The 72,089-nt window shown below is 41.0% G+C and overlaps 1 protein-coding gene across 1 annotated transcript; it reads right to left on the bottom strand.

The window, feature by feature from the left end:
* Window positions 1-2,235: 2,235 nt before the first annotated feature.
* CLDN18 (claudin 18) lies at window positions 2,236-21,711 on the bottom strand. Its single transcript, XM_082683722.1, has 5 exons — window positions 21,329-21,711; window positions 10,364-10,528; window positions 9,620-9,737; window positions 5,387-5,497; window positions 2,236-4,426 (listed from the first exon to the last, which is right to left on the bottom strand). The coding sequence occupies exons 1-5, from the start codon at window positions 21,546-21,548 to the stop codon at window positions 4,255-4,257; spliced, it is 786 nt and encodes a 261-aa protein (XP_082539848.1). The 5' UTR covers window positions 21,549-21,711; the 3' UTR covers window positions 2,236-4,254.
* Between the last annotated feature and the right edge of the window lie 50,378 nt (window positions 21,712-72,089).

Genomic DNA, 72,089 nt, shown 5'->3' on the forward strand with positions numbered 1-72,089 from the left:
CAGGACAGTTATGACCTTACACGGGCAAGACAGAACCTTACTGAGCCTTGGTTTCTTTATCTATGAAATGGGCATAATAGTACCTGCCTCCTGAGTTATTCTGACGATTTGAGTTAGTATTCATAAAGTATGTGAAGTTATGTCGGAGATCTTCTAGATCTAAACAGATGATAATGAGGTAATATTAATATTCATAATTGTCTCTCTTTTTAAGGCTCAAAGTGATCTTTCATCATCATTCAATGCTTTTTTTCTTCATTTCTAATGTCTCTTCAGGAAAGGAGAATTTATTCTGGGTATGGGTATAAAGTGAAGATATTCTTTATACTGAAAAGTATAAAGAAAAAGTATCATTATCATATCCCTAACCTGAAGCAACCACTTTAAAAATAATTTGGATTCAGGTTTACTAGTCTAAACAATTGATATATATCTTTGGGCGTAAATATTTTTGATTATTTCCTTAGGGGAAATTAAATAACAGGGGTTTGCTCAATTAAAAGACAAATATTTTTAGCTTTCTTTTATATTAGATATAACATTATATTTACATTCCTCCAAAAATCTAAGTTTACAGAACAAAATATGATGTTTTCTATGAAGGGAGTTGTGTGTTCCTTGGCTCCACACAGGATTCAGCTGTCCCTAAAGGCTCTCTAAGGAAGAAGTTTGATTTCTTTCAGCAACCCTGTGGTGGTGGTGGCTAACGGATATCATCTTATCTCATCATTAGGTAGCAGTACTGCTTTTACTATTGAGTATTAGTTTAAAATGGAATGTAATGTCATGCTCAGTTTTAGGTCTTAATTATCCATTTTCTGGGAAAACTAGAGTAATCACTCAGATCCTCCCTCTCTGTACTATAAATACTATGCTGTTTGGTAATTGGTCAGAGAGGTTTAGAGGTTGTGCCTCTGAAGCTGTTCCTGGAGATCAGGTTCAACCAAAGGGGTAACAATGAGGCAAAGCAATGAATTTGCCTGATTTCTAAGGACTCTGAGTCCTTTGTGGGATATGACAAATCTCCATATTTTGACTATGGGACCCAGGCTCAGCTAAGCTAAATATGACTGCTCTGGTTATATGAAGATGTTTAGGGGTGGCTATGACTCAAACAGTGCAATAAGTTTTATCAGAATTTTTTTCTCCTACAGATATCAGGAAAGAGATACTTCCTTTTGGCAAGATACTCCAGCTGAAAGATGGCATATGCCGGGCGCCTGGGTGGCTCAGTGGATTATGCCGCTGCCTTCGGCTCAGGTCATGATCTCAGGGTCCTGGGATCAAGTCCCACATCGGGCTCTCTGCTCAGCAGGGAGCCTGCTTCCCTCTCTCTCTCTCTCTGGCTGCCTCTCTGTCTACTTGTGATTTCTCTCTGTCAAATAAATAAATAAATAAATCTTTAAAAAAAAAAAAAAAGATGGCATATGCCTAGAGATATGAGCAGCCATCATTGCTATCCTGTGGGGACATCCTGCCTGAGAAGCAAACCAACAGAGAGGAAAGGAGAACTGAGGTACAGACAGAAAAAAAAGTAGAATCTTGGTCATATCCCTTGATCTATCCCTTGATCTATGCCTGAAACCAATGCTGGCCTCAGATATCCTAGTTACCTAAGTCAATGCCCTCTTTGTCTTAAAGTTATACAAGTTGAGTGTTTGTCACTTAAATATGTCCTTTACTTGCATTATACCATTATGGCTATTATATTCATTCTATAGAACCAGGACTCAGAACGATTAACTGCTTTGCTCAAGCTAACACAGCTGGGAAGTGGGGTGGTCTGGGTTTGTGGTTGGGTTGTTATGACTCTACAGGTCATGTTTCTTAGCTTGATTCAGCCTCAGTGAGTATAACAACTTGAGCTGGTGAAGCCAGCCCTTGACAGCATTAAGATAGGCATTGGCTCTTCTGTTTTACTAGCTTGTGGGCAGGCCAATGACATTAGGCACTTCAGGCTGGTGCACTGAGGGTCAGACAGGCTAAATGTGGCCCTGGATTACATGCTGCATGCCTGCCTGCTCTGAAAAGTCCTTTTGATTCAGGCTTCTTAACTTGCAGGAACCACTGAGTGTGCGGAATCAGACCTCATTGGCCTCTAGTCAGCCAGGCTACTGCTGAGCAGGGAGATTCTGCAAGCAGAAACATTCCAGAAGATGCCCTCAACTTTGAAGTGCTGAGACACGCCCCCTCCACGTCCTGAAGCTTAGGACAAAAAAGCAGGAGCTATTCAAATGTGAGATAATAGTAATTTTAATATTTAGTTCACAAAACATGCAGGTCAATGGTCAATGCATATATAATAGGCTAGAGCAACAATAACAAAATTACAAAGCACAGTCTAACTCACAGAAGCTTTCATACAACAAAGGGTTGGGTAGAGAATGTGCTGATTAAAAACCCAGCTGAGCCACACCTCAGTGCCTCAGACTGGACCAGTGACTTTCTGGTGGTAGTAAAGAAAGCTCATTGTGCCCATGGCCTTCAAGTCAAATCCTGAGAACCCTCACAATCTCCATGCCCTTGGTTGTTCAGTTTTGTCTTCTCCAATCTCTGCCTTTTTTGTTGTTGTTGTTTTTTTCCTTGAATTATCTATCCACCCTTTATCCCATCTCAGGCAATGAGTTCCATGAATACTGTATCTGATGTAGCTTAGAACCATTGCGGACTCAGTGAGAAGGGTCTCTTGAGTTTGCTTTGTATGTTGGTGAACAAAATTCCTCTCTGTTTAATGGGCTGTGATCTGGTTTCTCCCAGACATACTCTGTTGAGTCTGAAGACCTCTATGAATAGTCACCCAAATCCCTGGAGGCCACTTTCACATGCACTATTGGTGTAGGGACTTTTCCCCCCAAATAATAACCCAATGGTGAGATTCCCCCAGTGCCAGTGCTGCTCCCTGATTGGGTAGTTTTGAGAGACTGCTCTAATTTTACTTCCCTGGGGACCTATTCTGGCTCTGGTGCTGAGAGGGAATTCTGGTGGCCTGGAAGGAATTCAGGCTTTCTGCAGCAGGCATGTGAACACAGGGAAGGTGTGTGGCTGTCAAGAGCTTTCAGTTCTTGAACATCCAATGGTCCAACCACTGTAGGTAAAGTTAGTGAAGGGAAGAGCTCTCTGAGTATCAAAGCTGACCACAGTGCCTAGTAAGTGCTCCTGTCAACTGACAATGACCTCTAGCCATGCAAGTGTGCATAGGGGTCACTTGCAGGATCACATTACATCCAGGCTCATCACTTTGTAGTTGGGCTTGTCTTTTGAAAGAACTGGTTTCAACTCATTCCTTCAGCTTCATCATTTGGTTTTTACAGAGTTACACTGTATCTATCATGTGTAGTCATAGTCCTGGAGAGCTCAAAGGGAAATACTTAGGATCAGTGAACATTTAATGGAATTCAAACTTAAGGCTGATTTTACAAAGTCAATATAGACAATACCAAAGCAATTATTTTTTCATTTTCTTCTACTCATGTGCAGGGGTGAGGCTAACTCAGTGTATTGTTTCACTAATATTTATTCTAACTATATTGAGAATACCACATATATTCAGATTACCCACAAATATCCTTTTCTCATTCCTCTAGGGACACTTTCTGGCCTGTGACAGAAAGAGGACTTGCAGTGGGGAGCCCAGGAGACCCCTGGGTACATTATACTAGAATTAGCAGTTGCCAGCAAAAGCAGAAAGCTTTCCTTAAACTGAAATTGCTTTGGTCCAGGTAATGTCAAGATCACAGTGTAAGAAAACTCAGATAATGAGCTGGAGACATAACAAATATCTTTCCCTATCACCTCTTCTCCAATCAGTGTTTATTAGTAGCCAAGTTGGCAGGGGAGGTTAAAATCAAATAGCAGGAAATGATGTCTTTTGATGGACTCTCCTTTTTTCCTTGCAGAATTGTTCTGGGGGATGAGTTAGGAAATAGATCATCGATGGGCTATTGTCTGATAGGAATTCAAACCACAGTCTATCATCAGATTAGAAAGGTTAAATTAAAAAAAAAATAGGGGATTGGAAACTGTGAACGGTAGCCTCTAATTCATGTCTGATAACTCAGCTGTTTTTGTGATGGAACATTAGAGACATAGAGACATGTGGCCCAGACCATCTGGCCACCTCACGGGTGAAATCAAGGTTTTTCTAACTTTCAACTGTGAGTCAAAAGCAATCAGGAGTCAAGGTAAAATTTCCTTGTTTTTCAAGTGCATTCTAACTGGGGGATTCTTTTGCCCATGCCGAGGTGTCTTGGAGTGCTACACGTAGTCGTACTTGGAAGGATGAGACTGTACCTCGTCTTCTGTGCGGGCACCCCCATCGTATATCTTCCTGTTTTTGCTATTGGGCCCAAAGGCAGTGCTAGCCTTGAAGCCTCCGGGCTTATAGGCGACGTTGTGGCCTGAGGCATGATAAGACACAGCTTTGTAGCTGAAAGAAAAAAAAAGAAACATTCCATGACCACACATGTATTTGGTAAGAGGATAACCCACTCCATTTGCCCCGGGATATCTTGGTTTTAGCACTGAAAGTCCAGCATCCCAGGAAACCCTTAGTCCTGGGCAAACTCAGATGGCTGGTCACTCTAGGCTTTGAGACACTGGTTTTTCTGCCTCTGCACTGGAGCAGAATTTCTTGTTTTGTATTAGAGCTGGTAATGAATGACTAGTGAGTTCCTCTGTTAATCAATTAAAATGAAGCTGAAACAGAAACAATGTCTGGGGGGAACATGGTTATGCCAGAAAAAAAAAATCACAGAATTTATAAGCTGGAAGGCACATACATGGAGCCACTCTTCTCTCATCTGCTCAGTTTATGGATGACCTAACAGAGGCCCAGAGAAGGCAAATAACCTGCTAGAAGTCACAGGACTAGTTGGCAGTAGATCTGGCCCAGGATCCAGGTCTCCCAGCTCCAGTAGAGTGGGGTTTCTCTGAAGCAAAACTTTGGCATTTTGGAACAGAGGACTCCGTCATGAGGGCCTCTCCTGTGCATTGCAGGAAGTTTAGCAGCAACACCCCCCCCCACACCCCCTGCACTTGATCCCAGTATCACCCCTGCCCCACTGCAAAGCTGCTGCCAGAATCAGGAGTCTTCAGCTGTTGCCAAATATCCCCTGGTGGGCAGACTGCTTTCAGCTGAGAACCATCGAATCCTGAAGTCAGAAGGAACGTGGGGGGGATATTTTTTTCTCTCAAGCAGGATCATTCCTAAATCCACTCAGCTGAAATATTCCTATTTCGTTCTTTAGGTTCCCCATAAAAGAGAGGGTTCAGGATCCTTTAGTTAATAAGTTCATCCATAAACCTAGACTGATCATTGTGGCTCCAAATTATACTTTAAAATGGACTTGGATTAAATGTTTGATTGCACTGGGATGGGGAGACTCACTTGGTTTCCTCAGGCGCCAGGCCCCGGCAGGCAATGCACATCATCACACCCCCAATTAGTGTGAGGCCTCCAGCGACCCAACCCACGAACAAAGCCGAACCAAAGGTGTACCTGAGGGGGGAAATGAAGCAATGAATGTGGGCCACTCAACCCTCCAGACTCCACCCACTGTACTTGGCCACACCCATCCTCTCTTGTCCCTTCCTGCGGCTTCCACACCCATCCTCGCCCATGCCACTGAACACACACACACTCCTTTGGGTCTTGGCCAAGTGAATGAGGTGCCTTCGAGAGCAGAACTGGGACGGAAGCTAGTCAGCCAAACGGCAGTGGGATTCTCTGGCCCCTAGCATCACTCAGGCATGGAATTAATTATAAGTCTCTAATCTCAGAGAAACATCTCTGGAAATCCACCTCCCTCCCGACTGGCATTAGGGAGTGTCTTAAAGGTTTGGCAAGAGGAATTTGAGAGACGTGGAATCAGTCTGAAGTTATTATTTCTGAAGGTATTTTGGCCCCTTGAGTTCTTCCTGTGGGCCAATAAACTGTCATCTTACCTAATTCAAGTACCCTGGAAACTGCCCATGCAGGTAGGAGCATCATCTTCAGAAAGAACTAGTGTGAAGGGACCATTCATTCTTCCATTCATTGTTTATGCATCTGTTCAACACGTATTTATTGAGCTCCTACTATGTGCCTGACACTGCCCTGGCACTGGGACATAGGGAACACAGATTCTACCTTCCCAGTGCTTCTGTTCTAGAGCCCACACTGAAACTTTAACCTGTGTCATCTGCCTCCAAAGCTGGTACACTTCTCCTAGGAGGGATGCCTCCATGGGACTGGTTACCTCATTCATAAGTCAGCAGGATTGTCTGAGAACAGGTGTCCTGAAAATAAAATAATTCTCATTCCAAATGGACCTTTGTGGGTAGTGGAGTCTGTGCCCAAAAGCTGTTAGGAAGTCAGTGGGTAATTCAGTGTTAGCTGGTAACTTTCCCTTCATCTCCAAGAATCTCACAGGAAGGGAGAGCTCAGCACAGTGGATGCCTGCCCATGGAGGTTTTCCCCTTGGGCTCATTAAGGATCATGGGGATGTTTGTAGAACACTGTGAATCACTCGTATGTTTACAAATCACAAAATAAGAACATTATACCAGTACTTGGAAGACAGAAATGTGTGCAGACCTCTGCAACCCAAGAAAATAAGATACTTTAGATGTGGTTAAAAAGTATACACATTTTAGCAGGATCAAAGTAAGCAATATAAGCTGGATGACCAAGTGTAATGTAAAGGGCAGAGCTGGCAGACTTAGCTCAGGGCTTGAAAAAGTTCTGGGAGAACATTTAGTTGTAGGCTATTTTTATTTCCTTTGGACTAGGAAAAGACAGGCATTTGGTTTGAGTGCTGTTGGCTTGGAATGAAGAACCTCATCCCACCCTTGGTCCTCCCCATTGTAGCTAGGGGTTTAACAGCTGACCTCTTCCTAGGACTCCTCTTCAGCCCCTGGGTGAATCTCCTGGGGGCAGTCCTGGTCCCTCTGCCCTGACAGAAATCCTGTCCTTGATACCCCTACGGATGTTTGAGTGACTGCACAATGTTAATGATGACAAAAATCGCTCCAGTTATTGAGCCCTTACTGAGACTGTGATGGACTCTTTTATCACAATTTTATTTAATTCTTCCATCCAGTCCCATTTGGCAGGATTTATTATTCCCATTTTATAGATGAAGAGACAGAGGCTCAGAGAGGCTAAGCAACTTTTTCAAAGACCCAGGAAGGAGTTGCTGGGATTCAAATGCAGATCCCTCTGTCTCCCAAGCCCTCATTGTTAGTCATGAAGCTAATTCTATCTTCTGTGTAGGGGGAATGAGGTGCCCTTCTTTAACTTAGACCTCTTGGTTAAGGTCAGCAAACTTAAATACTTAACTGGGATGGCTATGGAATTTAAATGAGTGAAGTGGGTTGGGTATAAAAATATTTCACTTTCTTAGCTCTCTTTTTTGGGGAAAAAACCCCACAAGCCCAATGATAAATGACCTCAGAGCTGGGACATTTGATAAACTGGAGAGAGTGAGTCCTTGCTAAGAGGGCGTTCGTCTCTTAACTGCAGAGATTGTCGTCATAGAGGATGAGGGCCTAGTACTGTCAGATCTGTTTTTTTTTCTTGCAAGAAGCTGGGAAAACAGGGTGTGTGTGTGTGTGTGTGTGTGTGTGTGTGTGTTGTGAAATATCCTTGTAGAGAGCACTAATGGTGCTCCACCCAGGTCCCCTATGTTCCTTTAATCATTTCTTCAGTTCCTGTGGTCTTTGCCTTTGCTTGCCAGCCCCCATGTTTCCCCCCGGGAGCTTTAGCTTTGGTACAGTCCCTGGAGCCATTTCACCCACAAGCACAGAGGCTGACTAGTGCAGAAGTGTGACAATTTGAAGTCAGGGCAACTCGGAGGTTGTTTTGTTCACAGCTCCCCAGGATTGGGTTGAGTCCCAGACTTCATTGCAATTACTCCCTTTTCTATCCTGGGTTCCTCTCTCCTACCCAGTCTCCCCTTCCTTAATAAATCGCTAAACAGAGCCTTGGGATCTGTTTCACAGGATCTGTTTCTGAGTAACCCAATCTACGACACACTTCTACTTTTTAAAAGTTGGTGATTAATGCAGGTTATAAAGTGCAATGTGTAGGCTAATACAACATATCTCGCAAGCTGTGTATAGCATGAAGGCAGGCAGTTTGCAGCTCAGGTACATTCAGTGTAGCAATAGCAGAGGAAGGGATACCAGAAAGCCCAATGGGGTACCAGAAAGTCCCTTCAACTGACTGCCAAGGCCTTTCTTGGAAGCTGCACTGTCCTGGGTGATTTCTGGGTAGATAGATAGGATAAGAAGACAGAAGAAAGGGAAAAACTGCTGCCCATCCATGGAGGAAGGCATTCAGGAGGACTCTCAGAATACTATAGTCTCGATCTCAGAATATAAGTTGGCTGCCGAAGGGATGGGGCAGGTTTTAGGGAGATGGTGTAGGAGAATGATGGAGGCATTAATCCTAGGTGCCATTGGGTGGATGACCCCTCTAGGCAGGGACAGTGGCCCCAGGCACCCAGATACTCCAGATAAGGTGGGCTCTTCTAAGTAGGCTGACCAACCATCCTGATTTGCCCACGAAGGAAGAGTTGCTCAGGATGTGGGACTTTCAGTGCTTAAATTGGCGAAATTCCCAGAAAACCAAAATGGGTTGGTCAGCATACTTCTAAGTTGTCCTTATAACCAAGAGATAATGGAAAAATCATATAGGAGGATGGGAAGAGCTTATGGGGATCATTTCCTCCTCTCTTGAAACAAAGCAGAGCAAGGATGGGGACTGGAGTTCCAGGGAGTCAGAGATTAATGGATTCATCCCAACCTCATCCCCGCTTTGTATCCCATGATGGTGTGGCTGGAGGAATACCTAGTGTATCCACTCCACTGATGACAGGTCACTTAGATATAATATTTACATGACTCAGTACAAGATCTTTCTTCTTTAAGAATTTGCTGCTGCTTCTTGCTTTGAAATACATCTCTTTGAAGTGGTTAAATGAACATCGGTTTCAGAATTGCTCTTCCATCATTTAGAAGTTCTATCCTCCTTTAGACACCAAATTATCATGGGGGTTCATCTCCTTCAGCTAGACCACAACCTCCATGAGGATGGGGACCTTGTCTTATCCCCAGCACTCAGAACAGTTCCTGGCCCACAGCAAGTGCTCCATACATTTGTTGAATGAATACATGTATGAATGAAATGAAGATGCAGCTGTACAAGGAAGAAACATAATATTACTCTTCACACCTGTACTGCACTCTGCTCAGTTCTACTCAAGCTTTCACCTGTCCCTAGCCAGGTTCCTGTCATGGCCTGGAGATGCAGGTTGAGGTTCATTTACATGCCTGGGCTAATAGTGCCTGTTTCATTGCCACCACAATGGGGCCTGTGTAAGCGTGTTAGATAAATACTGTGTACTGTCACTGTATTTCAATGCAAATGTCAGCTCAGCCTCAAGTCATAGCACCAAGGATATTTCACTGAAATGAAGTTTATGAATTTACAGATCATTGTTGATTTACGATATGGCATGGTTGCCTCTGATAAATTTTTGCTATTTCAGGCACTGACAGTCACATTAGGCATATGTGTTTAATAGGATTTTTACAACTGTACTCACCACAGAATACTAAGACTAGATTAGGAGATTACCTGGTCTGAACGGTCTGCACCATCCCACCCATGCCGGTGTACATGTTAGCTGTAGACATCCAGAAGTTGGTAACCAGCATGTTGGCAAATACAGATACTCCAACGATTGCACAGAGACCTGTGGGCCAAGAACAAGAAAGCTCCAGAGTCAGCTTTAAAGGGATCACAATGTTTCTGAGGCAATGTGTGCTTAAAGAAGTTTAGCTGAGCAGGATGCAGAATATTCCATTCCTGTAACAGAATGGCTAATCCAATCCTTGATTCTTGAATTCCCACTATGTGCTAGACATTGTGTTAGGTGCTTAGACTCTCTTATCTTGCTAATTGTGGAAGGATTTGTATGTGTGCAGAAAGAGATTTTCCAGTCATCTTAGGACAAGGGATTAATAATACAAATATTTTGGGCCTGGCCCTTTCATGATGTTAAGTGCTCTTCCCTTAAAATCATTTTTCTAGAGTCTTACCAAAATAATGCCTTTAGGGACTGAGTCACATGACTACCTTAGGATTGATAATCTCTTCTAATAAAGTGGGGTGGCAGCTAAGGGGGACCTTAACACTCATGACAATTCTGTACAGCATAACTGGGCCCTAATCTCAGATCTTGAATCCCAGTGTGTAAAGCTCTGATTCATGGTCCAGTCATGTTCAGTAGAGAGAAGTCGTGTTTCCTCTGCCAGAATGATTTAGCTTTGACATTCCCAGAAGCCCATTTCAGAGAGGGAACTTTAGCTCCTTGTTTACCTGAGATGATGAACATGATCCCAGAGGTCAGTGTCATGTTGGCTTTGGCGGCGTCCTCCATGCTGCCAATGCGGATACACTTCAGGGCAAAGATGGACACCAGGAGGCTGATGGCACCCAGGACAATGCCCACAATCATCAGGGCTCGCACTGCTTGTAGCATGGCTGCAGAAGGAGGAACAAGACACGAGCTGCAGGTAGGGCCACCTCCACATGACTGATTAGGCTTTGGCTCAGTAAAACAAAGCAATCACAATCAACCAGCACCAAATTCCCAAGAAATAGCAAATCCATAAGCTGTGACCCTTGCCATCGCCAGGGGACGTGGAGTTGTGAGAGATGCAAAACCATATGCATAATCCTCTGATTGTTGAAGGACCTGGCCATGGTTGTCTGTAGAATGAGGACATTGTGGAGCTGGGACAGCCAGTGGAATTGATCTATTCTGTTTCCTCATTTTAAAGCTTGATAATCTGTGGTCTACTTAGAGGAAATGGCTTGACCAAAGTGACATGAAAAATTATTGATAGAACTTACAGTAAAACTGTGTGACTTTGATTTCTAACCCCAACTTTTTCTCCTTTAGTCTCTTCATATGGGCTCAAAGCTTTGTATTGTTGTGTCCATTTTAGGAAAACCCAATATTCTTTTATAGCACGTGATGAGCAAGTTTACTAGGTGATATACCAAGGGCACCGCATTTTTGTCTCTTTGCAAAGGGACTATTACAGTCAGGATGAGTCGTAGGCTTTGGGTGTATAAGAAAAGCCTGATGTCTCAATCACAGGCCTTTCAACACAACCAGTTTATCATCAGTTCCCTTCTCTGGAAGCAATGGAAACTGTAGGTTTCTCCAGCAGTGACCTCCCTTCCAGATATATCCACAGTGGTTTCTAGTGTGTCCTTAATATGCAGTGACTCATCCCAACAGTTTTTTTCTGAGCCCCTCTGATTAGGCACAGGAATGACCATAATTAATAGGTCAGCATGGCCTCTGCACTCATGGATCTTATGCCAAAGTGGGGAAAAACAGTCATTAAACATGCCCACTATAAGCATAATGCATTTTACAAAAGAAAGACAAATGAGTCCTTGGTGTTCTTCAGAGGGAAAGGACTGAGCATGGGTATTTCTAATAGAGTAGAACTGGAGAATTGTGGGAAGCAATTGCAAATGTAGCCAGTTGCTACATTTTGATTGAAAGCTATCAGTGGCTTTTTAGACATTAAAAACCTTAATCCACAGTAAAAAAAAAAAAAAAAAAAAAACAAACCCTGCATTGTGGGTGATATGATTACCTCCATTTTATAGTTGAAGAAACTGAGAGTCAGAGGTTAGAGAGCTTCAAGGACACATACCAAGGAACAAGCAAGACCTGGGGGTCAAACCCAGAACCATTCCAAAATGGTTACTTTCTCCATCACAGTACATCACTTTGAGGTACCTAATCCTGGAAAAGCAGGCTGCCATCAAGGTCAGGTGATCTGTAAGCACCTAAGAGAATGTATCCTCCAAACATGGAGACTCAGCCGTGAAATATCATCCCCTCAAATGGATGCTAAGAATGTACAAGGAAATAGTCTCTAAAAATCATCTCAGGGAATAACCTGTCCCAGGAGATTATTTCTAAATGTGACTCTCAAGACAAGGAATTTCCTGGGAACAGTTTCTCTCTAATCTCTTCAGGAAGATTTCTGTCTGAAATATGGCCTTTATCACTGGACCTGCCAGCTCACTCACTCTGAGGTGCATATCACAAAGCAGCTGGTCAGATGGAAGAATTGGCAATCGATGAAGTCTATTGAAAAAGGAGAGGTAGATCATGTGGAACTCATTCAAGAGCCTTCTGCATTGTCTGAGGAATGGAAGTCCAGGCAACCTTCTCACCAGGGTGTCTTCTTGTATGGAGATGATGGTATCCAGCCATTCTAGTTCTACTCCATTTGATTCTGATTCTCTTCTCCCTGAACAAACTTCTGATTTTAACTTTGCTTCTCTGCTGAGAAGAGAATTCTACATGCAACCATCATCAGTCTTGGTCCCATTGGCAACTATATTAGCAGAGTAAATGTGTTGGTTTATGGTGTGGGTCAATCCTGTAGGATCTGACCATTCTTTCCTGGGAAAACTGAACTGATTAACACTGGCATCTTGAGATTACAGCTGAGTTCTCATGCCAGAGCCGTGCTGACCCCAGTAGGGCAAGGAGAGCTCAGGAAGGCCTTTAGAGTGGCCCTTGGATCCACTCTTAATACAGAAGGGCTTTAGAGTGTCACCTATGTTCTCTGAAGCTTTGCTCAAGGGCTTGGCTGGCCCTGTGGGAGACTGGGAACAAACAGCCTATTCATTCCTTTATTAACAAATATAAGCATGTGTCATCTACTTGTGTATTCCTTTACATTTTTGTGTTTGCATCCAGCATATGTTGGTATATACTCATAGCCATATGTCACATAATCATACAACTCATCAATGAGTTCAGTCATTCATTCATTGAATATTTTAAAGCTCAAATTCTCTACAAAACACTTTTCAGATACCATAGGAGGTATAAAGTTTCACAAAAAATAATCACTGCCTTAAAGCAATGTCTGTCTTGGGAAGGTCATATTTTTAAGGAAATCCTTAATCCATATTTTCAGGAAATCCTGAACCTCAAGTTTCTTTTCACTTTGGGAGTACCTTGGCTAAGTAATAATAGACCCACTTTCTAGACCCACAGTTGCTCATGATATGGTTCTAGTTCTCTTTAACACATACAATTACACTACAAGCCTGGTTCAGGACAACTATGGAGAGAACATCCAGGCAGCAGCGCTGGACTTGAGAAAATATCCTTCAGGCTCTACTAATGTGTATGTTATTACCAGAAAACTGGACATATGAGAAGAGAAAGGGAGTTGACTTTCCCTTCATCTTGTCCCCATGGGCCTCTCGTGAGCTTCAAATCCACCCAAAATCCGGTTGGAGGTTTTAAACACTGCTCTCATTCTGACATTTTAAGTCTTAAGCTCTTCAGAGAACAAAATCACTTATCCCTTTTGAGAACCACCTAGCAGGGCACCTGGTTAAAACAGCCAAAACCCAATCAACCAACCAACCAAACAAATAAAAACCAAATAAACAATATTAATGAGGCAAGCTAAAGGATGTCCCTTCCTCATTCTACATTTCTGCTGGATTCTTGGTGAGGGTGGAATCATGGACTCTTTTGACTGAGTAGTTTTAATGTTTGTTCTGGAAAACATAACACCAGGTGGCCGTGGCTGAGGCACATGATCTTGCCTGACATTGCTGGATTAGAATGGCGGTGAGACTGGCAAGTGGGAGGTGAAAGCACGGTGGGCTTGCCTCATGGGGAGAGTTGCTGCTGCTATGCCACGGGAGCCCTTGGGTACAGGAGCCCTGGGCAGCCTGTCCTGGTCAGCCTTTGCCTTCAGGCTCTCAGAGGTCCTTTTGCCTCTGTGGAGTCACGTTTGCATGACAAGGCCTCGTTTCTTTCCTGCTCTCTTGATCTCTGGATTTTGGATGAACAATGGCACCTGTGCTTGGAAAAGACACAACATTGTTTCATGTTTTATGTTTTATATCTTGTGGGATGACTGTCCAAGTCCCAACCCTGGACCTGGATGGATGGACCAAAGACTGCCTTGCTTTAGAGATTCCTTGGGGGGTTCTTCTGAGAGTGGGAGCTGTGGTGGGGGCAGGTTCCAGAAAGTAGGAGGAAATGTTCTCCACCACTCATTGCTAGAAACCCCCTAAGCCTAGAAATGACCATGGACATGCATGGGGGTGACCTCCTTTCTAGTTGGAAGATTCTACCATCTGGAGTTCTAATTCTTCATATATAGGTAACCAGAGAAACTGCTCCCAAAGGAGGTAGGTTTCTCTTTTAGCCATTCTGTCTCTTATTTGCTATTCTAAGCAAGAGGCATATAGGCTTATCAGCTGATAACAGGTGAGTCAACGACTCTGTAGACTGATTCCCCGCACCAAAGGTGTGACTACAGCATTCTTTCCAATGAACAATGAGGCATTATCAGGCTTGAAGGGTGGGCAGGATTCAGGGCTGAAAGAAGCAAACAGAAAAAATGGGAACTCAGTGTTCCCTCCCAGTTGCAAAATATCTAATTCCCCCAAACCAGCTATGGACTGACAGGCAGGGTGTTTTTGGGTGTGGTTCTCAGCCCTGGTTGTACCTTAGCATCTCCTGGGGGAAATTTTAAAGAAATGTTAATGTTTGCCTCCACCCCTAGAGATTTTCATTTAATTGTTCAATAACACAAAATTTCAAGGAGTAATCTTGGAAAACAGCCCTCCACAGGGCTCAGGAGGAGGTGCTCAGAATGACGAGTTGAGAGGAAAGAGTCCCCAGTGGCTGTCATCCCTGAGCTAGCTGGGGTGTTGGGGAGTGGGGCTTATAAGACAAAGGTGTGATCTGGGGCAGTTAGAGAGGACCCACACCTCAGACACAAAGTGGCTTCAAACTGGAGGCAGGGAGGGCTGATGGAGGAGTCCAAAGGAGGGGAGCCCAGAGGAGGGAAGTCTGAGGCTAGACCTCAGAGAAAAGGTCCTTCAAAACAAGATAGAAGGGCCTAGATTCTCCCGAGATCTCAGGGAACCAATATGGAAGTCCTTTGTATCTCATGAAATTCTACAGAACAATGTGAAGCCAGGTAGGTGTTGTTAGGCAAATCTTTTAACCTTACTGAAGCCGAGTTTCCTCAGCTCTGGAGTGGGACAGAGCTATCTCTTGCAAAAAGATGTTGTGAGCACCAGATGCTACTTGGCACCAGCACAGAACTAAGCCAGGCTCAGCAAATATCAGGAAAAAAAGAGAAAAGAAAAGAAGAGAAGAGAAAAGAAGTTCTCTCTCTTCAGCCCCACATGGCTTTGGCTGGTACCCATGGTATAAACCTGAATCCTGTCACATGCTGATAAAATACGGTTGAGGATTTGAGAAAGCCATGCATGCAGGAATATGAGGGGCCAGGAGGGGAGAAGATTTGAGACGAGAAGGAAGAATAAGACCTGGACCAAGGTGGGGGGTGTTGTGGGGGAGAAGATCAGGAAAAATGGGCTCAAGATCTGACTGGCAATGAGGGAGGGGGCAGGTGACGGGTGAGGGGGGTGGCATCCACCTTCACTGCTCTTCCTTTTCATCTCTCAGGTGGGGTCCAACGATGTGACTCTGGCCACGTGCGTCCCCGCTAAGAAATGGTGCCCACCACTGACTGGCCTGGGCTGGAGCATGATACTTTTTGTGTGGCTGCCCATGCTCTCCAAGCAACAGCCTTGGCAGTCACAAGCTGGGGAGGCATTCTGATTCCTGGGTCTGCATGGGGCGGGCAGCCTCATTTCATGCTGCAGGCACAGATTCTCTCCGGCTTTGTAGATGTGTGCTCAGTTCTCTGTGGGATCTCCTTCAGACACACAATAGTGTGCACGTTTAGATATTTGTCCACATATTGAAAAAGACCTGTTTGGGCTAAAATATGTTTCTTTTGGGAAGAAAGAGAAAGCATCTTGAGCAAAACCAAGAGGCTCCCCCAGATTTAATTTCAAGTGTATAACTAACTCATAACCACTTGCCCTCTTGGGGCCAGTTTCTTCCACCAGACATTGGAGCACACCTGGTTTCATAGGATTACAAATGCTATTATTACTGCTTCATGTGAAGTAGTCAGCCAATAGGAAGGAGAAATAAACCAGGTGGCTCCTTTGGAAAGGATGCTGAAAAGCAGTTTCATATTTTTTTCCTTTGTGGATTTTTGCTTTAGATTTTGTGGAATTGTTTTCTGGGCTAAGGGTGATTTTGTGAAAAAACCCCATTCCTGTGTGTGTAAATAGATCAATAGGTTAATGGGAAACTCCCTAGCTTTCCAGTGGCTGTTGTTTTTTCACATTGCAATAGAAAGGGGCAAATGCAGCCAGTTGTATGAAAAAAGAAAAAAAAGAGCCTCAGTGCCTGCAAAGGGGCTGGAAACCAATGATGTGCCCAGAACATAGTTAGAATGGAGGACTGAAAGGAGAAAAAGAAGGTCCCTAAATAATCTTTACTTTGCATAAAGATTCATAAAAGATGCTTGATTTTGGAGAAGGAGAAAACCCCGGAAGATCAAGTGTCCTAACTGTTGTGGGTGTTGTAGACAGGGCAGTAATGATTTATTGACACCAAGAGCCAGATCTTGTAAATGGTTCGCAGAACACTTTCATACAGATGCCTTATTGTGAGGCATTTCACAGATGGGGAAAGCAAGGTCAGGAGATGTACCTGGTCAAGCTATGCTCTTAATCCCAGCTCACTTGCCTCTATCACAGGGCCCTACCACAGCACCATATTCAATCCAAATATTTGCAAACACATTAGAAAAAACATTACTTGGGGTGGCTGGGTGGCTCAGTTGGTTGAGCGTTCGACTCTTGATTTTGGCTCAGGTCATGATCTTGGGGTGGTGGGATGGAGCCCCATCAGGCTCTGTGTTCAGTGGGGAGTCTGGTTGGGATTCTCTCTCTTCTCCCTCTGCCCCTCCTTTTGCCCTCTTTCTCAAATAAATACATAAATCTTAAAAAAAAAAAAAAAAAAAGAAAACATTACTTGACCATGATGCCATTATGGGACCAGGGCCATGGTCCTTGCCTCCTCTCTACCCTGCTCTTGGACTGCCCTTTCCCCTACCCCCACTGTCTCCAGGGTGGGGGAAAGGGAATGATACACAAGTCATCCATTCTTTAAATTTGATACTCCTAATTGTGCATTTGTGATGATAAACGGGTCAAGGCGCTGGTGTACAAGTGCAGAGCACTCTCTTCAATTCTAAAGGCAGACTCTTCTAGCTGGAATGCAGAAGCAGGGCCTGAGCATGGGCAGGGGAAGAGATACAGACTTGGAAGGTTTACGGCCTCACGTTCATTTCCTGCTTCTGCCATCTTCCATCCATGGGAAATTGGGCACCTTACTTTGTCTCCCTATCTCAGCCTCAGTTTCCACTTTTATAAAAACAAAGCTAATACACATTTTGCTGTATTGCTGTGAAGATTAAACTGGAGGGTCTATGTGCAGTCCAATAAATGGTAACTGTTTTTATTTCTGGGCACTGTCCTTGGAGAACTACATGCTGCATTAACTGTTTGGAAAGAATCTTTGGCTATTCTTCATACAGAGCTGGTCATTTACAGGTAAACAGTTCTGTTACCACCAACACTCATGTCATTGGTCTATCTTTGGTTACATAATACAGCCAGTTGAATGGAATTAAATTATTCTGTGGCTGTAAGTTCTAAATAAATGTGATACATTTTAATCAGATGAATGAAGGGTTATGTGACATTTTGCAAGAAAAGAGCTTGTCCTTAGGAAGAAGTGGATAATTTTTAGTGATTTTATTATTGCTAACTCAGATATTACAGGGGTACCTGCCTCATGCTTTTATATACCTTAAAGCTTACTTCTCTGCTAGAGGGTGGTACTCCTCTGAGTTCTAGGTCAAAATTAAACTCTCTGCAACCTTCATTTCTGTTTTAAGGCATTTCACTCAGATCCTCTGCTTCAAGTCTCTCTTCCCTACGCACCTTGTCATCCTCAAGAAAATGCTTTCAGCGGTTATTCTTTTTTTTTTTTTTTTAAGATTTTATTTATTTATTCGACAGAGAGAGATCACAAGTAGGCAGAGAGGAAGGCAGAGAGAGAGGAGGAAGCAGGTTCCCTGCTGAGCAGAGAGCCCGATGCGGGACTCGATCCCAGGACCCTGAGATCATGACCTGAGCCGAAGGCAGCGGCTTAACCCACTGAGCCACCCAGGCGCCCTCAGCGGTTATTCTTGATGGCCAAGTTCCCCCTAGGTGCTAAGTCCTGGGTGGTTAATATTACCCATTTCTGCTTCCTCAGAAGCCCCACAAATGTCCACCACTGGACTCCTCTCTGGCTGCTCCATCTTCTTAGTTTCTGCCTTTAGTTTTGGAGTATCTTTTTACCCTTTTCCTTATGACAATCTACCAGCCCATCCCTTACTTTAGTCAGCCAAATATTTTTTGTTTTGTTTTGTTTTATTTTATTTTATTTCATTTTATTTTTGAGAGAGGGTGCAAGTTGGGGGCAGGGGAGGGAGAGAGAGAATCTTAAGGAGGCTCCAGCCCAGCATGGAGCCCATCTCTGGGCTCTCGATCTCAGGACCCTAAGATCATGACCTGAGTTGAAATCAAGAGTCAGACACTTAACAGATTGAGCCACCCAGGCACCCCAAGTCGGCCAAATCTTAAGTCACCAAACAAATATATATATTATGGGATACCAGTTTACATTTTGGTCACTTCTGCTGCAGGAGGCCCAACTGTTCTTAAATCTGCACTCCATGGCCATACATTATCAGTTATTTAAGGTATCTCCTTTTTGGCAATTCAGGCTCAAGAAATGTCTTTCCTGGCTTTTGATGGAATCCTCTTACCCCAATCCAGGCAGGAAGGACTGGGGGTATACCTGTGTGAGGGCTGCCTGGAGCTTTTCAGCTTTTCAAAATTGTGAGCAGTGTCACGAGGGTGGATACGCTCAATGCTGTCCGTGTGCCTTAGGTCTGTCACAGAGATTTGTGGGATCCTATTCAATTTGAGCATGTGAGGAGGCCTCACAGTGGAGGTCATATTTGAGCTGGACCTTGCACATGAGAAGATTTGTGAGATGGCAGTGGGGCGGTGGAGGGGGGCTTTTGGCATTGGGGGCAATGGATATCCAGGACCAAGTTCATGGTATAGTAGATGGACAGGAAGGAGCACAGCCTGGGGGCAGAGGAATATTAAGAGAGAAGTCAGGCAAGGTGAAGCATGTAGGGGGCTGTGGGCATCAGGCTTTCATTTCTGCCCCGAATTTATGTGAACGGGGAATCCATGGGAAAGTTTGTGTTTTAAAATATCTCGGGAGATAAGAATTGAGAACTAGAAGCTGGTGACTGGAAGGTCTACCTGACCATCTGCCGTAGTCAAAGGAGTAAACACTCCAAAAAGGGGAAGGATGGAAAGCAGACTGAGAAAGACAAAGAGTGAGAAGGGAAGTAAAATTTATTCTTTTAATTTGGTTTTCAGTGACCCAGGGAGAGACAGAATTTGAGAATGATCAGAATCATGAGATCTTCTAGGAGAAAAGAATATAAGCCTAAGTAAGGAGGAGAGATGAAAGAGGCAAGAAGGACAGGGGCTGATCAGAGGGCATGATGAGGGAGGATGGTGTGGGGCTCCATGAGTGGAAAAGAAACAGAATGAGAGAGAGGCTGGTAATTCTGTGGGGCCCTGGTTCGAGGTTTTTCAGTATGAAGTCATAGGATGTCATCCCTTAATTTTGAGTATGAGGTCCATCTTTTTCCTTCCCTTAATAGTTAAAATAAGGTGAGGCTAGCAGCTCAGCAATCCATGTTTGTACCGTCTGCCTTCTGACCTCTCTCCTCGCACCACAGTATAATACCTCCTCTGTGGCTATCTGCCCTGCGGCCAGGTCCTACCTGCCTTGTTTCCCTAAGCAGGTCTCAGTTGGTGATCCTGCTGGACCTGCAGTGCAAGTGACTTCCAGAGGTGCCTGGGTAGCTCAGTCGGTTAAGTGTCTGCTTTCAGCCCAGGTCTTGATCCCAGAGTCCTGGGATTGAGTCCTGTTTCCAGCTACCTACTAGGCAGGGAGCCTGCTTCTCCTTCTCCCTTTGTTGCTCCCCCTGCTTGTACTTTCTCTCTTCTCTCTCTCCTCTCTGTGTCAAATAAATAAATAATTTTTTTTTAAAAAAGTGGCTTTCAAAATGCAGCAATTATTCCAATTCTACTCTGTTACACATCTTCTATTTCTTTCCAAAAATGAAGACACATTAGTTGCATTGCTTTTCATAATTCAATTTCAAGTGCTATATAGGTAGTGTCGTGAAAATTTATTTCCACCTACCTGCTTACAAGGTGCTTGTTTCAGAGTGGCAAACCTAACATTTCCTCACCAAACTCATATCTTTGGCCATTCCTTGGAGCCGCTAGTTAGAATGGCCTTTTATTTTCTTTTTGCTCACCCTCTTTCTTTAAATACATGTAGATCCCAGGATATCTAGAATGCAAAGTTCCTATGAGCACGTTTGAAATAATAATCTGTATTAGAAGTAGGGGTTTAACGTACTTCATCTTCAGGGGTGAAAAGATGTTACATTTATAATTGTATTTATATTGTGAGATTATTTTAATTATAACTTTATAATATTCTGGCATATGTTGTTTTTTAGGAGTGCATACTAGAACTTCTCAATGCAAAGCAAGAAAAGGGGTATTTATAATTGAATGGCAATATATACTTTCTGGCACTCACAGAGACTCCAACTTTTCTTTTCTTTTCTTTTTTAAAGATTTTATTTATTTATTTGACAGACAGAGATCACAAGCAGGCAGAGAAGCAGGTAGAGAGGAGGGAAAGCAGGCTCCCCGCTGATCAGAGAGCCCGACGCGGGGCTCGATCCCAGGACCCTGGGATCATGACCTGAGCTGAAGGCAGTGGCTTTAAATCACTGAACCACCCAGGCACCCTGAGACTCCAACTTTTCAAAGAAAAATTGAATTGAAATGAAAATGAAAGAAAGTGAGCTCTCAGTCAACATTTTTTGGCTAGAAGAAAATATTCACCGTCCTACTTCCTTGCTTCTGTGTCTGTACAGGCAAGAGCAAGTCAGAGGCACATACATACCCATGATTTCCTCCTTTGAAGACCATTATGCTAGTATCCCAAGCATGCCCTAAGAACAGATCCCTTTTCTTCATGCCCTGTACTTCCTTTGACTTGAGTATGAATTCTCCAAATTTTCTCCCATATGATTTAGCCCTCTCTGTCACGAGGCCAACTTCTCTTATTCACACCTTTTATTCCGAGCCAAGGCTTCAAGGGTCACTCCTGGTGCTGCAGGGAGCGCGGATCAGTCCCTGCCCGGCCCTCACCAGCCGGTCCCCCGCCCGGCCTACCTGGAAGGCCTAGGATGGTGAAGTAGGGCCGGCACTCGGTGAACCCTGAGCTCTGCCTCACGCAGCTCCGCCAGAGCCCCTCGTACTGGAACACAGAGGTGACGGGGTTGTCATACAGGTCCTGGGTGCTCCACATGTCCATCCCCGTGGCAGCGATGCAGCCGGCCAGGCCCAGGAGGGACAGGAGGAAGCCCACCACTTGGCATGTGGTGGTGGACATGGCCTTAGCCCGCGCACCCTCCGACAACCTGCTCAGGACGAGCTGCGCCTTCCTCCTGAGCCGGGTGTGGGCGGGCGGGCAGTGCTCCTGAGCCTGGCTGCCCTAATCAGATGGTTTCCCTAAGCTCTTGGTATTTGCTCACAGTGTTTTCCTTAGATAGTTCAGTTTCACTCTTGGTTCAAGGGCATTATTTTTTCATTTGTTAGGGTAGCAGCCCCAAGAGGCACTTGTCCTGTCGAGCTGCGCAGACCCAGCTGGTTTGAGAGCTGAGCCGTTCGAATGGACACCTTGCACAAAGGCCGTGCCAGCCTCTTCCGGGTCCCTGGCTCTGGCTCTGTCCCTTAAGCTCACTGGCCACCACCTGGGGAGAAAGCTGATGAGTCCAGCACCCCTACAAGCTTTTCCTTGAGGCTCTGCTCGTCACAGGAAACCACTTTGGCTGACCTCACTTAAAACAAAGGCCCCGGAGACTGTACCTTGAATCAGACTTCCACATTTTCTCCTCACAGCTCATAAACTACTTCCCATGCACATCTTTCCATTTTGCTCTTACAGAAATGGGTAGAGTAGGTATTATTATCCCAACTCATATCTATTTTGAGGCAAGTGAAGTAGGAATAGATTGAAGAACTTGTTCAAGTGCCTTGGATCACACATGCATTAAAGTCAGCAAGGATTGAGCTCCAGTCCCTACTTCTAATATTCTTTCTCTATTTCTATGTGGAGTGGCAGAGGCAGGCAAGGTGTCCCCACTTTTGAGAAAAGGAAGGCAAATCCTAGAGATTTGCTTTTGTTTTACAGGTATTGGAAATAGGGGGGTCAGCGAGGGGTCCAGCTGACCTCCATGTCACACTTTCATTCACACCATGAGAACCACATGGAGACCACATGGCAGACACAGAAGGTTCTAGAAAGGCCAGAGAAGGGCTCAGGGCTGGCTGGGCCCAAGTGCCTGATCTGGTTACTGAGAGCCCTGGGATCTGCGCCTAACACTGTCACTAACATGCTGTATGCTAGATGATTTGGGGCAAACTGCTCAGCATCTGCAGGTCATGGTTTTTTCGTCTGTAACATTTGCATATTAAAGTAGAATACTTCAGTGCCCTTTAAGATCTCACACTCTTGTCTTCAACATTTTGCAGAAAAGTTTTCACTATAATTGGTCAAAATATCAGGAATTATATAATTACAAAAAAGAGAGACCTGGCCAGAAATTAGCCATTGCATTTTTCCTACCCAGTTCGATTTTGTAAGAGAATTGACTGACCTGCTACTTTCTTGGGGTCATGTGTGTCTTGCCTCTGAATTCAGAACCATCTTTTTTTTTTTTTTTAAAGTTGGTTCTCCACCCAGCATGGAGTCAACATGGGGATTGAACTCACGACCCTGAGATCAAAACCTGAGCTGAAACCAAGAGTCAGACTCCTTACTGACTGAGCCACCCAGGCACCCCCTGAACCATTATAATTACAGCTTCCCCAGCTCTGGATTTCCAGACCTGGAAACACATCCAACATACCAATCTCTAGCCTGTACAGTTCTCCAGGAAATAAGCCTTTGCATCTGGACATTTCAATGTTATCTTGAGTACACCCAGCCACTGCTCCCATTCCTTTTTTCTCCTCAGCAAACACAGAAAGCAAATATGGATGGTCTCCCCCCTAGTTTGAATAGACACCACACTCCCCTCAAGTGCTTATCTTGCTCTAGGTTCTGTGACCAGTGAAGAGAGTGAATCATGAGCCAGAAAACTCAAAAAGAGAGAGTAAGCAGGAGTTACATCCCTTTTGGTGAAACAGCATTGGTGTCCGTTTTCCCTGAACTGAGTTACAAGGCCAAGTACAAAAGGTGAGGAGGAAGCAACTAGAAAAAGGGCCTCTAGTATCTGCTCCTGGATGGGGATTGACCAATTCGATTGGAAAGTACTGGAATAGTTCAAGAATGATTCTGCCACTGTTTCTATGGAGAGAGTCCATTTTGCTCTTGTTTCAACCAAGAAGCAGTATTTTTATTCATAAAGAGCTTGGTTTCCAGTTGTTCTTTTTTTGACCTTCGTCTAACACCCACCCCATATCTTGACTATAATGCCACTGAAATAGTAGATGGAAAACAACAACAACAACAAAAGAAATAGGTTATTACAAGTTCCCTATTCTCGCTCATTGCTGTTTCCCTCCCCCTTCCCTATGCAAATACTTTAGGCAAAATTATAAGACCTGGGGAAAAACATTATTCAGGTAAGAATGAATTAGCTTTCTTTCTTGTTTGAAATGGTGACAGTCTATGGCCATACCACCCTGAACACGCCCGATCTCGTCTGAAATGGTGACAGTGACTTCATTTTTTAGAAGAAGGAAAAATTAATTTTAAAGGATAAACTAAAGCTACTTCTATCTAGTAGAATACTGAACGAATATAGAGAAAATGTAAGTCTCCATATTTTTAAAAAAATATTTTATTTATTTATTTGACAGACCGAGATCACAAGCAGGCAGAGAGGCAGGCAAAGAGAGAGAGGGAAGCAGACTCCCTGCTGAGCAGAGAGCTTGATCCCAGGACCCTGGGATCATGACCTGAGCTGAAGGCAGAGGCTTTAACCCACTGAGCCACCCAGGCACCCCATCTCCATATTTTTTAAAAAATGTAAGTCTATGTACTTTTTAAATGTAAAATAAATATTGATAGACTTAAAAACATCTGGAAGATGGAATCTGTCACTTCCTGGTGGCTATAAAATGAGTGGACCATGGCTTTAAGGGTAACTGCTTAAGAGTGAATGGGGGTCCACAGAGGGTTCCTCGCTCATGAGAGAGGCTTTGTTAAAATACATTAAATGTATCTCTAATAATAATAACAACTCATGGTTTGATTATAATAATATGTAATAATAATAATTCATGGTCTAATTCTGTTTAACAATAATGGGGTTGGTATAACTTTGTTCAATAATCTTTAAAATGGAGGAAAATTTTTTGCTGATTTCTTCAGGGAAACCATCCCTATATTCAGGTTTAAATGTGGTCTGGTAGTGCCATTTTGGGTCATAAATGTTCAGCAGTTCATATTATTTTACTGATATTGGAGAAAAAAATTTCTCCCACCCTTTCCTTACATCATTTTAGGAATAATAATATGTAAAATGTCTTCTGTGGTAATTAGGAAAATACGGTGATTGAATAGCAACATAAAATATCACAGCTAGGAATACAGGAGGAGTAGAATGAATATACTAGCAAGACAAATCACTGATATGTCTGTTAATTTCTTTTTAAAAAAATATTACCACATGGTGTATCCCTAATTTCTGATTAGGGATTAGAATAGATTTTTTGGTGCTCATAATTGAAAATTTGGAAGTAGAGGAAATTTTACCAAGTCACTCATAATTTTAAATACTAGGAAAACTATTTGGCTTATTTCCTTTTTATCCTTTCTCTGTATATGTATTTTCACATGATTAAGAGATTATATGACTTGATGTTTTGCTCTTCTAACTTAATTGCTACATAGACAATTAAAGCTCTTTGTAAACATCACTGAATGTGTGTAATATTAAACATTTATTTCAATATGAGCAAGGTAGTATTTTAGTACTAGCAGATTAATATTCTGTTACATAGAGGTGCTATTATTCACCTAAACAGCACCTATTCCTATGCAGTTGGATTATACCCCTCCCCAAGTTGTGTGTGTGTGTGTGTGTGTGTGAAAAACAATGTTACGATGAACATCCTTGCAAAACTATTTGCCAGCATTTCTGATTAAATCAGTTAGAATAGATTCCTAGGAATAGAATTAAGATGTCAAAGGGCATGAAGTTTTTAAAAAATCTTTTTTATATAGAACCAGATATTTTTCCTATGAATTTTATTCTAGCAGCAGTATTTGAAAGATCTTGTCTCATTGCACCCTTATCTAATTTGTGAATTTGGTAAGTTATACACAATCATTTGTTTTAATTTGCATTATTTTGATTACTAATGAGTTTGAAACTTTAAAAAAACCAAATGCTTATGAAAATCTATTATTTTTCCTTTTCCTGAATTGTTAGATTATACGCCTTTCTCATTTATTTACTGGAATTTTAGGACTTTGCCTATTGATTTATTGAATAAATTTTCTGTTTAAGATCTTAATATACCATTATTTATTTATTTATTTTTTATTATGTTCAATTAGTCAACATATAGTACTGTTATAATTACTAAAAAGATATTTTCTCATTGATTATTTGCTTTTTAAATTTTTCCATGGTTTTACATATTCTATTTATTGCTTCATAGTACCTGGTGCATAATATGTGCTTAATAAATATTTGTTGAATAATGTAGTTAGATGAGTTTGCTTTTGCATTTCCTCCATCATTTCTATGCTTAGGAGTATATTTTCTATTTAGAGGAAGAAAACAATATTAGAATTACTTTAGAATTTTAGAAGATTTAAAAGTATTTTTTTTGTTTTTACATTACTTAATCTGGAATCTGGTTTGGTATTTATTTTGGTTTTATCCCTCAAAAAAGCTAATCAATAATTTCTGCAATTTCTTTATTGAATAAGCTTTCCTCTCTCCATGGCTTTGTAAACCCTCTCTATATGAAATCCACATATATGTGTTTTTAATTTTAGATTTTGTTCCATATACCTTTTTGTCCATCTTTGGGCCAAATTACCAAAACTTTAAAATTTGGTTAAATATCCAGTGGAGTTAGCCCACTATTTTCATTTTATTCTGTAAGAAAACTATTAAAAGTTAATTTCCTCTGCCTCTTCTTTTTTTTTTTTTTTTAATTTATTTTTTATTTTCAGCATAACAGTATTCATTATTTTTCACCACACCCACTGCTCCATGCAATTCGTGCCCTTTATAATACCCACCACCTAGTACCCCAACCTCCCACCCCCCACCCCTTCAAAACCCTCAGATTGTTTTTCAGAGTCCATAGTCTCTCATGGTTCACCTCCCCTTCCAATTTCCCCCAACTCCCTTCTCCTCTCTAACTCCCCATGTCCTCCATGCTATTTGTTATGCTCCACTAATAAGTGAAACCATATGATAATTGACTCTCTCTGCTTGACTTATTTCACTCAGCATAATAATCTCTTCCAGTCCCGTCCATGTTGCTACAAAAGTTGGGTATTGGGTATTTACCCTAAAGATACAAATGTAGTGATCCAAAGGGGCACATGCACCCGAATGTTTATAGCAGCAATGTCCACAATAGCCAAACTATGGAAAGAACCTAGATGTCCTCTGCCTCTTCTTATAGATAAACAACTCTGTCAAGTTCCTGAAGGAAAACTCTCAGTGACATTTTGATTAGAATTCTTGGTATGTAGCCTAGGTTCTGGAGGAAGTCTGCCTGGGTTTGAATCTTCCCCTATCACTTACTATTACAGTATCATCAGGCAAATTCTTTAATTTTTCTGTGCTTCAGTTTCTTCATCTATAAAATGGAGATAATCTTACTACTTAACATCATAGTGTTGCTGTGAAAATTGAAGTATGCATAAGTAACTTATGTAAATGTATACAATTATGTAATTTATGCACATTAACATATGCTAATTTATTAAACAAATACCTATACATAGTTAGGTCTCAATAAATTTATTACTAATGATAATAGTAAAATAATAAAGGATTTATTATTATACATTAATTAGGGACAAATTCCCATTTTCAAAAATTCATATCTTTATAATACTATTATCTAGGAAACTGTAGTATATATTTCCATTTAATTAAGACTTAACTTTTTCTCAGTAAAGCTTCTTTTTCACTCCAAGAGGGACACTTGTCCAAACCCGATCAGCCCAGGACAGGCTAGCTTCCAGTTATGTGGCTAGTGAAATGATTTTATCTAGGAAGGTTGACTACCAGTCCTATGCCTCAAGTTTCTCTGGAAGCTTTGATTGGGCCTGACTTCTTCCCTCTGAGCCTGAGTCTGTGCTTGCATTTTGGGGTGTGCAGCGTCTCAGTGGACATTTAAAAATTCTGTACTTTTATCTCAGTGACAACGAAAAGGACATTAAAACAAGTACATTCCAGATCCTCAGGTTGGCTCTTAGGGTTCATGTTTGTGTTGGTGGTAATTATCATGTTTATACCAGAAGACAATTAAATATTCTCAACTGCTATGTGAACAAAGGGTTCATTCTTGCTCAAACAGAAAATACAGTCAGGGGAACCTCTCCTCGCTTTGTGGTACTGATGCTCCAAGCTAGGGCACCTGTGCCTTGGGGTCCACACCACACCAGCCTCCCCTGCAAGCATTGCCTTGCCGGGTCCTTGCACATACATGATAGCAGCAATCAGTGGTAGTAAATATATAGCAGAGAACGTTCCCTTCCCAATTCCAGAAATAATTGGGTTGATAATTTTAGACCCACATTTCAATACAACATTACTTCAAATAAACAAGACCACTGCAGAGAGCCATTGAGCCTCAGAAACCTCATTATCACAGGAATGACAGGGTTGTGCTTGAGTGTGAGAGGTGAGTACCTCAAACTTGCTAACACCATTTTGTAAAACGAACCTACACAAGTAGAGAATCTCTCTTAATGATACTGAAGTTGAAACACTGAAATAAATAAAATGCAGCAATGGCCTGGAGGCTGTATCTTTGTTAAAATCCAAATGCAAATGAACACTATCCCTAACACCAAACTAATTTTGAACTTTGGATTGATTAGCTTTTCAGTGTTATTTATATTACATTTGCAAATGTGTCCTTTGTACTTGTAGAAGACTTACATGCATTGGGAATTTAAATCTATTGTTCTACTTGGATGCGTTAAAGTAACATTAAAATAAGTATGATTTAAGTGAACATTGAGGGTCTGTAAGAATTTTTTTTTTCCTTTAAAAGGGATTCCTATAAAATTCTTTATAAAAATGGTTCTCTAAACTATCTACTGACAGGACTTATATATGCGTGTGCACACACACACACTGGAAGCTTCTGAGAGAAGGCCTAAAGGGCAGTTTCGGTCTGGCCCAATTTAAGCTCTGTGAGCTTGGGCGAGTTGCTCTGCCCCTCTCAGACTCCATCTGTAAAATACACATGGGGCGTGTTTACAGCTGTTGTTAGTCCAGGACAGCTGCCCAAGGAGAAGTCTGTGTGGGGCTGGGCACCAGGCTTTGGCAAGAGGTGAGGCTAGGAAGACCCCTTTGCACTGGGGGCTTTTGCTTTGGGTGAGGTGAGATTTCTGTTTGGAGCCCGAGAGTCTCAGGTCTTCATATTAGGGCAAACCTCTGAGGCTTAGGTGAAGGCACAACAGGGTCTGAGCCCTGTCTCCAGCTGTATTTGACCTTGGGCAAGTCACTCAAACTCATTTTTCTTGTTCCTAAAAGGGTGATAATAATAGCCCCAAGCTCACAGGGAAGTTTGCAGAGGTTACACAAAATGTTGCAAGCCAGTTGTTTACTCAAGTCCTAGTACATGAGCCACCATTTTTATCCTCCCTTTGTGGAACCGTATGAATGCCTCAGATGGGCGCTCTGTGCGGCTGAGTCCCTCCAATACAAGGCCTCTAGCTCTGCGTGGACGCAGGTCCTTTTCTCTGGAGAGACTGAACTTTTGCATTTGAGGGAGTCTCAGAGCTAAGCCTACGTCAGCAGGATACAAGGATGTGGGAGAGGCTCATCTTTGCTCTAGTCCCTTGTGGAGAGAGACCCCACTGAATCTGCAGTTGGTCACCCACTGATCTGACTCTTGTCTGCTTGTTTATACCCAGTCCCCACCTCTGAAGAGAACATTCACTGCCTTCTATGATTGTGCCCACACGAACCCTCTTCTCCAGCCAAGGTCACTCTTCAGTTTTCCCCCAAGTCATACTTGACGGGTAGCACCCTCATGTCTTTGCTCATGCTGCTTTTCCTTCCATGTCCCTGCCCTTTCCAAACCCTACCTGCCTTTCCAGGCTCACTTATGGTTTTTCTTCCTCAGTGGAGCCTTTTCTGAGCAGTTCCATACTCCTTTCATCTCTGCAGCACTGGCCCTCTGGCCTCACTTGTCACCCGGCCATACCCAGCCTGGGGTGCACTTTCATCATTTCAAGGGTGCTAGCCCCAAGAATCTTGAGGTTGCAGTGAGCTGTCCATCAGTAGGTGTGGAGTGTATAAAAGAATGATTCACTGTGTGACTTAAGTCTTTACTTGTTACCTTCTGTGCATTTCTAAGCCTTGACCCTATAGTCAGATGGCAAGTTCCTGGAGGGGAAAGCCCTGTTTTCTATTTCTGGTGCTCCCTCCAATGCCCTTCTTGGATCAGTGTCCCTCTCAAGACTTTGATGTATATTTACGGAAGGAACAAAAAACTAAAAAATAAAAATGACAAGTTTATTCAATGTTTTACTCTGTTATATGAGTTAAAGACACTTCTAACATTTCCTCTTTTTTTTTTTTTTTTTTTTTAAAAAAAAACACTTTTAAAACCTATTCTTGAGACTTGAATTTTTCTTCAAGTTACAATGACCAAGCTACTAAGCCAACGAACACACAATCCTTGTGTGGTTCATACCAATCTGGGGAATCACAGCCACACATCTTGCCTCCATGGCAGAGATCCCTTACCACAGAAGGCCCCTGTACAGAGAGAGCACCCAGAATCTGACTCCATGTGGCCAGTATTTTCTGGAGGGCAGGAGTCGAGGGCCCAGAGAAGGTGCCCATTCAGCACCCCTCAGAAAACCATGGCACTCAGTTCTTTTTCTGTATGAATCTCTTTCCTCTGTCCCTTTCTGTTGCTGCTGCGGGCTCAGGCTTCCTGGAAGCTGGACCCAGAAATAAAAGGGTCTGGAGATGAAACTCCGTTTATGAGATCCACAGTCCCCATTTCAGAGAGGGAGAATTGGGGGCTAAAGTTGGGCCTCTTGAGTCCTGTTCCTCTGTGTGCTTGAGTCTCCATGCTGTTGGTCATATAGGAGTTGTGAAACGATGGACCCCTTGGGGAAAACTGGGCACTAGCCAGTGAGGGGAACAGCAGCCCTGACAGCTCAGGAAGAGCCTCTCCCTAAGGTTGCTGCACTCCAGTTCTGACTCTGGTGTTGGTCGCTGCTGCTCCTCATTCCTCAGCCATCCCTCTGTGGTGCCCCAGGCAGTGGCCTCCATCTCCCTGCCTGCCCACAGCGCAGACCTTACCTGGCAGTCCCAGTAGGGTGAAGTAGCCCCGGCACTCAGTAAAGCCCGAGCTCTCACGGACGCAGGAGCGCCACAGCCCTTGGTAGTTGAAAACAGCTGTCACTGGGTTGTTGTACAAGTCCTGGGTGCTCCACTGGTCCATGCAGGTGGCGGCAATGATGCCAGCAATCCCGATCAACGAAACGACGAACCCCAAGCCCTGGCAGGCAGTCACGGCCATGGTGGAGTGCAGCCTTGACCCAGAGCACCACACGACAGAGGGACAGCCCGGTTCTGAGTGTGCAGGGTGTAGGGATGGCGTTTTCTCGGGGAGGTTGGTGCCCACGTCACAAATGGGCCATGCAATGGAGGAGGGGCTCAACAGTGCCACCTGAGCTTGTTGTCCTCCCTTATCTACCCCAGTGAGATAATTTCCACAACATGGTACCAAGACCCATTTGTTTTCTACCATATGTACACTCTACTCACTGTTTACCTTCAGAGGGAGTTTCTTTCCTGATTAGCCAGGTTCCCCTCTGTAGAGGATAAAGCAGGGGTAGAGGGCACTGCCTGGAAGGGCCTGCAGGTTGTCATGCCTCAAAAATAGTTGGAGATGAAAAGGCTTTGTCTGTGAGGCCCTCCCACGGTATCGATGCTGCTCTAATTCAATAAATTAAATAGAACTATATATATATATATATATATATATATATTTATATATATATATAACTGAGAAAATGATGCAAAAAATAGACAAAAATCAAGGGATAGAAAACATGAACCAGCAGTAAGAAGCTTGGAGTGTAGAATGAGAAGCTCCAACATATATCTAATAGGAGTCCCAGAATGAGAGAGTAAAGAGACTGAGAGGAAGACACTATTTGGTAAGTGATTGCCTAGGAATTTTCTAGAATTGATGAAAAGCATTAATCCCATATTAAAGATGCTCAGCATTTCCACAAAAGGTTAGTAAAATAATCAACATCTGGGTGCATTGTAGTATTGCAAAGTACAACAGATAAAGGGAAAAACCTTTAAAAAACTTGAAAGAAAGAAATTATTGTCAGGATATCAATTGCAGCAATAGAAGCCAGAAGATGACAGAATTATATCTCTAAAAATCGAGATTAAAATTAACTATCAACCTCAGAATAATGAGAAGACAAGCCACAGATAGAAAATATTTGCAAAAGGAAAATATTTTCAAAGAAATATTTTATATGCAAAAAACCTACCTGGATAAACGACTCTTGTCCAAAATCTACTAGGACCCTAAAACTCAACAATAAGAAAATGAACAGCTTGATGAAAAAATAAGCAAAATACCTGAACAGTGCCTCATCAAAGACGACACACGGATGATAAATAAGCATAGGGAAAAAATGCCATTAAGGAATTACAAATTAAAACAACAAGGTAATAGGGACGCCTGGGTGGCTCAGTTGGTTAAACAGCTGCCTTCGGCTTGGGTCATGATCCCAGCGTCCTGGGATCGAGTCCCACATGGGGCTCCTTGCTCAGCAGGGAGCCTGCTTCTCCCTCTGCCTCTGCCTGCCATTCTGTCTGCCTGTGCCTGCTCTCTCCCTCTCTCTCTCTCTGATAAATAAATAAAATCTTTAAAAAAATTATAAAAAAACAACAAGGTAATAACTTCATATTTATTAGAATGGCTAAAATCCAAAACACTAACACCAAATTCTGACGAGGATGTGGAGCAACAGGAACTCTCACTCATTGCTGGTGGAAATGCAAAGGTACAGCCACTTTAGAAGGTAGTTTGGCAGTTGCTTACAGATATACATATTCTTAGCATAAGATCCAGTGGTTTTGCTCCTTGGAGTTTGCCCAAATGAGTTGAAAACTTACATCCACACAAAAACCTGCATCAGATGTCTATAAAAGCTTTATTCATAATGGACCAAATTTGATAGTCACAAGATATTTTTCAGTAGGTGAATGGATAAATAAACTGGTATATCCAGACAATGAAATATTATCCAATGCACAAAAAAGTTATCTATCAAGCCTTGAAAACACATGGAGGAACCTTAAATGCATTATTACTAAGTGAAAGCTCCAATCTGAAAAGGCTTCTTATGATTCCAACTATATGACATTATGGAAAAGGCAAAACTGTTGGGGCAATAAAAGATCAGTGATTGCAAGGAGCTCAGAGCTCTGGGAAGATTAATCAAAGGGGCATAGACGATTTTTAAGGCAGTGAAGTTATTTTGTATGAAACTATGATGAGTAAACACGTGACATTGTATACTTATCAAAATCCATAAACGTATAACACCAAGAGTATATACTAATGTAAACTATGGACTTTGGGTGATAATGATGTAGTGTTGGTTCACCTGTTGTGATGGATGTGGCACTCTGGTGCTGGACATTCATTGTGGGGGAGGCGACACCTGTACGGGGGCAGGGAGTGTGTGAAACTCTCTTTGCTTTCCATTCAATATTGCTGTGAACTTGAAACTGCTCTAACAAGTAATATCTGAGGGCTGAGTTCCGTATTTGTGTTGATCCTTGAGTGCATAGAGAACAGCTCCGGAAGGGCAGAGCAGAGAACAAGGCTTGAGTATGGGCCGGGAGTTGGAATCAGCAGTGGGTGTGAAAATGTAAAATTTGGAGTGGACAGTAGACTTTCCCAAAGTGGATGAGGGCTCAAAACAATCTCATGTAGTTCTTCAGGGAGAGGGGAACTGCCCAGGAGAAATCTCATTACATGACCAGCAGAAAAAGCGGGCCTCGTATCTTGGTGATGTGCTCTGTAATTGGGCAACTGAGAGAGGATTCTGACCCAGAATGCCCTTCACTTGACTGTGAGGCTTGTTCCTTATATCTCTGCCCTTCTGGCCGCTGGAGGTACACCTCACATGGTAGTCAAGAGAACACTTCTATCTAATCTTCTCTCCAGATGGCCAGTGGTCCAGGGTTCTTGGAAACTTGCAGGATTGTTTTTTTTTTTTTTAACCAGATCTGGGAATCAGAGGCAAAGCTATCTTGGTACGAATGATAATATGTGAAGAAGTGTATGTCTTAACTCTCACATTGTTTTACCATTTAACCAAAACAGGTGCTCTGTTTTCCAGAAAAATAAGGAATGCTTTTTACCCACTGTATAGGAATATTTTGAAAACACAGGCTGCATAGCACTATGTCCAGAAGTCCTTAGCACCGTGCATGGGCTCCAAAAAACAAAACAAAATAAAACAAAAACCCAAATTAAAATTTGCAGAAGTGAGAGAACCAACCTGCTCTTTCCAGGTAAAATGTCCATTCCAGAATCTATAGAAGAAACTCAGCATGTTCTTGTCTTCAGCTCATGCTGCCAAGTCAGCTATGACTCAAGAAAATGACCACTGAACCCTGAGTTTCAGCCTAATGTGGATGTTCTGTGGACAGGATTCAGGCACTTGGTGACTCATTTCCACTTGGTTTGGTTTGTGGGAGTAACAAGATAATAACTGACTGTGGACAGGGGGTATAAATGGTTCAAATGTCCCATGCCATTTCAGTCTTGAGATTTAATTCTAAAGCCTATAAGTATGGCTATCTGATCTGCCCAGTGTTCCATTGGTTCTCTAGATCTGGCCATATTTTTGGGTCTCAGTTTGAGTGACTAATAATATATGGATTTTTAAAAAGATTTTATTTATTTATTTGACAGAAAGAGACACAGCGAGAAAGGGAACACAAGCAGGGGGAGTGTGAGAGGGAGAAGCAGGCTTCCCACTGAGCAGGGAGCAGGATGCAGGGCTCAATCCCAGAACGCTGGGATCATGACCTGAGCCGAAGGCTGACACTTAACAGCTGAGCCACCCAGGCACCGCAGTATATGGATTTTTAATAAAAATACACATAGCATATTTGGAAAAGAATTTGAACATTATGCATCCTTTCGGGTAAGAGAAGAATTAGATCCCTATTTGTTTGCTAAAGAGTTTTAGTTGGGACACTCAAACACTGTCCCCTTTGATGATAAAGAAAGATGCAGAAGGAATATGGACAATCCACCATGTCCAGATTTTTCCTGTTGCCAGCACATGTCAATATCAAGGAGTACCCTAAAATATAGGAGGCCCCTCTAGGGCAAGTGTTTTAAGACAGAATCAGCCCTTGGCACCTGTGATGACATCATAGATGATCCTGACTGCCCTATCCTCACCTGTCTTTCTCTGAGAGCATCCCTTTCTCACTGTTGCTCAGTGTTCCACATGCTCCCTGACTTCCCAGCCCTAAACTCTGCTACTAGGAAAGAGGTGTGCTAAAACCTAATGGTTGAAAGGCATGACTTTTTTGGTAACCTCTTCTGAACTATTCGTATTTCACCCCATAAATCAGCTTCTCTTTTCTCTACCTTAAAAACAAATCAAACAAAACCTTTTGTGTTTGCTGATGGTTTGGTAATACCCAGACTTTTGAATTGTATGAATGAGAATGTTTTCATACAAAAGATTCCAGGACCCAAAGAGGACACCAGGTTTTGACTTTGTCTAGTAAAGCAATAACTGATTGCAACAATCAGTCTCATTTATAAGAACAAGAATGTTTTCTATAACATAAAAATATAGAAAACCACAATCTGAGAATAAAGCATAGTCATGGATAGCTATGACATATGTATTCATATTTATATTCCACATTATCCTCATCTTTTCCCTCATTTATTTTCAGATGGGAAAACCATTGCTATGGACCAGCCCAGAGTTGGAGGATGCTAGGAGATGTCTTATAACCAGTGAGGTGCTGGCCACTAAGATTGTTGGAGGGGAGCAAGCCAGGATATAGGGGCAGAGAGATAGCTCTTGAGCTGAAGGTGACACAGGGAGAATTTTGGTGATCCTGAGGGGAGGTATTGACTTTGGGAGGAGATGTTGATGGACAAAGACAGGAGATCTTGAGGACTGAGGATGATCTGGTTGAGAGGACAGGGGATAAGGTGGCTGGAGGGAGGGGGTGGTGTGTTTGGTGAAAAATCATTTACCTCAGACAATGGAAGATAAAGTAAGCAATGAAAAGTCCCTAAGTGCAGTGACTATGACCTTACAAGAGACTCATCTAGAATGCTTTAGGGACAGAGACTAAGAAACATCATTTATTGATTGATTGATTTGATTCATTCAGGGATGCATTTGTTTAAAAAGCTATTTGTGAGCCAGGCAGTACACCAAGCACTGGGAATATGGAAATAAATAAGATACCATCCTGGTCCCCAGATACACATAATCATAAATGATCTATATGTGCTACGATTTTTAAGTATTATGTTGTAAAACATAGCCTAACATGGAAACGAAAGGAAGATAATATAAATGTGATTGTAAATAGAAGTTCTGAAATTATCTTTCTGTGCCCCAGTGGATTGTTTGATCCGTGTCTGGGCTGTGTACTTTCCCTATTTGGAAAGTATTGGCCAAGGCAGTTGTAAGTAAGTTGAGGGAGACTGGAAAGTATGAATGATGTGAAAGCAGCATTACTCTAAGGCTGAGAATAGACATGGGCTTGAAGAAAGAGTCGCCCTCATTCTCTAGGATCAAAGAGAAAAGAGGGAAAAAGTGAAGAGAAGTGGCATGAAGCAAGAGAAGAGAGAGGAACCTGGACATGGGCCAGGGGGGAGTACAGTGAACAAGAAACATAATGAGTGACCTTCAAGGCAGAGCTTACCAACAGAAAGGGCACTTGGAACTCTGTTTGGAGTGTATCAGGCTCATTTGGATCTAGCTAAGTGAGTAGCATGAGACTGAGTCTGCAGTTTACCTATCTATCCCACACTGTAATACAGTGATGACTGAGAGTGTGTGCTCAGCCACAGAGGATAGGGCAGGAAGGGCTTACATGAGATCCGAAAGAGGGAGAAGCATACATTTTGATGGAGAATCTTGTACTGCTCCAGATACATACATACGTCACAGGGCACTGTGGCTCAGTGTTAGCTTTTTGAATCATTTGATACCAGCATTAGTGTGACCAGACATTCTGGTTTGCCTGAGATCATCCCACTTATATCACTGAAAGTCATAGGACCTGGGAAAACCCCTCAGTGTTAAGCAGACTGGGATAGCTGTCACCTAAGTTATTGCACCTTGCCTGCTCCTTTGAGGAACAACCCTGTGTCCTTCTCAATCTACTAGGTTCCAGGGGATTGGTTTCCTCTCTGGAGGCAGACATATGACTGGGTGCTGGCCAACCAGTGTCTTTCACCACCTTGGTTGCTGTGGTTGGATCACAGATGGGCACATGAGGCAAACCAGGACAGTGAGACTCAATTCTGGATATTTTGTTAGGACTGTTGGGAAGGAAGAGGGGCTTATTTGCTGGGCCTTTTGGCACTGAGTCTGACAAATGCTCGGAGATGCTGGAGCCTCCTACTGGAATCTGGAATAAAACCAATTTTAGAGAAAAATAGGAAGGGGAGATAAAGATACTAATTCTTTCTTTTTTTTTTTAAGATTTTATTTATTTATTTGACAGAGAGAGAAGGATAGCCCAGGCAGGGAAGCAGCAGAGGGAGAGGGAGGAGCAGGTCTCCTGCTGAGCAGGGAGCCCAATGTGGCGCTCGATCCTAGGACCCTGGGATCATGACCTGAGCTGAAGGCAGTTGCTTAACTGACTGAGCCACCCAGGCGCACAAGAGATGCTAATTCTTGATGATGTCTGAGCCCTGTACTAGACAATGCCTGAAGAGAGCTTTACTCTCAAATTTCTTCAGTTATATGAACAACCAAGTCTCCTTCCAGACACACTGTTCCACTTTACCCTTTGATCAGGCCAGTTTGAATTGGGTTTTTCTACCTTTAACTGACAGAATCCTGACAAATGCAGCTTGTCCTGATCAGATAGAGAGAAAGAAATACATGTTACATTACCCAGAATCCATCTTTCTTGGATGCACCTTTCTGCATCTTGATGCCTGGGGACAGTCTTCCCTAAGATAAAGGAGATAATCAGTAGTTGCATGGAATTTAATGGGCAGGTATAAAAGTGGAGAACTGATATGTAGTGGGACTTGGTTATTATTTTAGAAAATGGTAAGGAGTGATAATACAGAACTAATAATGTAAGAGGCTTGGAAAATTTCAGATTTTTATTTTTATTTCTTGTATTTTGTATTTATTTTTTTATTCTTATTTATTCCTTTGTCTAGGATGATTTTGTATTTATTTCTTTATTCTTATTTATTCCCTTGCCTAGGGTGATTAACAGCAAAATTTTGAAAAGCTACACTGAAAGTGGGTTTGTGAGTGTCTTTTGGGGAGCACCTAAGCTAGGGGTAGACAAAATCAAGGAACATTTAAGCAGACTAATAACTTAGAGCCTTCTGTCCAAACTAAAATCTTTAAATATTTGTTCAACATTTATTTAGAAGTGGCAAGGACAACTTATTTTTATGAATAACTCTCTCCCATTGATTAAAGCTGTCCTAAAAATATTCCATAAAATATTCTTCACTTTTTTTTGAAGTTTTCATTCTCCCCATAATTTTATTATTTTCTGAAGCAGACATTTCCTTGGTAGGCTTATTAAAAAGTTTAAAAATTTAAAAATAAATCTCAGGAAGTGACCCTATGCCATGCATGATTCATTTTTGTAATTTCAATTCTCTATAATAGAGAGCTTCAGCAACCATTAGCAGGCAGGCTCTGGGTTGGAGAAGTTCAGAGAAAAGTATAGGTGCTGAAGAGATGTGTTTTAAAATTTTTTTTCACCACAGGGCATATTCTGCTTTGGAGGGAGTTGTCTATTTAACTTTTCACCAACAAGGTAAGGAGTTGTATAAGGAAACCTCAGCTAATTGATATTATATTTCCAGTGTATTCAGTGATAGTTTCATATCCCATATGGACTGGTTAGCCTGGCCCTAATCTAGCTATGGAGAAAAAAAGTGGTAGCACTGAGAATTCACTGAATAGGAGAAGGTGGATCTTTGAATCTTCAGGAAAGGATGCTTTGAAAAGTATAGGAAAAACTGTTCTATTACCTTTAGGATGGGCAGTAGAAATGGTGAAAATGTCAGCCAAGTGGGGAGGTTACCTATTTTTAGGAATGGTGGGCAAGCTAATTTGATCAAATCTCCTACTAGGAACTATTTAAAATTTCAAAAAGTTAATAAAAATCCTCTTGAAAACATAATAAACTGACAATATTACAAAGAATTACCAGACCAAAAGTGAAAGGAAAGTGGAACTCTGAGATGTAATTGAGCATGGAAATCACTTTTAACTAAGGACATTTGCTGATGCTTCAAAATTAGGACATTTGTTTTAACAACTTGGTAGGATACGTACAGAAGAAAAAAACCAAATTCCATGAGAACTAGATGTGGACAGACAAGACACTACCCCACATTAAACTGGGATCCCAAAAGTGTAAACGCTTAAGATAAGGATGATTCAGAAGTCCAGAATTGTAGCTTTAAGAAATTCCTAGTACTACAGATAATTTGGTTTAAGGTAGTTTCATGCTAGCAACAACCCGGAGCACTTGACATAAAGGAAATTCAAATTCTCCCTTGAGCACTATCTCTTTATTGTGGGTCTCAAATTATTCCTTTAAATAATTAAAAATATATAATATACAACATCTAGCCAAAAATAACCAGGTATGCACATAAATAAGACTCCATGAGAAAAAGCCAGCAAAAATAAAATCCAACACAATAGCAAATATTCAAAGAAGTCAGTAATGAAGTGATAGATCCATCAGAAGAAATTAACCAAAATATTATATGTGGAAAAATGAGAGAGGGGGTGGCAGCAAGAAAAGAAGGAAGGGGTGGGGAGGAAGAAAGAAAGAAAGAGAGAAAGAAAAGGTTGTAAGAGTCATAGAAGATACAGTGATAGGATACAAACTTATGTTTAATGAAATCCACAAAGGAGAAGTGGGCAAGAATGCAGCAGATGCTGTATTTGAAGAGATAATCTCTGAGAAATTTTCAGGACCGATGAAAGACATCAATGCACAGATTTAAGGTACCCAAATTCCCAAGCAAGATAAATAAAAATAAATCTATTCCTAGACACATCATGGCATTGCTGAAAATCAAAGATTAGGAGAATTGTTAATAGCAGCCAGTGAAAAAGAGATGACTTTCAAATGAGCAGTAGTTGGACAGTCAGCAACAATGGAAGGTAGAAGACAGAGGGATGATACCTTCAAGGTGCAATAAAGAAATAACCGCTGGCCTACAATTTTACATATATTTGGCAAACGTATCTTTCAAGAATGAAGATAAAGAAAAAAAAGCATTTAAAAAGATGAGTGAGTTCTTCATCAGCAGATGTGTAACAAAGAAAGTTCTAAAGGATTTTTTTGGGAAATAAAAATATGATTCCAAATATCCTAAATCTGATATGGGACACTTACGAAAACCCCACAAATAACAACTATCTAATAGTGAAAGACTGAATGCTTTCACCCTAAGATCAGGAACTAGACAAAGATGTCTACCTACTTTCATCATTCCTTCAACATTTTACTGGAGGTCTACACAGAGCAATTAGGCAAGAACATGAAAAAAAAAAAAAAGGCATCCAGATTGAAAAGGAAAAGGTAAAACTATTGCTATTTTCAGATGGCATGATCTTAAATATAGAAAATTCTAATAATATTAAATTCATGAAAAAACTAATGGAGCTAATAATGAGTTGAGCAGGTTGCAGAATACAAGGTCATGGGACGCCTGGGTGGCTCAGTTGGTTAAGCAGCTGCCTTCAGCTCAGGTCATGATCCCAGTGTCCTGGGATCGAGTCCTACATTGGGCTCCTTGCTCGGCAGGGAGCCTGCTTCTCCCTCTGCCTCTGCCTGCCATTCTGTCAGCCTGTGCTCGCTCTCTCTCCCTCTTCTCTCTGACAAATAAATAAAATCTTTAAAAAAAAAGATAAAAAAAAGAATACAAGGTCAATATGCAAAGATTAATTGCATTTCCATATCCTTGCAATGAAAAAATCTGAAAATGACACTAAGAAAATAATTCCACCCAAAATATCATCCAAAAGAACAAAATACTTTGAGAAAGTAATAAATTTAATGAAAGAAATATGAAACATATTCTGAAAACCATAAGACATTATTGAAAGAAAGTTTTAAAAAAGATTATTTATTTATTTATTTAATTGACAGAGAGAGAGAGAGAGCAAGAGAGGGAACACAAGCAGGGGGAGTGGGAGAGGAAGAAGCAGGCTTCCCATTGAACAGGGAGCCCAATGCAGGGCTCAGTGCAGGGTTCGATTCACAGGACCCTTACGTCATGACCTCAGCTGAAGGCAGAGGCCTGACTGAGCCACCCCAGTGCCCCCAAGAACTCATCTTATTTAAGAATTTAGAATCAAAATCTCAATTTTGAGGGTGGAGGCATGCTGAAGGAAAATACACTGCCAGTCCTCCTGGGCTAATAAAAGGGAGTGCAGTGATGCTGCTTTCCTAAAGAGTTGGTGTACATGAACTGGGGAAGATTGTTTTCCTCCTGACTTTTGATCAGTGGAAATAAAAAAATACTAAAATATAAAATTAAATCACCTTTAGCTAATGTATGCAATAACCCCCTATATGGTTGGGGTGAGGATCACTGCAGTTTTCTTTTACCCACCAGCACACACCTTATCTGAATCACCACTCAGAATCAGGAAGCTGTGATACTTCATGTCTCATGCTCTCAGGAGAGAATGAGGCAAGAGAGCAAACAAGGTGGGGACGGCTGGTTTCTGTTTGACTAGTTGTAGGTCCTCAAGCCTCCCTGCCTTCTCCTGAAACTCAACACAGAAACTGCAGGTTCACCTTTGGGTGCTTTTGTTCAGGGGAGCTGAACAGACACCCAAAGTGTTTCTGAGTCCAGGGGAAACGGGAAGCTTCAACTTGCATTTACCTTCACAAAAGGGTTTCTTTAAATGACAGTATTTGTTTTTCTCTTACCATAACAGTGATATAAAATGGTAGAAAATGTTAAAGAATCAAAAATTTAGGGGCATCTGGGTGGCTCAGTTGTTAAGCGTCTGCCTTTGACTCAGTTCATGATCCCAGGGTCCTGGGATCAAGCCCCACATTGAGCTCCTTGCTCCGTGGAGAGCCTGCTTCTCCCTCTCCCTCTGACTGCTGCTACCCCTGATTGTGCTCTCTCTCTCTCTCTCTCTCTCTCTGTCAAATAAATAAATAAAATTTTTTTAAAAAAGAGAAGAGTTTAAAGATCCCAAAGAGGGACAAATAGGTGGAACATAGGATTTTTAGGGCATGGAAACTACTCTGTATATTACTATAATGGTAGATACGTGTGTTGTCCTATATTTGTCTAAACCCAGAAAGTGTACAACACCATGTGTCAAAGCAGGTTCATCACTTGTAACAAATGTACACCCCTGTGGAGATGCTGATCATTGGGGGAGGTTGTAAATGTGTGGGCAGCAGGGAGCATACAGGAAATCTCGGTATTTTCCTCTCAATTTTGCTGTGACCCTATAACTGCTCTAAAAAAAGTACAATAAAATCTTTATAAAAATAAAATTAAAGTAATTTTTTTAAAAATCTGAGAAACAAAAACAGAATAAAATGATAAACTATGATTCTACCTCTAACATTTGGCTTTATTTTGGTTAACATTTGGCCAACATTTTGGCTTTATTTCCTTTTAGTCATCTTTCTTTGAATATGTATCTTTTTTACATAGTTGAGATCAAACTAAACACACAGTTTTTAATCATGTTTTGTTCTTTTAACTTTGTCTTTATCAAAAAATATTTCTTACTTCATCCAAAATTCACTGCAAGCATAAATTTTCACATTTTATTATATGTAGCTGTATCATGTCTGCTTAACCTTTCCTTCCCCGTTGAATATTTATGTTATTTGCAAGATTCACTTTTTATGTGCAATATGAGTTTTGAGAAACAGAACTTCTCTAATTTTTGAAAACTTGAGGAGGGAAGTTGAAACAACTGGCATTTAAGCTGTAAGCACTTTTCTACTTCATTAGAGATTGGAACTCTACTGCTCCTTCATGACAAGCTGTACCTGGAATGAACACTACAGTTACACACATGCAAATTACTTACACACTTAACTCTTCTTGGGGAAAATGTGATGTCACCACCCACCGTAGCAGAGTTGTTTGTAGGTTGAGAATTCAAGTATCCTGATGGCTAAGGTACATTGTTTTGGTGTATGCCTGAGTCAGATTTGTGTCTGCAGGGTTTTTCTGTTTTTGTTTTTGTTTTGGAAGGAGAAGTGAATAGAGTTAAAAAAAATTTTTTTTTTCTCAGTTTGAAATGAAACTACTTTTTGCCTAAAGCTTGTTCTCCTGGGTATGGATATATGTCTGTGTATATGCCATAGTTACCCAGAACACTTGAGATCTAAGTAAGACCGGTTTTATTATTCATTCTGGAGCTCATGGGTCTCCAAAGCCCTGTTCAAGAGTTCTGTGATTTTCTGAGGGTCTTACGATCTCATTGCTTTTGCCTCTGGGATCCTGTGCCCCTGTAGCGGTTCCTGTTCTGTACCATCTACACCCAGATGTCAAACTCAGCTGCTTCCTCAATTTCCACAATACTAACTCACAGAGCACCCCTAGGTGGAGAAATAATAATGACCACTGACATTTATGGAGCACATACATTGTACCAGGCCTTATTATAACAACTTTAGACGTATTGCCCAATTTAATCTTTGTAACAACTCTGTGAGATAGGAACTTCAATATCTTAACAGATGCAGAAACTGAAGCACTGAGAGATTAGGTACAATTTATGTGCAAGTATGTTTGAAGCATTCACTTATTTAAAAAGTTAATAAGTGTCCTAATCATTCCATGAAGTGCTAGGGACTCAATAGTGAATAACACAGATATAGTCTTGCTCTGTAGAGAGCTCAGTCTAGAGGCAGGAAACAGACAGAAGAAGTTACCAAAATGAAAAAGTAGTTGAAGTACAGAGTGATACTCCAGAGGATTTTTTTTTTTTTTACCTCTGTAGTTATGGAAATTTCCTGAAAAAAACTGACAACTAATAAAGGCTTGCAGGATGATTGGAACTGAGCCTTAAAAGGGTGGGAAGAATCAGGTAAAGAATATTCCAGGTAGAGAGAAGTTCTTGCGAAACCTGGGAGTGAAGAAGGGATCAGGAGCTAGGGGAGGTTGGGAATGGCTGCAGCACAGAGTGAGGCAGGGTAGACAGGGGGAGAGTGGCTGGGCAGAAGCCAGGACATGGAGGCCTTATAGGCCATGGAGGGTCTTGAAGTCTCATTAGGAATTTTAGACTCCAATCCAAGGGTAAAGACAAATCAATGAAAGGTTTAAGGAGGGGAGGGCCATGATCACATCTGCATCTTAGAGGGTTACTTTGGTTGCACATGGAGAATGTAATTGACTAGTGGGTGAGGACTAACAGCAGGTAATCGAGCAGACTCTTGAGCGGGCCATGCAAGAAGTTATGGTGGCCTGCACCCAAGGAGTGGCAATGCCAGTGGAGAGAAGCAAATGGATTTGAGATTCACTTAGAAGGTTGTATTAGCCTGGGCTTTTAGTTATAGAAAACAGATTCCATTCTAAGTGATGTAAGCAGGAAGGGGTTTATTGTTGGGTATTTAGGAGATTATAGTATATAACGTGAAAGAAAAAAAAATCGAGAAAGAAATGACCATTTTAGAAAAAGAAGTAACTGACTAAAACCTGACCAAATTACAAAATTAAAGGAAATCTAAAACATTTCCTGTGATTTGGGGTGTGTTCTGAGAGGACATCAGTGACTTAGATCAAACCAGGGGCCAAGAGGGGCCCCTGGATGAGCAAGGGGTTATGTGTTTAGGTCCCACAAAAGTTCCAAGTCAGCTGGCTTGGAGAGAGAAGGCAGTGCTCCCCACCCTTCTTAGGCTACAGTTGGAGAGACTTGAGCCTGGAGGGGTGCACCTCCTTTCATGGGATCATCCTGGATCAAGGAAGGGATAGCTTTTTGGGTGGCTTTTCTTTCTAAGCCATCTGCCTCCAAAGTCCAGAGTCCATAGGTCACTGTTAATTTCGCCATTCAATCATCTTAGTTGCTCTGGAATTTATTCACTATCTCAAAGATGCATTCACTATTCATTCATTCATCCACCCACTTACGCACATATTCACATTGTTTATTCAACAGAACTCTTATGTGTTGTATATGGTGGGGATAGAGGAGGAGAGAGGTGGGTGGCTTCAGAGTTTGAAATATAGGACTGTCTGCCTTGGCAAAGGGCGCTGGGAAAACTCACCTTCCTTTCCCTGTACCCCTCCACGTCTCTGGTGGCTCTCAATCTCAGTGCTTCTAAAACGCTGAGGTCCTCATGAATCATGTGTGATCCTGTTAAATTGGAAATTCTGGTTCAGTCGCTATGGGTGAGGCCTACCATGCTGCCTTTCTGACAAACTCCCAGGTAAGACCCATGCTGCTGCTCTTCAGACCACATTCTCAGTAGCAGGAATCTAGGCTGGTGTTATCCAATAGACGTACCGGGGGCTCCATATATATGAGATACCCAGTTTCATCTGAACTTTAGATAAACAATGAATTTGATTTTTAGTCTAAATGTGTCCCAGATATTACATGGGGCATATTCAGACTAAAAATTTACTAAATAAAGACCTTATTTGTGTTTATCTGAAATTCAAACTTAACTGGGCATCCAGCATTTTTCATTTGTTAAATTTGGCAATCTTATTTATGATCTGAGCTACAAATGTGAGCCACGTACGTAATTTTACATTTTCTTGTAACTACGTTTTTAAGTAAAAAGAGGTAAGTGAATTAATTTAAAGAACATACCTAGCCCAGTATATCCAAATACCATTTTAACTTACAGTTAATGTAAAATTATTAATGAGCTATTTCACATTCTCTTTTTTGTTCTAAGTGTGTGAAACCCAGTGTATATCTTACACTTAAATCTCCGTTCAAACTAGCCACATTTCAAGGGCTCCATAGCTACATGTGGGTAGTAGGTACTATGTGGGACACGGTAGGTCTAGGTCTCCCCAAATAGTCTTACCTCATTGGCTTGGGGAATGGGTATATTCTAATTGCTTCCCCGTGATTCCAATGAACAGTCAAGTCGCCACGGGCTCTCTACCAGATTGCTTGGTCCCAGATCATTCCGCCGTGAGCGGCCGCTGCCACAAGAGGGAGCCAGCTTCTTGGAATAAAAGCTTCTCCAAGCCACCTGGTCTTCACTGGGCAGGGACTCTGGAGATGCTGGGTGAACCCATAGGCGCAGCACCTGGACCGGTTCTTCAGTTTCCCTCCCACTTGCTCTCCCAGCCAAGGTGCCCCCCAGTCTGAGTCACTACTGCGGATCTGTCTGCTAAGTTGCTCTGTAATTATCTCTTTCATCTGCAGTATCTTTCCATCTTCCTTCTACCAACATAAGGTCTTTCCCACCACAGCAGGGTGGAAAGGTACAAAGACTGGGAGCAAGATTGAGGTCCAGGCCCCAGCTCTGCTACTTACTGGTTAAGGGCTCTTTAACAGGTCACATAACTGCTCTCAGCCTCCTCACTGGTGTGAGGTGGTACCAATCTCATCACCATGTCAAGGAAGGACAGCTTGTGATGATATACGTAAAGCAGTACACAGGAGATGCTCATAATAAGGTAAAGAAGTAGGTGCTCAGGAGATCATGGTTCATTCCCCACCCCCCGCCCTACAGATACATATTGGAGGTAATGTGATACGCCTAGTATATTAGTTGCCCAACTTGGCAGCACCACCGGATCACCTAAGGAGCTTATGGATATATCCTATTTCTTGATCCTCTCTCCCAGGGATTCTGATTCTGTAGGTCTGGGATGAGGCCAAGGATTATGGATTATGACGTTTTCAAAAGTTCTCCAGGTGATTCTGAGCAGCCAGTCTGATACTGGTTTTGTGGGTTGTTTGGGAACCATTGATGTGTGGAAGGAACAAGGGATTTGGAATCAGGAGTCCTGGACTTAACTTCTTGCTTTGTTGTTGACTTAACTTCTCTGAGCCTCAGTGGTGCGATTTGTTCCAGGACAAACAAGACAGCCTGCTCAGGAGGTGGTGATGCCCATAACGTAGAATAAGGGCGGTGGTTATGGTTTTTCCCTTCCTCACCCACTCTCTATGCTCCCTCTTTCCTAATTCCCAGAGCTACCTACTGTTTCTAGCACAGGTCATTCTATTTCATCTCCCAACCACTGTCTAGTCCTTTCTTGCCACTTGGGCTTTTTTCTGCTCCTTTTTCCCTCTGTCCCTCCTCTATCAGAGCTGGGCCAGCTAAACCGATAGCCCCACACTCCCCGTGGACTTCAGATTAGATTCTCTTTGGTGTCCCATTGCTCTATTGTTTCTGATTCAATGTCTTTGACTGAGCAAGGAGTTTACCATTAGACGAGTTCAAATAAGGCCCTTCCCTATCCTCTCACCCCTCCTCCTGTCCTACCCCAAGGAGCCAGACTTAGCTGACAGTTCTTTTTGGGAAAGGATGGGTGCCAGAGGAGTGAGGAGAAGGGAAGTTCTGTGTGGGGAAGAGCAAAGAAGACAATCCCATCCTCCTTTGTAATAAAAGGCTTCTGACCTGAAACAAATTTACTTTATAGTAAAACATCAAGAGAAAAGCTAACAGACAAATGACTAATATCTTAATAGGTATCACACATAAATGATATTAAAGCAAGTTTGGAGTTTTGATTAATATCATGGACTAACCATTGGACTGAGACAGTAATTATAACTTAAAGTGGTTGCAGATTTGTCTAACCAAGAGTGAACAGAAAAATCAGGGGCCTGCAGTTGTTGTCCTCTAGTTCAAAGAATATTTACACACACGGACCAAATTTTAAAGTGATGAGAAAAGGCCCAAGATAAAATTGAATTATTATTATATCCACAGTCATGCCTATTCATTGGACTGGTCTTTTCCAGTATTCTGTAACCTTTTAATTTTTAATATATCATGGAATAATGTTTTATGTCATTACATAAAAATATTCCTCAATCTTTTAAAAGACTGCATAGGATTCCATCGTGTGACTATATTATATTTAATCAATTCCATATCAACGTATGTTTAGTTGTCAATGTCTTTTGTTAGAAAGAACAATGATCTCTTAGGACATTAATCTTTTCCCACTTGTTTCATTATTTCCTTAGGAAAAACTCCCTGAAGTGAAATATGTAGTATAAACATAAAAAAAAAGAACTTAAAATTTTGATCATACTGTTCTCTCAAAAAGTTAGATCAGCTTATACATTTGCTAAAAAAAGTACGCTTGTTGATAATTTTCCATAGCCTTGAAAAACTAAGGATTATCAATATTCTTATTACTTTCAGGAGAGAAGAGACAGACATGATGTCCCATTTTAACTTGGAATGCTTTGGTTATTGTCCCCCAGTGAGTACCTTTTCTTGTATTTGTGGACATGTTTATTTCTTCTCCTTTGGTTTGCTTGTTCATGGTGGTGAGTAAAATTTTTATCAGATTAATAATTCCATTACAAGGTTGTGTTTCTAATATCTTCTTTTAGTGAAATTAATGTCAGATTGGTGGGCAGAGGTCTTTACCCTCCAATTAAAAAGATTAATGCCTCCAATTACAGTTTCAGATTAGATACTTTTCAAATTCTTATCTTCTATGCAACTTGAGGTTTTATGGTGTTTCTGTTTTTGTTTTTAAAGATGAGTTTCAGTGTAGCATGGGGCTTATTTAGAAAGAAGTAAGTTTGTGAATGTGGCCTTTAGTGGGGGCAGGTGCTGCTTACCTTGTTACCTCTCCACAGGACTCTCTCATTGATTCTGAAAGTCCAGCCATTCGGATCTATTTGAAACAAGCTTGGGAGGTGTTTAGAAAGACTAAAGTGGGGTTGTTAATGAGACTGAACTCATTTTTTTTTTTTTTACAGGACCATTAAATTGAAATGTTATTAAGCATATGCAGATGGGTTCTATGATCAGTTTTCTCTTCACCAAGGAGCTAGTTGAAAGTCTCCTCCTGGGAGGATGACTAGAATGGTGGTTTCTGGTCTGTTGGCAGCAACCAGGTTTCTGGAAACCAGCTCTTTGTGTCTCTGCATCTCTTGCTGTCTTCAGGCACATCTTTACATGAGGGGGTTGTGACACCTGTTGGCATTTCCAGCTCTTTCATTTCCAGCTCTTTCCATCATGTTTCAGTTTGGTGTAGGGGCCCAGTGTAATCATGAGGGTAAAGCTCAGGATTTTCCTTCCTTCCAGTATGTTTTGCAAAATACAGTGCAGGAGCTGAATCCATAGGTACTTTTTGAAGTTAACTTCTATGTAGAAAATGTTTATTGAGGTGCCTGGGTGCCTCAATCAGTTGAGCTACTGGCTTGGCTCAGGTAATGATCCTGGAGTCCAGGGATGGAGTCCCCCGTCAGGCTCCCTCCTCAGTGAGGAGTCTGTTTTCCTTTGACCCTCCTCCCTCTTGTGCTCTCTCTCATGATCTCTCCCTCAAATAAATAAATAAAATCTTAAAAAAAAAGAGTTTATTGAAAGTGAAGTAATGAAAATATGCTGATTTGAAGCCCATGTATATATTATTAATACTTAAGGGTAACCATAGCGATTGTTTAAACATTAAACCAACAAAAAATATTTTTGGAGAAGAATTTTTTTCATTGACATAAATTATATAGAATTATACATGATAATACTTAAAAACAGGCTGATTTTGAATAGATTTATTGCTTTTAAATTTTCTACAGACAGTGCTTCTCTAATGCTTTGGTACCATATAAGCTCCCAAGCTTGGCTTCAACATTCAGGAAAACATAAAGAACGAGGATCCATCGAGTGAAATATGGCTCAAAGTAGAACTTACACTCAGTTGTTAAAGAATTGACAAACTTGCTTTCTTAAACATCTGAGTGTGTGACTGGAAACTTGTACTCAGTAACTTGTTATTCCGGAAACTGCTTCTTGGTGCTGTGGTGTCCTTCCGTCTCATCTCAGAGGAACCCTGGGCCTTCTTCCCATATGGTACACTTTCTGTTGCATGGATAGAAGAGATTTTAAACACTAATTTGGAAAGAAGAATCACTTTGTGAATAGGATCCACACCGAACACTGATGTTTTCCCCGGGGCAGAAGTGAAGCTGTGAACCCTCAGTGTATAACCTGCTGAAGTTTAAGGGACGTCTATGCTCAATGGCAAGTGTCTTGGAGGATTCTTTCATCTTCACTTCCCTCTCCCTATTCAACATGTAGACGCTCTCATCTGCTTTGGCACTTCCTGGCCTTAGACTATTATTCTAGAAGGCTGAAGGGGCAGGTAGGCCACTGCCTGCCAAAGTCTTCTTTCTGAAAAGCACTGATCTGAATGTCTGTGACAGCAAGGGAAGGCCTGCTGCTGTGGAATAGGGGCTCTCTTGTAGGGCACAGAAATTCCTCTGAATAGTGAAATCTAGTGTGGCTTTGCAAATGATCCCTGCTGAGTGAATCGTCAATCAGGATGCCTCCTCAGTGGTGTTTCAACTTGCAATGATCTCCGAAGTCCTCAGGGGGAGGCACAGTTAGTGTCATCCCTCATCGGGCCTATAACGCTCCAAACCCTCCCTGGGGATGTGGTGCCCATGGCCAAGAAGGTGCTGCAGCAATTAAAGAAGGTTTTCTCCCTGAGCTCTGGGGTATATTTATCTTCAAGCTAATGGTACGGTTGGTGCTTTCTTTTGCCAAGCTTCAGAACAACTGGGCCTCCTATTCCTTCACCGCCTCACAGTGAGAGCAGGGTTCAGACCATCTTCCTTCTGGTGAGCTGGGAAGAGCGCTCATTGAATATCCATTAGCTTCAGTGAGTCAGCCTCATTTCAAAGGCATCTTGTCGACCCATCTCTGGTCCTGCCGAAGCTGTGACCTAGAAGAGGCAGGCGCTGGGCCTTTTGTCCCCAAGGACTGGTGGGAGGGGGGCTGGGCCGCCTGGAGGATGCCCTGTCGGACGCCCTGCCGGACAATGGGGAGCATTGACGAAGTGCTCGCATTTATTGGTTGAGCGGCCATATCAGTCATTCATTCACAGGCACAAGGTCTAAATTGCAGAACCAATTAACAGCACTAATAGCCCTTGCCTGAATTAATCTTTGAGACAAAAGGGAGGAGAAGTGGAAGTGCTATTAGCAAATCAAGCTGTACCATCCCTGCTTTATTGCGGAAATCTCAATGTCTGTATGTGGCTATTGTGCTCTGACTGCAATTACAGCCCTCATTTAAAAATGATTAAGTGGTTATAATTATTTTTCAATTAAAACTTGTATCTTCCATTTATGCAACATTTCAGACTTCAATTAAACTTCTTTTTAAAAGTGCCACCGAACCAAAAGATTCCTGTTTCCTCTTTTACCAGGAAACCCTAAACTCAACCCAGACAGGATTTTGATTTCCAGACTTCAGGAATGGTTTTGTGAAATTTAGACATCGTGTTGAGGGTTACCAAGCAACACAAAAATGTGTGGTGCCCACTGGCAGTGGTCAGCAGGGCCATGAGTGTAGGGGGAAAGAGAAGGCTCCTGGAAATTTGGGAGTGCTGGGAAGAGAAGTGTTCTTCTTGCCAGTGGAAGGTGGCATTCCTAGAAGAGTTGACTTCTGAGGCCATGTATGTAGATTAGCCCTCACCTTTGCTCATAGGACAGTCATGATTACTACAAGAAAACCACAACGTTTTGAGCAATTTAATTCATTTAAAAATTAGAGCAGTTTTAATGTTTTCCCTTTAAGACCTATCTTATTTCCCTTTAATGTGCTTTTTTTTTTTTTTTTTTTTTTTTGAGGGGGAGAAGAAGGAATTGCTAGGAATTACCTGTAAACCACAGCCTATTTTATCTTGCTGCTGCTTCTGATTATGGAATCAGAGCGTATTCTTGGCATATGACCCTCGTGTGTGTGGTGGTGGAAAAAAGGGTTCAGGACCTCTGGGGTCTAGCGGTTCCAACCTAGACAGTTTGGTAGAGTCCTGCTTATCACCTTTAGTGAGAACCAGAGCTCTAAAAAGCAATTTTTGGCTCCAGAGAGGCAGTGGAAAGGGTTAGTTGTTGCCCAGTTTTAATTGGATATTCTGAGTTAATAACTTCAGTTTTATTCTGTGTTCTTGAAGGCACACATGCCCCATGCAAGAGATTTTCAACTCACACAATGAAAAGAAGCCATTTATAATTCTTGTTCCTTAGTAATAAAGTATTGGTTTCTCTGACCTAATTCTGACTCTGGTGAGGAGGTAAATCATGTCTCAAGAAATGGAAGGCAACAACAGTAATGAAATCTGGGGCCTGGGCTGTGGACCAGACCCTGCCCACGAAACTCAGACAAAACTGGTTGTCCCTGCAAGGAAGAGATACACTATTGTAATATATTTTTTCCCTTTAAAAAGATATCATCTGGTATTGTTGATACCTCCAAAGTTTCTTAAGTTTTTGTTTATAGAATAATATGTTAATTGTAACAAATAGAAGATTTGGGAAACATACAGGCAAAAAAACCCCATATCAAATCAAATTACCTCTAACCATTGTTAAGAGTTTCATGCAATATTTTCTAGTGTTACGAAAGTTATTGCTAGTTAAAGTTAGATGGCAATATCCCTATGAACATTTTATTGGTCCATAGCTGCAGGGAAGATGGGCTGTGTGATCCTCCTCTGTGAAGGTTTTATCTTTGGGGTCCTGGGATAGGACCAAGGAATTTACTGAACCCTCTGCTTTTGTGCCCAGGGCAAAGAAACCTTTGAGAACTTCTTGATTCAGGGGAGAACAAGGAGTTGTGGTTGGTGCAGACCAGCATCAGAAACAAAATGGTGGTCAAGACCTTATAGCAAGTGAGTGGCTGGCTCAGAAACTTTAAGATTTTTTTTTTTTTTTAAACACGGGTTAACAGTAGAGCAAAGAGGGACTATGAAGACTAGGTGAAGCCAGAACATTTGGAAGTATAATTTTCCCAATTAATGTTTTGTTACAGCTGAATTCTATTTTTGGGTTTTAGATGTTTATCTAAATACCCTTTAATATGTCCCTATAGTTTCCTACTGAACTGACCACTTCATGTCAGTTATTTTATATAGTTTATATATATGGGATGCCTGAAAGCCTCAGTCAGTTAAGTATCTGTCTTCTACTCACGTCATGATCCCAAGGTCCTGGGACTAAGTCCTGCATCTAGCTCCTTGTTCTGTGGGGACACTACTTCTCTGTCTGCCTGCCACTCTCCCTGGTTGTGCTCTCTCTCTCTGACAAATAAATAAATAAATAAAATCTTTAAAAATATATGTATAGTTTATATAACATACCTATGATGTAGATGTTATAAAACTAAATTTCCAGATGAGATTAAAGAAATTGTTCAGAGAGGCTAAAAGTTTTGCTCCTGGTCACACAGCTAATAAGTGACAGAGTTGGATTTACTAGTCCATCTTGGCACCAGTACCATTCTTTCTTAGTTATAATGGCCTTATGGAAAATCTGATCTCACTTAAGGCAAGGACCTGGCTCTTTGGCCCCTTTACCAGCCCACAGTCCCACCCTCTTCCCACCCACCCACCTTGCTCCTCTTCTTCGAAAGAATCATTGATTTTCTTGGCTCTTTACTCTTCCAAGTGAATTCAAGGATGAACTTGTCACATTCCATAAATAAAGCCTCTGTTGGGATATTGATTGGAATTACATTAAATTTATAGGTTACTTTGGGGAAGACTTGACATCTTTATGAGATTAAGTCTTCCTATCTATGAATGTGGAGTATCTCTGTTTATTCAGGCCTTCTTTAATTTACTTCAATAATATTTTATAATTGTTTTTTCATAAAGTACATCTACTTATCCCAAGATTCCTTACAGAGTTTAATATTTTGGTATCATGAATGGAACCTTTTCCTATCATCTCTTCTATTTGATTATTACAATTGTATGGAATTTCAATTGATTTTTGTATATAAATCTTGTCTCTAGCAAGCTTGCTGAATTCTCTTATTTGCAAATAAAGACAGTTTTGTTTCTTTTTTTTAAAAAATATTTTATTTATTTATTTGTCAGAGAGAGAGAGAGAGAGAGAGAGCACAAGCTGGGGGAGTGGCAGGCAGAGGGAGAAGAGGACCCCCATTGAGCAAGGAGCCTGATGTGGGGCTCAATCCTAAGACCCTGGGACCTTGACCTGCACCAAAGGCAGACCCTTAACCTACTGAGCCACCCAGGCATCACAAGACAGCTTTGCTTCTTCATCTCAGTTCTTACACTTGTGTTAGAATTGAATTGCTTATATTCAATACAATGTGGGTATGTGCAATGATGTAACTGTTCATGCCTTGTTCTTGATTTTAAAGGGACAACCTCTAATGTTTCACTGTTAAGAATATATATATTTTTAGGTTTTGATAAATGCTCTGTCTCAGATTAAAGGAAATATTTTGTTTCTATTTTATTAGAAGTTATTTGTAGAACTGAATAAGTATTGAGTGCCTTCAAATCTTTTTTTGTCTTTACTGAGATGATTGCATAGTTTTTCGTGAATCTGGTATTGGGGTATGTATATTGTATTAACAGATTTCCTTGCATTCCTAGGGTATACCCTGTCTTATCATAATATAGTGTTGTATTCAATTTAATTCTATTTTGCCTAAGAATTTTCCATCTGGTTTTATAAATGAGACTGATCTATAATCTCCTCCCTTCCTTCATACTGAGAGTATTCTTACCCTGCTTCATAATTTAATTTCCATCGTTCTATGTTTTTTCCCATTCTCTGAGACAGTTTATTTCTGAGGAATATTGTTTACACAGTACATATTTTTGAATACTCACTATATGCCAGGCCCTCTTCTAGTCCTAGGGACATGGTAACAGACAAGTTAAAGTCTCACTTCACACATTCCTTAACATTTGGACCACATGCCCCTGGCTCCGGGTCTTTGGGAGTAGGGGGAAGCCTTTCATCTTCCAATTCAATTTTTTTCATGGGTTTTGGTCTCTTCTTGTTTCCTATTCTTCAATTTTTTTCTTTTTAGATTCTTCCTAGGAAATTTCTAATATATCTGTTTACCCATATATTGAATTGAATTATTTATAATATTAAATTATAATTTTTAGCTGATTGTAGATGTAAGTTTGTCTTTTTCCCCCTCTGCAATACAGCTTATTTCTGCCTTTTCATTTGTGCTCTGTCTGGTTAAGGTTCTAGTTAAAAGTGTATCTATTTTAGTATTATTAAACTCATTTGATAAGTTTTTGCAAGGAACCATCTTTAGTTCCTAATTTCTGCCCTTAACTTTACTATTTTCTCCTATTTCTTTCTAAAACAATTTTTGCTTCTAGCTTCTTTATATAACCACATAACTAATTTATTTCTAATCCATCCATTAAAAATGCATTTCTCTAAATATCATTCCCTCTGAAAAGAATCAGGGCTTCTTGAAGAATGGCTGAGTCCAGATCTGGGGCAGAAAATGTACAAAATTAGCTTGGAACATCTGTCACAATAGATAACAAAGACACTATCAAAGACTACCAGGGTCATAACAATAGGACCCTGAAGCTTAATTAAAGGGGTTCTTTCCTACTGGCCAAAGATGGGACAATACGCTATCAAAAAGAAAAATATCGGCGGTGGATTGAAATACATCATGTATATTAAAATCCATGAACTCATAATGATGTTAAAAATATCTTCCATGGTAATCTTTGATATTAGGATATCAACTCATTATTCTGAAAACCCTTTAAAAAGGGAAGGTATCAGTATTTATCCTGCCTTTCCTATAAAAACTATTCCTCAGTGAAACTAAATAATTGATGAGGGAAAGCTCTTTTTAGAATAATTATAGTTAATAAAGAGTGACATAATCTCAAGGAGATCATCATTTTCCAGATCTTGATGGTCAAATAGAGGGGGGCAATGACACTGAGTGGCTTCCAGAATATCCTGAATTGAAGAGCTGGGAACACACATATCCATCTATGATGTGTTTTTGCCCCAAATCTAAACTTCAGTTGAATTAGTGCTCAACATGTAACTATTTTATAGTTTATAGGCAGTACAGGCAACCAAAGAACATGGTAAATGACCCCATGGAGAAAGAATCAAAATCCAGACTGTGTGAAATTCTGCATAAAAAACACCAGACTTCACTGAGAAATGATTAGCAAGAAGAGAGAGAGAGCTGAATTTATAGATTAAGATACCTATGAGGAACATGTAATATAAATATGGACAAAATATAAAGACCTTGCTTAAAATCATGTTTCAAACTAACTAGCTACCTAATTATATAATATACAATAATATAAAAGATTATTAAGGAATTATTAGTTTTCAGTATGATGATGGAATTGTGGTTTGCTTAAAAGAAAGAGATGCTTTTAGAGATTCAGACTGAAGGATTTATGGATGGAATGAGATGATATATTTTGCTTCAAAGTAATCTCAATTGCTAAATGTGAATAATGGTTAAAGTTGGATAATGGATAAAGTTGGATAGTAGGAATTCATCATACTCCTCTTATTTGTGTTTTAATTTTTCCATAATGAAAAAGAATGCATCTCAAACTTTAAATTTGCTGTCAAGTAGTACTTCAGCTTCTTCGTACTAGTTTTCCAGGTAGCACTTTCATTGTTTTTGGTTCTAAACAGTTCTCAGTTTCTATTACAATTTAAACAATGAATTAATTATATATATATATATGCATATATGTGAGTTTTAAAGATATAACACTTATTTTATATTTTATCATCTTGTTATTATTTGTTCCTAATTTAATTGTGTTATATCAAGAAATGTTGCGCTTTATATAGGTTTTATTCTTTGAGATTATTTGAGACTTCTCTTGTAACCTAATATAAAGTTAAGGTGAATTTAAAAAAATTATTTAAAAATAAATGTTGCAGGGGCGCCTGGGTGGCTCAGTGGGTTAAAGCCTCTGCCTTCAGCTCAGGTCATGATCCCAGGGTCCTGGGATGGAGCCCCGCATCGGGCTCTCTGCTCTGCAGGGAGCCTGCTTCCTCCTCTCTCTCTCTGCCTGCCGCTCTGCCTACTTGTGATCTCTGTCTGTCAAATAAATAAATAAAATCTTTAAAAAAAAAAATAAATGTTGCATTTGGATTCGTAAAGAGAATATTATTTCTTTTGTGGAATCAGAATTTCCTTTTATCTATTAGAGCAACTTGCTAATTGGGTTGTTTTTTATTTTTATTAATTTTTAAAATTTGCTTGATCTATTGTTTTTTGATAGAGTCATCTTAACATTTCCTACTGTGATTATAAATTCTTTAGTTTTTTTGGTAATTTTATAACTTTTTACTTTAGACATATTGAGGCTATGTTCATTTTTACTTGATTTGTTCTTTGAGCTTATTCTGGTTATCAATCACTATAAAACAGAGCACGCTTAGTGGCATAACATAAGAACCATTTTTATTATGTTCATGGATTCTGTGTCTGGAATCTGAAGGGGGAACTTTGGGGGTGGGTTGTCCTTGCTCACAACCTGTGGAGCTCCAGTAGTGAGGACACAAAGGGGTGGGGTTGACTCCAGTGGCTGAGTGCTGGAATCACCTGGAGGCTTCTTCATTGGAATGTCTAGGATCTGAGTGGTGGTGACTCAAAGGCTGTGGGTAATGTCTGGGCACCTACACATGGCCCTTCTAGGAGCATGGCCTTCTCATAGCATGGCCTTCAGTTGGGTTCTGAGAGGGAGTTCCCCAAGGGGGGGTTTTTGAAGTGCAAACATTCCAAGAGGCCAGGATGAAAACTGCAAGGATCCCTCTGACCCTCAAAAGTCTCATAGAGTCACTTCTGTTGGGTCTTACTGGTTTCAACTCAGTGACTAAAGCCAACTCAGATTTAAGGGCAGAAAAATCAGCCTCTACCTCTTGATAAGGAGTGTCAGGGTCATACTGAAAAAGAACATGTAGGATGGGAGGTATTTTTGCAGCCAGCTTTGGAAAATATGCCTTAGAGCCCATATTATTAGATGCATATTTGCTGCCTTTATTATCACACATTTTTTTTGTTTGACTGTTCCTTTTATTATTATATTGCTCCTCCTTACTTTTGTTCATCTTAAAAATTTTTTTGATGTAATTAAAACTGCTTGCCTTTGTTTTCTTTTTGGTAATATTTTTATGCTGTATCTTTTTTGATTCCTTTACTTTTCATCTTTCTTGCGGTTTCACTTTGTTTTGGTCTTTAGAAAGTTTTATAGTCTCCATCAATTAATTGGTAAAGGTAATGATATAATTTGTTTACATGTATTGTGATTCCCAATATATTGGAGTTAATTTCATTATCTTAGGCAAATGCCTGGCATGTAGTAGATCCTCAATGTTAACTCCTACCACCTACTTCTGTGACTATTATTTCTGAGTTCCATACCAGAGCTCTCAGTCATGAAACTAGAGAGAAACACTTCCTCATCTTCTACTTACTCATTTCCCAAACATCTCTACTGAAATATGCTCTGTCTGTATCTCTGTAATTTAAGACTATTCTTCTGAGATTTTCAAGGCTTTCTGGCATCTGTCTGGAGGAAGACAATTTCTTTTCTAGACCATAACTAGGGGGAATTTTCAGCACAGGCTCAATTTCAGATGCTATGATTAAGGACATCAGTTTAGAATCACTTTCCCAATCACTAGCTGTTTGATTTTGGACAAGTTACTGAACCTTTCAGAAGCTCAGGTTTTACATCTGGAAGATGACCATGCCAAGTGTAGTGAGAATTAAATGAAGTAATGCAAAGTGCTCAGCACAGTGATTTCAAGGGAAGATACGGTTATTAGTCTCATTTCCAGGGATACTCTCTGAAAGCCAACTCCAAGTCAGTCCCTAAACTGAGCCACAGGTATTGTACCCAAGCACCTAGTGGGTGGGCAGCAAAGCAAGCCTAGTAGGCAGGGGAGCAAGCCTCCTCTACCATCTCCCACTTGGGGATACACACCTTGGCAGGGTTCCTCCTCTCCTGACCTGGAAGTAGACATTACCATCTTAGTTTCATGGCACAAACTTGATCCAAACAGCATTCCCAGCAGTGGATCCATTTAGGCTGTGAGCTGCTTAGCATGAGGTCTCTAATAACCTTCTTTGAAGGTGGGGTTGGTGACTCAGCTGTGTGTAAGTACCTCTATAGGTGGTAGAAGAGCCAACATATTGCTTTAAAATCACCACTTTGTTCTTTCTGCCTTCAGATGCTAGCGAGTTTCTTGTCCTAGGCTGGGCACTGAGTTACCACTTCCAACAGCCCCTCCTTAGTGGAGGGAAGCCCTATTAAATGCTGGACATATTGCAGGTGGTTAGAAATTCTTTGTCAGATGAACAAATGAATAAATGAATAAAAATCCTCCCCCAGACACTCATGTCCCATGCTCTTTGGGCTTTTCCCTGCCTGATTTTACCTGCTGCTCCATTTCAACTTGAACCTTATTCTATAACCAACCTGATCTTTTTCCCTACCAGAGTGCTCTTTTTCCTGCCATTATCCATGGTTCTTATGCTGTTATCTCTGCTTGAGATACCCTCTCCATTTTCCACAAACATAAATATATTTTCCCCACCAATACTGATTGCCCCTCCTACCCTCCCATAAAATTTTCTTTGAATATTCAGGATATCACAGACCACCAGTTTTCTTTTTTATGGCTATTTATCTTTATTTGCCTTTCCAAGTAAAATGGCAACCTCCTTGATTAAGAACATATAGTATTAGTTTTGTGCATTCTTCTCCAACCCATGCAGTGAATGGCTAATAACAGGCAAGTGATAAATGATGAAGGAATATACTTTGCAGTTTCTACCACTCAGCAGCTGGGGGGACTAGGTCAGACTATGCAGTGTCTCCAAGGCTATATGCCCAATTATAAAACAGAGATAATAATATCTACCTTGCAATATTTTGACAATTAATTGAGATGAAATATGTAAAGAACTTAGCACTATCATTGCATTTGTTACATTAGGTACTCAGGGACCAGGCTGACAGATGTTCATCTTGACATGTGCTTCCCTGATCACCTTGGAAGGGGGAAAAGAATGTAGTAAATTATGCATTGATTCTTAGAGCTTGTGCCTGAAGTGACAGATCACTTCCACTCACATTTCATTGGGCTAAGAAAGTAACATGGTCATGCCTAACTTCAGGAGTAAGTGCAATCCTACTGGAAACCTGCCCAGGTTCCCTTATCTGAAAAGAGGTAATGATAATGGTTTTACCTATGTGATAGAATTGTCATGAAAACTGAATAAAGAATGCATGTTAAATCCTTACAAATGTGCCCAGCACACAGCTAAGTGCTTATTGAATATTAGCAGTTAAAATTCTTCCTATGGGATGAGTCATTTGATATATGCAATTATGTGGACTCATTTACATATTTCAAAAACTTGACTGAGTGCCCGCTAAATATTAGACCATGTGCTACATGGTGGGGATTGTGGAAATGGATAACCTAAGTGCTGCTATAAAGTAAGGATGCGTTGAAAACTCTTTGAGTTCTGATTCAAATCTTGACTTATACTAAGAAGTACCAAGTAGGATCCTGAAATATTACAAAGAACATGGGGTCTATCTACCAACTGGGCTTATTTTAGGTCACTAATATATTTGATGTATTATCAAATTTTGATGGCAGTTGTGAAATTTATTTGTTGTGTTTTAAATTAGCCAGATATTTGTCTCACGTTTTACCCACTGCCTGAACTTCTCTTGTGGCATCCTAACAGTATGTAACAATAAAGCTTTCTGGTTATGTGGTTGAGGGGCCTGAAGACTGTATTGCTATGTCCCCACAAAGTAATCAGTCCAAGGGCTGATTTTGGGGGAGGAAAACTAATCATCTTATAACCACTAGAGGTCAGTAGCAACTCATTGATGCAATAAAACAATCTTCTACTTTGATGGAGTGGGATTTATCACCAAGACCTAAGGATAGTCTACATTTGCAAATGAATATATGTGATACATCATGTTACTGGAATGGAAGATAAAATCAGGTGATCATCTCAGATGCAGAAAATGAATTTGACAAAATTTAACATCCTTTCATAATAAAACAAAAAATTATGTGTAGAAGAAATGTACCTCAACATAATAAAGACCATATTTGATATGGCCTCAGCTTACATTATATGCAGTGGTGACAAGCTATAAGCTTTTCCTCTAAGATCAGGAATAAGACAAATGTGCCCACTCTCACAACTCCTATTCATTGTAGTACTGGAAGTTCTAGCCAGAGCAATCAGACAAGAAAAAGAAATAAATTACCTAATCATAAAGGAAGAAGTAAAATTTCTTTTGCTAGAGTGATTTTGTCTCGAGTCAAAGTTTTATGGGACAGCTTGAACTGAATAACTGAGTAAAGTTGGGGCATACAACTTAGCCACTTTGACCTGACATGGGCAATAATGACTGGCATTATTTGTTCCAGATCCCTTCACTGGGTCGGCTAAGGTTTTATTAGAGCTGCATTGACTTCTCCTTCTGCCAAATCCTACTTCCTGCCTTTGAATCCTTCTATTTTGATTGAAAAACATTTTTGTACCTCAACTCATCTCAGCTGTCTGTTTCTGTACAATCCAACTAGTAACATTTTGCCTTAATCTTTAAATCTACTAGTTGTTTTATAATTCCAGGCCTTACCACAATTTCAAGAAAATAATATTTTTAGCAAATATCAAAATAACTGAAGATTTACAGAAAATAAAAGTATAGTGACCTTCTTGGCTTATTGCTTTTGCCCTTCTTTAAGTCTGTCAACTAGCACCATTAACTTGGCCCCAGTTAGAACTCTGAGCCCAGTCCTTGTATTTCAGATCTAAGTAACTATGTTTTCATATTTATGTATGCCTAAGCCCCCACTTTGTTTCTTGTGTCCAGTGACTGCTCAGTTTTGTGTCCCATATGGGTTGTTTACCCAAGTGGTCTGGGCTGCTGTTTTAAATCACAAAGCACAGAGAAGAATTCACCAGCTTCATATAGGTTTTCTTGTTTGCTGTCCCTGTTCTCTTCTATCTCTGCCTACACTGGCACATAATTTTCCATAATGTGATACTCCATTTTCATATAACCTGGAAGTGGTTCTATTTTTCCTTTGTATTGCCTCTTCTTTCCTTTTCCTCCTCCTCTCCACATCTTCCTCCTCCTCCTCTTTTTTCTTCCTGCAACTGTTGACTCCTTCTCCATGTCAAGAGCTCACACTTAGGCAAAGAGATAAAAGACACGGTCCTTTTTTTCAGAGCACTCCCAGTCTACCAGGGGGAATCCAGGAAAATAAATATGTGATCTCCAAGTGAATTAGTGCTCAGCACATATTAGCATGGGCCAATTGCTCTTTGAGAGCAAGGTGTACATCTTCATGGAGAAGTGAGTCTTGGTGTGGACTGTTAGAGGATGGAAGTATGGTCATGTTCACTTCTGGATTCTTGGCTACATTTGTACTTGAAGTTTTGGGGAGTTTAACCTTCAGGTAAGTGAAAAGCAAACATAATTATTTTTTATATAAATGACTGCTTCTGATGTGTTTGAAGAGTATTTTTAAAAGTCTTATTCAAAAATACATAAAATAGTCACTCAATACAAAATTTTCATCTGAAATCTTATCTCTACATTATTAATTTGCCTTACAAACCATTTCATTCCAGGTGACAGAAAAACTAAGTTCATCCTAAGTTTGACCACATCATCTGAAAAATCCTCAGAAGAGCTGTGGCCATCAAGGAAGTTTAGGAGTACATTGAATGTCTCCATATTTCCCTTTGGCTATTTAGTACATACATGCCGATTTACTCATCACACATGAAACTCTACATTTTTAAAAGAGTACTGATATTTGTCAGTCAAAGCACTGTTCATTAAAAAGGGGCCATTTTTCAAATCTAAGATTTCATGGCTTGGGGTATATTCTGAGGATGCCTCAATGCACCAGCATTCTTTCTGCTCTCTGATGGTGTGTTTTCCACTCTCCTGACTGTGGTTGCTGGATGCTACCATGCCATTCCCAGAAAACTCTAGATCATGGTAATATCAGACCTTTGCCATGTATCAGATATTTAGCTTAATTTCCTCATTTTTCAGGGGAAATAATAAAAAACAGTGTGTTGATTACTAACCTGTCCCAAGAGTTTTACAAATGTCTGATAAGAGTAACACTTGAATGATTGATTCCTTGATAATGTATGTTTAAATCACTTTTAAGGCTATATTATTACTGATTTATTTTTTTCATCAATAATTTTGTTGACACAAACTAACCTTTACTGTTTAGAGTTAAGTAGAATTTATAAGTAGAAATAACATAAATTTTATCACAGTGTAATGTCCTAGAATTAACTAGCATTCATACTCAAGATCATCAATGGAAAAATATCTAAACAGTAGACAGCATCTGAAAAACTAGTTCTAGTTGACTTAAAGGAGGTCATGAATAATTTAGGTTTGTTCAAAGTTACACATCCCCCACTCCTCACTTACAATAAAACCAAACCAAATTGATGTTAGCTTTTGAAAAATAACACATCATCTAAAGTAAAATTGGTCAATCCCTGAGAAATTATGGAATGTTGAATTAGTTCTAAGTCCATCCCCTTGGTTATTGGCATTACCCACAAGTGAGAACATTTACCATCCTGAATCTTATGTGGAGAAATGATGGGGCTTGACCAGCTGCTGGCCAGTGCATGGGTCACTTCTCAGTCTCCACCAAAATAATGTTCTGAAACAAGTGTCTTGTTAAGTCATCAGCTAAAGTGCCCTTCACAGCCAGACGGTCAGGTCACAGTCCTGCCTGCCTTGCAGACATTTTGGTGTCAAATCATCAGGCCAAGGGATTGGCATGGATCGTCTAATTGATGTCCACATATTCAAGGAAATCAGGAAGGATGAAGAGATGTCTTCAGAAACATCACATGTCCAATGGCCTCTTGATCTGTAGTGCCTCAGGCAAGAAAGCTCCCAGGTGTGTCCACAGAGAAACTTATCTTCTGGAAATTCATGAAGACCCTATAAACAACCGTCCTGGTGAGCACTCCCACTTATTAGTTTTCCCTCATCACAAACACATATCCCAAACCTTGAGGAATTATGCTATTTCCTCACAAAGCCAAAACAAATCAAATACTCATCACATCCTCTGTTAATGTATTTGACATAAATTGCATTTAAGCAGACCTAGGGTGTGATCACATAGCTGTTTGATAGCAGCCATTTGTGCATACTGCTCACTTATGCTCTGGGTTTATTACGAATATTATTCTGCACCAAAAAGAATGAATCTTCCCATGTTGAGAAATTAACTTGGTCTTAACGGAGAAAGTCTAGAGGTCCCAAAATTGGACAATTAATTCAGCACTTCTGTCTCCAAGTGACTGTATTGCAACAGATTATGAAGTGTAATTATAGTTATAGAACATCAGAGCATTTGGCAAATTCAGTTAATTCTGTTAAGACGAGTCATTGAGAATTGGCTTTGGTTCCTGAATGAATTATTTGCACCTTCATTTGGTGCTTTGCCATCACATATATACATGTGAGGAGGCTTTAGGGGCTGGGTTTTGGTGGGGGTGCCAAATCTGAGAAGGAAAAGAGAATGGCCATGGATATATATGCTCTGTTTCTTGAACTCACTTACGAAGTCACTACTTTGGAGATAATTTTGCTGAAGCCCAGTATATTGCATCTCTGCTTCAGTTTTCAGTTCAGATTAGCACATGGGGTTGCTTGGAGGATTTCGAATGAACAAAATGAAACACAGATACACAAGAGACCCAGTGCTGGGTAAAGAAAAGGAGTCTAAGAAGACTTGTCTTGCCCCTTGCCTTTCTGGCTAAAAGTTAACTTGTTTTCTTTCTGTGTCACTTTGTAAAGCATAGAGCTGATTGTAGAAATCACAGGAAGAATTGACCAGGCCAGATGAAACGCTTTGGGGAAGAACACTCACTCAGTACCTACTGGAAGCACGTCAAGCAACAGACCATCTTCCTTTCCACCTCCTTTCCGCAGGGAAGAAAACCACAAAGCACCTGCTGGGAGGGATTAGATAGCTCAGTGGGAATTCCTCAGTGGAAGACTATGTTTTTTCAAATGTGTTTTCAAATATGTCTTATCTGAAAAGAGACCAGACTATGAAAGACCCAGATTCGATGGGACTGGATTTAGGGTGTTCACAGCTCTGACATCTGGGACCCAAGTACTAAACTCCCTGGAAGGAGGAGGAGGAAGGGTCAATGAAGCTGTTTGCTAGGTTTATCTAGGGGAGTTGGAGCTGGAAGAAATCTACTACTCCATTGTCCCTAACCTACTCACGTGTCCCATTCTAACCAAGCATTTTCAAGATCAGAACCTTTAAACAAAACCAAACCCAAATATGCCATTTTTGTGGGTACAGCAAATACAAAAAGAAGTGTAGACACTGACTTGCACTCTCCCTAAATTCTCTGGATTTTATCTAGGATGGATGTAGCTGCTGACAGACATGATGGTGATGGAATCTCAGATGGGCTCTTGTCAGATGGTGGCTGATGGACTCTCCACCTTCAGAGACATCTGCATGACTTCCAGTGAAGCAGGGACACCACTTTGGGACCAAGGCTCACTTCTCTCATAATGTTTCTCTTTCCAGGGTAGTTATTCCAGGAGCTGGTACTCTTTTTTTCATTGTTTATTATATACCTAAGGCCCACCTAGTAGAAGCAGGGGTCTAAATGTCGTTGGTTATATTATTTTATCTTCCTTACTAAGTTTGGTAAAACACTGGAAATTAATTATTCCTGTGTAAGTACTTGATGCCCAGTATAAAGTTGTTGCTTTTGCTTCTTGACCAACATAAACTAACACCCCCTTGTTCTTCTTTATTTATAAGACATAATGATAATCACAAACACCTTTTAAACAAATTCATTTCATACTTCGGTAAGAAAGAAATGAGAAGAGCGATCTCTTTTTGAATTGGTCAGCCCCAGGGACTTCAGGTGTGAAGTTCCTGGAGACGGAAATTTTCAAATGACTGGAAGAGCGTGAGCAAGTCTGAATGAAGGAGCTGTTATAGGAAATAGGAGAGAACCTAGCTGTTTGGGGGTTGACTGCAAAGGAGATAAAGCTAGAACGGCATGTTGAAGTCATATTCTGTACAATCCTGAGTTGGGTGAGGAGTGTGAACTGTTAAATGTAGTCCATTAAATAGATCCATGCACATTATCCATTACCATCTCACTTTCAACAACAGAATGCTGAGCCCTGCTGGAGAAGTTTTTATAACTTTGCAGTTATAACTAAAAATGCATTGTCTTTTATCTCAGCAGTTTGGATATCCCAGCTTAGCTATCCTTCTAGGTGATGTCAGTCTGTTCCTCATGTATTTGCAATTGTAAATTATCTGCATCCCTATTAAAAACTGTTTCATTATGACCTTTGGAAATTTCTTATTTAGTAAGTCTGACAAAAGTTTAGCTATAAATGGTGAGAAAACATTTTAAAAAATCATAAGCAAAAAACCCCCTCTGATTTGCATTTGAGGCTGTTCACTTAAGGAGTAATGGAGAAGGGACTGGTAGTAAGGTTTGGGGGCAATCTTTGAAGGAAGAAGAGGAAGGAGAGAGAAAATGGGGGTCTAGAGTCATGAACTACAATGGAAATGAAGGGGAGAGCATCAATGCAATGATGTTCCCAAGAATTGGATTATAGCTTGGATGTGAAGGTTGGAAAAACAGGTGCATCCTCCCAGGTTTTTGACTTGTGTGACTGGTGGACGATCATACTGTTAGGGAACCTAAGATGAGGTACAGTTTGGAAGGAAGATGATAAATTATTTCTGGGATATTTAGAGAAAGAATTGTCTTTAGAGTCGGCTTATATAAACATTTAAAAAATTCTTTTTAAAAAATATTTTATTTATTCATTTGACAGACAGAGATCACAAGTAGGCAGAGAGAGAGAGGAGGAAGTAGGCTCTCTGCTGGGCAGAGAGCCCGATGCAGGGCTCGATCCCAAGACCTGGGATCATGACCTGAGCTGAAGGCAGAGAATTTAACCCACTGAGCCACCCAGGCACCCCTTAAAAAAATTCTTAATTTTGAAGACAAGCCTGCTACAGTTGCCAAAGTTGTTTTTAATATGAAAGTTGCTTGTTTCATTGAGTTGTCTCTGCTTAAGCATTTCTTATGACAGATGTGTTCCATCTCAATTATTCTCCAAAGTGGGCATTCCTCAACAATTTTTTTTTTTGGAAACTTCTAAATGCACCACCACAACTTGGAAGCTTTCTGGATTGATTTGGAAAGCATCAAGAGAATTAGAAGCAGAATAAGAAAGAAATTCCAGTCATCATTTGTTCACTTGTCAAATGTTCACCATATGTGGGCTTTTTGTCAGCTATTGTAATGTTGTTAGGACCCTAGAGGTGAAAGGAGGCCAGGAGCTCCCACAGAGGTAGGGAAGACTTTCAGTACAGCCTGATAGGTTGACAGATAGGACTAAGCCAGAGGCCTGTGGGAGAAGGAACCTCATCCAGCATCAGGGTAGGAAGGTTAAAGTGAATTATGAAGAAGGAACATCAATATTGTGGTGGCATGAATTATTCCCTTTATCTTTTTTTTTTTTTAAAGATTTTATTTATTTGATTAACAGAGAGAGAGAGAGAGAGAGAGAGACTGAGAAAGGGAACCCAAGCGGGGTGAGTGGCAGAGGGAGAAACAGGCTCCCCCTGAGAAGGAAGCCCAATGTGGGGCTTGATCCTAGGACCCTGGGATCATGACCTGAACCTGAGCTGAAGGCAGACGCTTGCTTAACAACTGAACTACCCAGCACCCCTCCCTTTTTCTTTAAGTTATAGTCAATAGAACAGTCACAGTCCAGCCAAGGATCCTCTGCACAGCATACCAGGATGCCTGAGAGACATGCACATCCCTACTTTGAAGGTGGGTGAATTGAATCTCACAGAAGTGGCAAAACTGGAGCAACACAAGTAGCATTACCTGTGATCCTAGCGACACTGGCAATGACAACTGTGACCCCGTCCAGGCGACCCCAGCGGGGCTGTGTCTGTTACTCCCCTTCCCAAGTAATATCTGCAACCTTGGTGCTCCCAGCAGCTATGACTGCCTCAGCAACTCTAGAGACATCCAGCCACGTGGCACGGGTGACCCCTCTGACAGAGGGGATGTAGGGTGGAAAGCACACTCCCAAATATAGCTAGGAGCCAGTTCAACAAGGGGGAAAAAGAACCCCCCAAAAAACAAACAAAAACCCCAAACCAAAAACTTATGCTATAGCGCCACCTGCTGGAAGACAAGAGAAAGACCCCCTTGTTGCCAACATGTTAAACTGCTAAAATCAGAGTAATTTACAAAGATTTACTTAAATAAGAAAGGAGTTCACTATTTCAAGGCATCAGCAGAGACACATCTCTTCAAAGACTATGATAAATCAGTAATAAAGTATCAAAAAAGAAAATTACAATTCTCTAGCAACCAAACCCAAAGTCATAGAAGATTGGGGTCTGACAGAGAGTTTAAAACAGCTGTTATGAAGAAATTCAGTAAACTATGAGGAAATCCAGAAAGGCAATTCAATGAACTCAAGAATGAAATTAGAAGAAGTAGTGCTTTACCTAAGAGATTGAAAATCTAAAGAAGAATCAAAAAGAAATTCTGGAGCTGAGGAACTCAATAAATAAATGAAGAATGCATTAAGAAAGTATTGGTAATAGAGAAAAACAGATAGAAGAACCTAGAAATGATTTGAGTGGAAGAGAAGAGATAACTAAAATTTTAATAAACCGAATAAGCTCTACAAGAGCTATCAGACTTCATTAGGAGAGCCAATAGAAGAATAGTGGGTATACCAGAAGGAGAAGAGAAGGGGGAAGAGAGGTTATTTAAAGAAATAATAGCTGAGAACTTTCCAAACCTGGGGAAAGAACTAGATATAGAATTCCATGAAACTAGTAGATATCCTTACTATCTCAATGCAAAAAGAGCTTTTCCAAGACACCTTATAATTAAACTATCAAAAGTCAATGATGATGAAAAAATCTTAAAGACATCAGAGGGGGGTGGTGGGGAAAGTAATCTACAAAGAAACCCCCATTAGACTATCAGCAGATTTCTCAGAAGAAACTCTGTAGTCCAGGAGAGAGTAGAATAACATATTCAAAGTACTGAAAGATAAAAATTGCCAGCCAAGAATGCTCTATCCAGCAAAACTATCCTTCAGTTACGAAGAAACAATAGAGGCTTTCCCAGAAAAACAAAAGTTGAAGGCATTTGTCACCACTAGACCTGCCTTACAAGAAATGTTGAAGGAACTCTTTTACCTGAAACAATAAGACAAAAACACACAATATTTTGAATAAGGTGTTAAGTAGTTATACAGAATCAGAAAATTGTAACTCCATTTTAGACTAGGGTGTTAAACAATTAAAGCATCAAAATGAAAAAAAAAAAAAAAGCACTAAAAATAACTATAGCCACTACCATTTGGTAATGTGGTCCCAGCATGAAAAGGGAAAATTTGTGATGACAAAAGTATAAAAGAGAAGAAGAAAATGACAGAACATTTTTAAGCAAGTGAAAATATGTTTTGTCAGCAGAAAAAGACTATTTTGTCTGTAAAATGTTTTATACCAACCTCATGGTAACCACAAGACAAAAATAGCAGCAATGATAAGACACATGAAAAAATGTTCATCATCACTATCCATTAGGGAGATTCAAATTAAAACCACATTGAGATACCACCTTACACCAGTTAGAATGGCCAAAATTAGCAAGACAGGAAACAACATGTGTTGGAGAGGGTAGGGAGAAAGGGGAACCTTCTTACACTGTTGGTGGGAATGCAAGTTGGTGCAGCCACTTTGGAAAACAGTGTGGAGATTCCTCAAGAATTTAAAAATAGAGCTTCCCTATGACCCTGCAATTGCACTACTGGGTATTTATCCCAAAGATACAGATGTAGTGAAAAGAAGGGCCATCTGTACCCCAATGTTTATAGCAGCAATGGCCACGGTCGCCAAACTGTGGAAAGAGCCAAGATGCCTTTCAATGGACGAATGGTTAAGGAAGATGTGGTCCATATACACTATGGAGTATTATGCCTCCATCAGAAAGGATGAATACCCAACTTTTGTAGCAACATGAATGGGACTGGAAGAGATTATGCTGAGTGAAATAAGTCAAGCAGAGAGAGTCAATTATCATATGGTTTCACTTATTTGTGGAGCATAACAAATATCATGGAGGACAAGGGGAGATGGAGAGGAGAAGGGAATTGAGGGAAATTGGAAGGGGAAGTGAACCATGAGAAACTATGGACTCTGAAAAACAATCTGAGGGTTTTGAAGTGGTGGGGCGGGGGAGGTTGGGGGAACCAGGTGGTGGGTATTAGAGAGGGCATGGATTGCATGGAGCACTGGGTGTGGTGCAAAAACAATGAATACTGTTACGCTGAAAAGAAATAAAAAAATTAAAAAAAAATAGCAGCAATGTCCACAATAGCCAAACTATGGAAAGAGCCCAGATGTTCATCAACAGATGAATGGATAAAGAAGATGTGGTAGATATATACAGTGGAATATTACTCAGCAATAAATAAGAATGAAATATTGCCATTTGTGAAGAAGTGGATGGAACTAGAAGGTATTATGCTAAACAAAATAAATCAGTCAGAGAGAGACAAATACCATATGATTTCACTCATATGTGGAATTTAAGAAGTAAAACAGATAAACAAAGGGGAAGGGAAGGAAAAATAAAATAAGATAAAAATAGAGAGGGAAGGGTGCCTGGGTGGCTCAGGCAGTTAAGCTTTTGGCTCAGGCCATGATCCCGGGGTTCTGGGATTGAGTCCCTCATTGGGCTCTGCTCAATAGGGAATCTCCTTCTCCCTCTTCCTCTCCCCTTGCTCATGCTCTCTTTCTCTCTCTAAAACAAATAAATAAAATCTTAAAAACAAAACAGGAAAGAAGCAAACCATAAGAGACTCTTAACTATATGGAAAAAACTGAGGGTTGCTGGAAGTGTGGTGGGTAGAGGATAGGGTAATTGGGTGATGAGTATTAAGGAGGGCAGTTGATGTAATGAGCACTGGGTATTATATGCAACTGATGAATCACTAAATTCTATCCCTGAAACTAATAATACACTATATGTTATCAAAATTGAATATATTTTTAATTTTTTTTCAAAGATTTTATTTATTTGACAGATAGAGATCACAAGTAGGCAGAGAGGCAGGCAGAGAGAGAGAAGAGGAAGCAGGCTCCCTGTGAGCAGAGAGCCCAATGTAGGGCTTGATCCCAGCACCCTGAGATCATGACCTGAGCCAAAGGCAGGGACTTTAACCCACTGAGCCCCCCAGGTGCCCCAACAAGATTGAACTTAAATAAAAAATTTTAAAAAATATAGAGAGCAGAGGAGTCAAGATGGCGGAGAAGTAGCAAGCTGAGACTGCTTCAGCTAGCCGGAGATCAGCTAGATAGCTTATCTAAAGATTGCAAACACCTGAAAATCCATCGGCAGACCGAAGAGAAGAAGAACAGCAATTCTGGAAACAGAAAAACAACCACTTTCTGAAAGGTAGGACCTGCGGAGAAGTGAATCCAAAGCGATGGGAAGATAGACCCCGGGGGGAGGGGCCGGCTCCCGGCAAGCGGCGGAGCAACCGCGCACAAAATCAGGACTTTTAAAAGTCTGTTCCGCTGAGGGACATCAGTCCAGAGGCTAAACCGGGGCGAAGCCCACGCGGGGTCAGCGTGGCCTCAGGTCCCGCAGGGTCACAGAAGGATCGGGGGTGTCTGAGTGTCGCAGAGCTTGCGGGTATTGGAACAGGAAAGCCGGCTACAGAGACAGAGCCGACAGTAAGCTCACAGCTCGGTGTTACCTTGAACCGATCGCAGGCTCGGTGAGCTCGGAGCGCGGCCGGAGGTCAGGCAGACGGGAGTAACTGGGCGCTGTTCTCTGAGGGCGCACTGAGGAGTGGGGCCCTGGGCTCTCGGCTCCTCCGGGCCGGAGACCAGGAGGCCGCCATTTGTGTTCCCGTCCTCCGGAACTCTACGGAAAGCGCTCAGAGAACAAAAGCTCCTGAAAGCAAACCCGAGCGGATTACTCACCCCGGCCCCGGGTAATGGCGGTGTAATTCCGCCTGGGGCAAAGACACTTGAAAATCACTACAACAGGCCCCTCCCCCAGAAGATCAACAAGAAATCCAGCCGAGACCAAGTTCACCTACCAAGGAGTGCGGTTTCAATACCAAGGAGAGCAGCAGAATTCCAGAGGAGGAGAAAGCAAAGCACGGAACTCATGGCTTTTTTCCTGTGATTTTTTTTTTAGTCTTGCAGTTAATTTAATTTTTTCTTTTTCATTTTTTTTTCTTTTTTTCTTTTTCTTCTCGCCTTCGGGTAAAAAAATTTTTTTTTTTAACTGTTACCTTTTTCTTTTTTAACGATTTTTTACTAGTTTATCTAATA

This window comes from Mustela nivalis (genome assembly GCF_964662115.1).
Source record: "Mustela nivalis genome assembly, chromosome: 1".
In the NCBI taxonomy this organism is placed as follows: Eukaryota; Metazoa; Chordata; class Mammalia; order Carnivora; family Mustelidae; genus Mustela; species Mustela nivalis.

Coding starts and splice junctions, on each gene's coding strand:
- CLDN18 (XM_082683722.1), bottom strand. CDS start 21,548: ATGTCCACCACCACATGCCAAGTGGTGGGCTTCCTCCTGTCCCTCCTG. Junction 9,738..10,363: donor GATCATGTTCATCATCTCAG/GTAAACAAGGAG, acceptor CTTGGCCCACAG/GTCTCTGTGCAATCGTTGGA. Junction 4,427..5,386: donor CTGGCGCCTGAGGAAACCAA/GTGAGTCTCCCC, acceptor TTTTTCTTTCAG/CTACAAAGCTGTGTCTTATC.